The sequence below is a fragment of the Acipenser ruthenus genome, chromosome 56 (genome assembly GCF_902713425.1).
Source record: "Acipenser ruthenus chromosome 56, fAciRut3.2 maternal haplotype, whole genome shotgun sequence".
NCBI classification, from domain to species: Eukaryota; Metazoa; Chordata; class Actinopteri; order Acipenseriformes; family Acipenseridae; genus Acipenser; species Acipenser ruthenus.
Genome location: NC_081244.1, coordinates 5,020,928 through 5,079,873, shown reverse-complemented (window position 1 = coordinate 5,079,873; position 58,946 = coordinate 5,020,928). Strand labels below are relative to the sequence as shown.

Sequence of the window (58,946 nt, the reverse complement as noted above, 5' to 3'; positions counted from 1 at the left end):
ATAAGTCCTGCCCCACTATGTACGTGCCTGGTTTTGTTCAAGGAGTTGTTGATCTGCTCGACAAATGTATTTATATTATATACTATCATTTAATCTAGAAATAAAATGTAAAGATATGTACAACATATCGAAACGTTGGGCAGCTGGCTCTTTGAGCTAATATATATATATATATATATATATATATATATATATATATATATATATATATATATATATATATATATTTACACACACAATTCGTATGCTGGTGTTTTTTAAGGTACAACATGTAATTATATAGACGCCCAAATCAGTTTATAATATGACCGATATTTCGTTTTTTTAAATAATTTACGCACAATAAGACATACTTTGTATTTGTTTTATTTATTGCATTACACGTAAGATTTGTTTGCGAAGAGGGTCTATATAAGTTTTTGCTCAGTTTAACTTGGTCGTGTGTTTGAAAACAAACAGCGGAGGTACTTCTAGGCTTTTGATGCCATGGCAACCAGACTCGCTTATTTCTCTTTAAATCTACCAATGTGTTAGTGACGTCATTTACTACACACAGTTAATGATGTTAAGATCGACTATTCCTTTCTACTGAAATCGTCAGACAGACAATATGCATACAAAAAAAAAACCAAAAAAAAAAAAAAACTGCCAACGGAAAGCAGCTCCTGGATTCACAGCCAAAGCAACAACACACACACACACACACACACAAAACTGAAATAATGGAATTTGAAGCGATTCTCTCTCTAAGCTCAATTGAAGAGGTTGTTCTGTTTTCTGCATCATGTTAATGTCAATGTAGTTTTCACAACAACAGCCAGATGCTTTAAACCCACAACACATGGAACTATGAAGCTGAGTTAATGAGGGCTAACCATCAAGGTTATTTTAGTTTGCTCAACGCAGGATTTAAGTTTAACCTAGATTAGGAGTGACTGAAAGGTTTATCAGAATGACTTGGTCTAAGATGTCTGTGTGTACATAAGAACTTTTATCACTGAGAGGTCATTCAGCCCATCAATGATTGTCCTGTTTCTAGTCGCTAATTGATCTCAAATAAGTTTGCTACAGGATCCCTCGGATTCAGCATCAACAACATGACTAGGTAACCCATTCCATCCCCTCACTGCTTTCTGTGTGAAGAAGTGTCTCCTTCAACAACATGACTAGGTAACCCATTCCATCCCCTCACCACTCTCTGTGTGAAGAAGAGTCTCCTTCAGCAACATGACTAGGTAACCCATTCCATCCCCTCACTGCTCTCTGTGTGAAGAAGTGTCTCCTTCAACAACATGACTAGGTAACCCATTCCATCCCCTCACCACTCTCTGTGTGAAGAAGTGTCTCCTTCAGCAACATGACTAGGTAACCCATTCCATCCCCTCACTGCTCTCTGTGTGAAGAAGTGTCTCCTTCCCTCTGTCCTAAGTCTATCTTCACTTCTTTTCCAGCAGCGTCCTCTGGTCCTGGTTTCTGTGTTGCTCTTATAGTAGCAGACTGCACCCAAGCTACACCCCCACCCGACCTCTCCGCTCCTCCTGCACTAGAAGACTGGCTCTACCCCCTCTACGCTCCCCTGCCTCCAGAGCCCGCTCCTTCTCCACCCTTGCTCCGCAGTGGTGGAATGACCTTCCTACAGATGTCAGGACTGCCCAGTCCCTGACCACATTCCGGCGCCTCCTTAAGACTCACCTCTTCAGACAGCACCTGTAGAACTCAACTCTCCCCTTCTGGACAATATAGCACTCTGCCTTTAATGCACTTTAACTTGCACTTATCTGCTCGCTCAGAAAATGTCATAACCAGTCATTCTGCATGGATCATATCAAGACCTTGTTTACATCTTACATATGAAATCCCCCACAGGTGCTTTCTAATTTAAACTGACAGTATCCGTGCTACATTCCAACAGACAGCTGGGATTCAGCTGAAGCAGCATTTGACCAGAGTCTGTCATTGTCGTAGTTTAATACCAGCACAACTGACAAAGAAATCCGGACGCTATTCAGAATCAGCCCACAGTGTTAGCTAATGTAGAAAATCAAGATTTGCTTCCCTGTTAAAATTTGCTAACAGTGAGCACATCTGTATGTTTTCAGAATTAAAAACCTAAAAAAGAATCACATTTTTCCTTTGTTTTGTCTTCTTTGTGATATCAGCTTCGCCCCTTGGTGAATGTCGATATTCTAGACGTTCTAGAATCAAACGCTTTCTAGAATCGCATTCAGGATTAGTTCGATTACTTAAACTAATGGTGCTACCTAGCCTGCATTACAGGTGTCTGTACCAGACAACTAGAACTGTAGAGCAGCTCCTGAACTCAGTCAAAGCAACACAGACGGAGCAAAGAAATAAAAGCTCATAGTATTCGATCAAACAACTGCAAACAACAAAAACATCACAACATGCAATCTCACCTGATTACATTGCTCAGGCAACCAGGTGAATTCAACATACCTACTGATGAACCTAACAAGGCACTTGTAGGCATTTACAATGGACCAATTGGTTTATGAATGCATCTGTCCCAATACTTTTTGGAGGGGTGCTGGAGATCTTTCAAATTGAAATTGCTGGTAACCATTTCAACAAACAGCCCTAGACTCTGAGGCTGCTCTGCATAGTGTAAAGTACCACATATACACATGTGGTGTCGTGTGTGCTTTTAGACAAGGAACCCTCTTCAAACTGCATTCCTGGATTTTTTTTATGGTTACTTGTGTTTACCGTTCACTATCAGACCTATCAGGGATTAAGAGATTAAGGGGGATTAGGTATCCAAGACATTCTACAAAACCTGTGTGTTTTTTACAAGCATGCCTTTCTATTATCAAATCAGAGTTAATGTATAAAAATCTTCTTGTTGAATCACTTGGACTCTTCAAGAGGGATTGAGAAAGTTTTGAGATCAATCAGCTACTAGGAACCAGACGAGCTGTGATGGTCCAAGCAGCCTCCTTTCGTTCATACATTTTCTCTTGTGGCTGCCACAACAACAGCTGTTTTGCAACAGTAGTTGTATCAGCGAGGTTGCAGTCTGCATAACCACCCGATCAAATCTAAAAACCACAGATCTGCTGAAGGGTGATTAAGAAACATATCACTGTTTGGAAATTCAGAAATTGCAAAAACGTATCAACGTGCATCTTACTGCACCGCAAAAAGGACTCCCAGCTGTGGTCTTAAATCACAAAAGACTGGGCAGATTATCTTGCATTTATATAACATAGAGAATAATGCATGGGGTAGTCAGTGAGTTATTAGACAGAGACAACTTTGGTAACTTGAACATTTAAAAGCAGGTTTGCATTATGAGGCAGCAGAGAGAAAACTGCAAATGTAATGTTGAGACTCGAGCGACAGGAGAGAGCAGCTGTGCGAGGCACGTTTGGCATGCTTTTTAGTTTGATGGCTCGTGCTGGGGTCTGTTGCTGGTGGTAATGTTTCCCATAACAACGGCACGGATGTTACAGGATATATCGACTTAAAATTATGGTCCTGGTTGTACTGTTAATAAATTGTTAGTTAAAAAAAAGGCAAACAGAATGCTAGGATTTGAAGCCTCCCAAAAAAAAAAAATGCATTCCAATGTTGTATAATGCATGGGTGAGGCAGCACTTAGAGTATCAAGTGTCCAGCTCTTGTCACCACGGCACCAAAGAGACAGTGTGGCCCTGGAGAGAGTCCAGCAAAGAGCAACCAGACTAATCCTAGCAGGGTTTAAAGGAATTAGCTAAAAAAAAGAACTCAATCTATTTAGCCCAGAATAAAGGAGAATTAGATGGGTGTTGATTGAAGTCTTCAAAATCTTAAAAAGAGTTGACATAGTTTAACCACACCAGACTTAGGACAGAGGGAAGGAGACTCTTCTTCACACAGAGAGTGGTGAGGGGATGGAATGGGTTACCTAGTCATGTTGTTGAAGGAGACACTTCTTCATACAGAGAGTGGTGAGGGGATGGAATGGGTTACCTAGTCATGTTGCTGAAGGAGACACTTCTTCACACAGAGAGTGGTGAGGGGATGGAATGGGTTACCTAGTCATGTTGTTGAAGGAGACTCTTCTTCACACAGAGTGGTGAGGGGATGGAATGGGTTACCTAGTCATGTTGTTGAAGGAGACACTTCTTCACACAGAGAGTAGTGAGGGGATGGAATGGGTTACCTAGTCATGTTGTTGAAGGAGACACTTCTTCACACAGAGAGTGGTGACGGGATGGAATGGGTTACCTAGTCATGTTGTTGAAGGAGACACTTCTTCACACAGAGAGTGGTGACGGGATGGAATGGGATACCTAATCATGTTGTTGAAGGAGACTCTTCTTCACACAGAGAGTGGTGAGGGGATGGAATGGGTTACCTAGTCATGTTGTTGAAGGAGACTCTTCTTCACACAGAGAATGGTGAGGGGATGGAATGGGTTACCTAGTCATGTTGTTGATGCTGAATCACTGGGATCCATCAACAGCTGCTAGGAACCGGACGATCTTAGATGGGCCAAACGGCCTCTTCTCGTTCACACATTTTCTTATGTTCTTATGCAAGAACCTGAACACAGAAACATTACCAGACACATTATATGAGTAGTTGAAGTAAGAACCACTCCAAACCGGGCACAGTAATAATACAAAATACAACAATTACTTGGCAAGAGCTAAACAGGAAGATGTGTAATTCTTGGTTCTCTTTACAGATTGGTAATCGCACTGACTGTGGGCGCTTTCCTGAAAGTAAATCATGCGATTCCACAAATGCTTAAACAAACAAAAACTTGCAGCTGAGCTTTTTAGATATAAAACCATGTATTGCATCTTTAAAAGGTTAAACAGCTTCAGTTACCAGACATTTTAAGGGTAAACAGATCTGTTGAGTAAATGTAAACTCTGAAACGTAACTATTTGTTACTGTAAAGATAGTACAATGTAATAAGTTACTGTAACTAGTTACAAGCACCTTGTAACTGTAACAGATTACTTTTTAAAAGTAACTTCCCTAAAATCGTTTATATATTGCTACTATACGGCTATGGTTATCAGAATCTTGTTTAATACTTCTGATTATGTTTAATATTTCATATTCTGTTTAACTTCTTGGATCATGGCTAGTTTTTTTAAAAATGTTATTTTGGAAGTGCCACCAGCTAAGTTAGCCTTTTAAGTTAGTCCTGATTAACACAGACATTTTTATAACATCTATCTATCTATCTATCTAATATATATATATATATATATATATATATATATATATATATATATATATATATATATATATATCCCATCCCAGTTTTTAAATCTGAAAATCTGGTAACCCTAAATACAGATAAGTGTAATAGTTATATTAAAATAACAGTGATCACATTTTATATTTTTATTGTAACTATAAAAGATTATAAACATGTTATCCAGCTGTCATTTTAAGGGCAAAGAATTAACTCGTGTTACTGTTTGTAACAGCGTTTTCGTGCAATTTTGAGATTGGTAACGTAATGTTCAAGAGCGACTACAAATATTTCACATACTGTATTAATAATGTCTGGAATGTTTCTTGCTTATAAATTGTAATCACGTTGTGTAACAGGGAGATCTGTTGAGTAAAATTATGTAAATGGCGCCACCTAGTGGGGACCGGATGTCAGCACAAGCACGTTCATGCAGACACTAAACTAGCCAGCTGACATCAGCCCCAGGCTGCAATGCTGCTCATTTACATGAGGTTTTAGAGCTTTTTTGGGGGGTCAATTTGACATTCAAGTAGTCTTCACACCTGCATGCCTGCCTCCTCAGCCTGGGGGAGTTTCAACAGAGTTTTGCTAAACTAAACCACTTCACTGGCCTTAGGGATAAAGCAGAGGACAATGTGTGATTTTTGACACGTTCTCAACTATGTTACCATGTTTTGTTGCAACACTATTTTTAAACGCAGCTATAGTCCTCGGCATAAGTCACTGGGTCATTGTTTGCCTTGATCACAGTTAACATAGGCTCTACATTAAGGCGCTGAAAGGTGTCTTGAGGGACTTGTTCAGTCTTTTAATACAGAGGCATGTGACCTGGGGGATTCTGATGGCTATGGAAGAAGTCTCAGTCACCCTCAAAGCCATCTCCGTTCAGCCTTGTTGGGTGGTGGCCCCAATACCAGGGCGACGCCAAATTCAATTGGGTACAGGTCCTAATAAAAGAGTCCAGGCAGCGTATGTCATTTAAGTGTCTTAAAAGGCAATCGCAACAAAAGAATGGGACATTCAAGGTAAGTTATTCCATACCCTCACCACCACTCTGTCTGTAAGGAAGTGTCTTCTACCCTCCAAGTCTGTGTCCTCTAGCACGTCACTATTTCAGAGACTCTGTAAAAGGAAATGTACCAAAATGCTCTTTCTGATTGAAGCATGGGTTAATCAATGTAGTTTGAGGGTTAGTCACAACCACAGTTTACATGCTCAGAATAAAACACAGCCTAACCAGTAACAACAAAAAAAAAAAAAGGTCATCAAATAATTTTCCTAATACCATACAGTGGCACAAGAAAATATTCAGACCATTACTGCAACTTAGGTTTGGTTTATTGTGCATCTAATCAATTCTCACATAAAATGGCCAGTATTGAAGATGAATAAGAAATAATTAAATACATGAATAATCTAATAGCTATAAAATACAGTAGCGCATGCAGCCCTTTGTCTCCATCTAGTGGTTTGGAGGAAATTGCACTGCCCAATGCAGTTTCAATTACAATATAATCCCACATTACAAACACCAAAGGGACACTGCATATAACTGGTCCAAACAGAGGGGGGTCTTCATATTCAAAGGCAGTTTTGTACTTTCCGAGGGAGGGAGTGTGTACTGCATTAAAAGAACACGAGCAAACAGATTGACTAGTGAAGGGTTTTATTGACAATGTTCTCATGGAAACAAAACAGGGTGATAACAGGGTGAGATGTCAACCATGAACACAACAATACGACCTTCCAGCACAACTCTAAACATATACACTGTTTTCTTAAATATACATCTTTTTATACTTCATATACACCTGTGCGTTTACAAAACGAAATCCAGGTGGTGACAAATCTTGTGTGTGTGTGTGTGTGTGTGCGTGCGTGGGGTGGGGTGGGGATGGGAAAGGAGAAATAGTTCTAAATTGTCCAAAAAAAAAAAAAAAAAAAAAAAAAAAAAAAAAAAAAAAGGGGAAAATAAAAATGTAGCCTTCCGAGATCAGCAGCCATGCAAAGAAAGTACTGTCAGTTTAAGATCACCAGTGTCTTGTAAACAGGAAAAGAGGAATTCCATCTCTGTACAGCCACAGATTATAGTTTTACATGCTTGGGAAAACATGGATTGGAAAGTTAAGTCCAGGTTTTACTATGAGTTTGATTAGCCACAGTGTATAGGTAAACAAGCTCAGGTGTGTCTGATTAAACTCCTGGTAAAACCAGGATCAAACTGCTTTGCAATGAGTCTTCTTTCTGTCTGTGGAAAAGCTTTAAACTCCAGGTAAACTGAAGCTCTGTTTCCACCAACAGCAAGAATCAAACGGGTCATTTATTAGAAGTTAGAAATCCTAAAAGAAACCTAATAAATGCAATGACAATAAAGACACTGAAAATGTCTCCTAGTTTGTTATTAGCTTTATTACATTTATTTTAGTCATTCTAAATACACTATTGAGCATTTAGTGGTTGGATGGAACACTGATAGCTTGAGAGATTTTTTTATTTTATTAACTTTCTTTAAAAAAAAACATAATAATAATAATAATAATAAAGCCTCCTCTTTTTTGTAAAAAAAAAACAAAAAAAAAAAACAAACTCCTACAAATTCTATACCTCAACTTTTATAAAGTATTTGAACCTGCCCTCAAAATGCTTTCCTACCCATTCTCCACACTGAATGAACATGCTTGTAGAGAGAGGGGAGGGCAGTCATTGAACAGCAGCACATGAGGATGGGGTTGAGAACGGGTTCATGGGAGTGGAAACACAGCTTCAGGGTTAGGTCTGGGGTTAACCGTCAAACATCACCAGTAGTCTGCAAAGCATACTGCACCCACCTTCACTACCCAGGATGCCTGCATTTAGTTACGGCAGTCTAAGTATTAGTTTGTCGTATGCTGGGGAAGCCGGAGGAACTGAAATAAAGTGGTTAAAATGGCTATACAATCTGGCTTTTTTAAAATACATTAAGTTTTTAAAAACAAAAGTGAATAAAATACAAAACATAATTTTTTTAGTCAGTTTATATAAAACCCTTGTTTCCGAGTGCGTTACAGTTATAAAACAAACATACATAAGGCACGTTGTAATGGAGTTTGCAACTTGATGACATATTATTTATTATATATATATATATATATATGGCAGTTTTCAAGTGGTTTGAATGTATGTGGCATGATTTTAACTGCCAGAGTCCCACAATCCAGCCCAGTTTAATATATAATCAGTTTAGTACATCAGTTCTTGTTTTAACACTATACAAAAGTAAATCCCAGTTAAGGTTTCCACTTTTAGCAGTTTTAGGTTGAGGAAACAAAGCATTCTCCTTCTGCAACAGTATGAGATTATAAACACATTGACATAAACTACTTGAGTGTGCTGATATTTTAAACTGTGGTTTTTGAACATCGTTTTAAACAGGGGATTTTAAATGAAGTACAAAAAAAAAAAAAAGTTATTAGCGAATGTAACAGTCGGTGATCATTTCTTTGTTTTATCTAATCATTTTTAGATCAATTGACCCTTATTTAAAATCGGGCTGAATGCAAACAGACCACTTTAGTTCCAAGTCCTCCAAATAAATTTAAAGGCTGTAAAAGTTTCACAATCATGTTAATGCAGTGAGCTGTAAAAAGCCATCTTGTGCTTCTGTAACCCAGGTCCTATATGGATACTCATTTCAAAAAGATATGCAATGGTAGATTGTGTGGGTGGCATTGAAATCACCACAGACAGGCACAGCTATCCACTAAATAAACTATTTGCCTTCATTGTAAACTAGAACCAACATTTACATTGTTCAATTAAAACATCTATACATTGTAAAACAAACAAAAAAAAAGTCATTGTTTTGTCAACATTAGTGCAAAATCCTTAAATGGAACATTTTCCAATTCTGAAGCATCATTTGTTTTGTTTATTCAAATGTTCAGGACAGTGTTGCAGTATTTGGATTTGTCATTATGTTTTCAGTGGGAACAAGGGATGAATTAATTTTGTCCAGTTATTTTAGAAATGAGAGAAGGAGGAGGAGGAGAGAGAGCGAGCGGGGTCAGTGTCCCTGACAAAATTGAATTCCAGGGACATAAAACCAGCTTCAGTGGAATACTGTGGAAGGTTCTTTTTCAGATGGTTTTATCGCTGAAAAATGAAAAAAAAAAAAATAATTAGTATTCCGTACAGAGATGACACACACATTTATAGAAGTGTCCTAAAAATCTCAGAAGCAAAGGCTCTCTAGAGAAAGCAAGAAATACGTGGCTCCCAAATACTGTTTAATCTATCTATCTATCTATCTATCTATAAGGTTTAGAAACTAAGAACTTCCTTTAACTTAGTACAATAACAGGTCATGTTTTGAACAGAAAATACATGTTTGAGACTGATGTAGCTAAACAAAGTGCAAAACAAGATGTATAGGATTATTAGCTAAAATTGCTCTAACTGTACTCGAAACAGAACACCCCCTGACCCACATCTGTAACTCAGCCTGAACAGCCAGCCTCTTCTACCTTTTACTACTTTTGTACCTAGATATTATAACAAAGCACACCACACTTTCATAAGAGGGTCATTTTATACAAGGGGTTTATGACAAACATATTCTCGCAAGCTTATATAAAATGTCATAAGATCCCTTGATCAAGTCACGCTGTTATTACATTCAAGTCACTAAGTTTTCTGTTATTAATTCTATAAATAGTAAACCTCTTTATATGCGTTTTCAAAAATAGTACAGAACTCAAGTACAATATTATAAATGACGCACATTCCCAAACTCTACGCAATCATTCCCAGGAATCTTGAGCAAGACAGATGTATCCAAATAAAAGTCTATTACTATATAAAAATACGACAGGCCTTCATTTTTGGTTATTTGCTTATAAAGAAAGCCCTTTATAGACTAACAACAAATAGCAGGCAGCTGGACAAACATGAAATTAAACCCCCATGAAGACGAACACACACAAAGCAATTTTGCTGCCCGTCTTCTGATGGCAGGCAGCTTTATGCAAATTGATTTATTGAGAATAAATTGGACTTGATTACAGTATATACTGTGCACTAGTAAACTATGGTAATATTTAAAAAAGTTTTATTTTTTATTTTGCCAGCTTCACATTGTTTTTTAGAGACCGAAGTCCAAGATCAAGGAAACATTAAATAGATCTTCCCACTGCAGATTGTTTTACACACAATAGTGCTGCAGTAAATTATATTTTATAAATAAGAACACACTTTCTTGAAGACCTTGAAAAAGACTTCTAGTGGAAACGCTCGTCACTGAATCTAATACGTTTCGGTATTTCCAAATTTTCACTATTGAGTGTAATAGTTTAATAGAGGATGTATTTTATGCATAATTTCATATGATGGTCCTATTGCAACCTCCCTAAGAGCAGTGTGTCAAATGATGCTTAATTAAATACTATTTGCTTATTTTATCGTATTTCTTTAATATTCACCCCAAAGCGTATTGATATCAACATTGCACGACTAAAATAATTCTTCACAAGTCAAAACCAGTGTTAAATTGATAAGAACGGATTTGACTGACAGACAGTGTCAATGTTACACCAAGACTGTCACCACAATACATGGTTAAACAAAGAACACCTTTTCCACCCCTCGTTCTACATGGCGGTTAATGGTTATAATAGCATTTGAGAATATATGCCATTGTAACCATATTATAGAACTCATTATCTTTAACTGAAGGAGCTTTGGTATGAACCTGCATCAAACGTTATCAATGAAAGTAACACTGGCTGAGGTATAAAAGATAGACACTAACCGTCCTGTTCATACAGACACAGTTAGTATTCTGTAAAAGCCGCCCGCTTTGCTCTGGAAGAGCTGACTAGTTCTGGAGCTACAGGGTCTAGCGGGAGTGTTGGTTCTTACTGGGCTGGCTCTGGGGCTGCGGTAGCTCCTGACCGGGCTGGCTCTGGGACTGCGGGAGGATCGGACGGGCTTGCCGCGGCTCCGTCGAGGGCTGGCTCCAGGGTGAGGGGTCTCCAGCTCCTCCAGTCTCTGGGTCAGGCCCAGTTTCTGCTGGATGGCCATGCGCAGCAGCGAGTTCAGGGTCTTCTTCTCGTCCTCGGCGGCCGCGAGCTGCCGCTGCATTTGGTCCAGCTGGGTCACGTACTGGTCACACCTGCAGGGAGGAGAATGGGAAGGTCACAGACTAGCTTGCAAAGGAACTGAAGCTCAGCTAGTGCAAGAGGCAAAGGACAGGGTGGTTAGAAAACAGTCAGCAGGCTACTTTCAATTACTGCCGTCAGCAATGATTTTATAACTCCCAGCAGCCATAATTAGAGTACGGTACAACATCTGGTCTCAAACCCACACTGCCTGGACAAGACAATAGACTCGATAAGAGTGAGAAGTGAAAGCATGTTTAGCACGCAGGTGATACAGCAGACTAGATGCCCTTCTGTGATACTGGAACTCACTTTGACAGTAGATACAAGTAACCCTCTTTCTATCCAATGAACCATCAGAAAGTTAATAAAATAAACGTCCTATTCACAAGTCATTCAGTTTGAGTGCTTTGCTGCATAATGCAGTTCCGTGATAATTTTATATTCAAACATATCATGCTCTAAAATGGTGCCGCAGGAAATGAATTACAGTGTGCTAAGAGGGACGAGACAGGAGTATGGTTAACGTGCGGTAAAAAAAAAATTAATCTCCCCAAAAACTGACACGGCACCATTTAAATAAATGCAGTTGATATGAGAGGGAAACTGGGAGCCTAGTGTCTTTACACATTTATGTTGCTGTCCTTTTTTTGCATTTTATTTAAATTCCCTGCGTATGTAACACATCTCCCTGAAATACTTAGCTACTGTAGATATACAATGCAATATGTGGCATGAAATTTATTTAAATTTATATATATTATAAACATATAAATAATATGTGTACACGTATACACACACATACATAACAGGGCACTGTCGTTTAGATAATGACAATCTATATAATGAGGGATAGTCAACTAGTAGACTTCATATAGATCCAGTAAAAGTATGGGAGAGCTTTTCAAAGACGCAGTACCTCACAATCATGTTCAGTTTTGAACTGTAATAGGATTCCTGTTAACTACTTTCCTCCACAGCTCGCTAATCTTGGTTAAGCGGGCCTTGTTGGCAATCCAGTTTTACTTTCCTTAATGGTTGTTTAAATCAAGCCTACTTCCTTAGGGCACCAAAATAGAAACGAGAAACAATGGGGATTATAATAAAGCCAAATGCTTTTTTAAAAATGTTAAAAAAAATTTTTAACCTGTAACCCATTTTTAAATCTGTATGGGACTTCAGTGCCAGGAGTTTTTCTTTGAAATCTGTCCAATAGCCAAAACAACTTGGAATGTTGATTCTTGGATATGTGCACAGATTTTTATGGTTTTAATTTTCCACTCTTTGTTGTCAACTTTTGATTTTACTTTGGAGAACATAAATACCAGCAACAGATGCTGCCAGCAATAACTACCTAATGCAAACTGCCCTGTTTCCGATATCTTATCAAGTATGGACTTGGATAGACTAATGCATTTATTATTTTATTACAATTATCACATTCACTTTCGACTGTCATTGCTCTTTTCAGCAGTCTCTCAGTAAAACCAAGTCTGCAGCTCAACCCAACTATTCACAGAGCAATTGCATTAGGAGGTGTGTCTGGGACTCTGTCCTAATGCATTTAAACAGCGATTAAAAAAAAAAACCCAAAAAACACACACACACACACACACACACACACACACACACCAGTTGCATTGTAGAAACAAAACTTTTTAGACGGCTCTATATCACCATGAGATTTCTTTGAAAAAGTTACTTTGCTCATCAGATAATATATCTTTCTAATCTCTGTTAGTTTTTATCGTTACAGATTTTGAGAGTCCAGAAAAGGACAAATAAAGAAAGCTGGGTGCGAGCATGTTTATAACCAGGTGAAATGATCCTCCTATTACTACCTTATTCACAGCCAGGTGGAAAGCCAATATTAAAAACAGTGATTGTTCTGGAATAAATGACAAATGAATGTTCCTCCAATGACAACAATGAAGAAATAACACAGCACGTTCCTCAGGTGTAGATTATAATTTTGTATACGGCCCCACAGAATCACAGTTCTGTCCACAGCCGTGGCCTTTCCATCTGAGGTCGTCATTTCAACCATTTCTAACTAGACCCCCTACAGTAGTCCCCCTGTAATCTTGTAATGCCAGCAGAAATACGTGCTGTATAACTTTTGGGCTGATGTCCTTCTGAAAGTAGTCGTAGTATTTTGAGAATCAGTTCTTTTTGTATTTCTTGGTAATAAATAAATACATACTTGCTTTCGCCCAATACACAACAACCTGAAAAGAATTAACTACCCTGTCCAGGCACCTGTAGCATGGGTTAACTGTACACCAAGGCTGGCATGATCTGATGGAGGGGGAGCAGTGTGTGTAATCCGATTATCTCTCATATTGTGTAACTTCTGAACCCCTGCCTGCTGGCACACAAGTCTGATTATCCCAGCAGACTGGTCCCGAAAAAACACTGCTTAACATGGAACTGAAACATCATTGGAGGAAACATGCAGGGGAAAGGGGAGGCGAGGTGAGGTGATAAAGTGTGGATAAATAAACCTTGAATAATAATGAATCAGGTGGCGAAACCATTTGGGAAGAAAACAAAACAGAAAAACTGAAAACGTGCAAAACATCAATACATAGCTACAATATACAAACACACGAATGTCTGCTACATACAAGATGGTCCACCCACAGATGTGGTTTTATATAAGCACTGCGTGGTACACGTGTTACACAAGGAGATGTGGTTCGGTGGAAAGGAGCACGCAGCTGCATCCTTTAAATAACTATAGTGTTGGAATTCAATTTGTCACCAGCAGGGGACCCCAAAGGGCATGGCAAGCACCTTCACATCCCAGTCTACACACGCACAGAACAGAACGAAGATGGGCTATCCTCTATATTACCACTTTCCCAAAAATGATTTTATCTAATATGTCAGCACAGAACACCTTTTGATGGGACTTCTCAGCACAACTAAACAGGTACGCTTTAAGAGGCTACCATTTGTGTCCTCACACCATAAATACAGGCCTCAATTACTGCAAACTGCATCAGCTGCTGGCATTCCTCCATATCGAGCTAGCCTGCTGGGAGGAACAGTGTGGCCACAGGAAGTTAAACCCAGACAGCTTCCCTTAATTGTGTGGCGTGTCATTTCCGCAATGCAGTTTGTTTGCCAAGTGTTCTCTTAAGATAGAATTTATTTTTGGTTGTTCATCTCTTAAGCACACAGGGGCTGGCCTGCTGATTGGTGGACATGACATTCACTCACATTTACTGGGGTTTTGAACTGAAGCTGGTTTAGGAAAAAAAAAACAGAGCCCCATCAGGTGACAGAATTCCCTGTACTCTCTGACACCTAGAAACCGTCAGTCCTGTTAGGAGAGGGACAGCAGAACTAGCTGCCTGCCACAGCCTAAGAGATGACACATAGACACTCTGCACTGGGGTTAGTCACGAGAGAGAGAGATAGAGAGAGATTATCCCTTCACTCTCAAAGCTCTCCTGCAATAGACAGCAGAATAGCACCCCAACAATATAAACTCAGTGGAAATGGCTTCTCGTATAACTTGGCAGCTCCCTACCCGATACTAAAGTAACTAAGCCACACCACAGAATATTAAAGAAAACCGTAAAACTGTTTTATTGTACACAATACAATAAACATATTGACTAGAACTGTGTCCAACAACCCTCTCCCCTAAACACCTCACTAAATACAAATACAGGGGAGCTTTTCAGCTTCCAATGCAAGCCTGAAAGACATACAAAACACACTGTCAATGATTGAATTCATAATATAGGTACTGTCTGCCTTTTACACAAGGCTAAAATAATACAATTTTACATGACGTGTGGACTGGTTATACACATACTGTTTCAGCAAGACAAAAAAAGTGTCATTTGAAAACACGTAGATATTTAAATGCTAGACCCTACCCTTTACTTAAAGTGCACTATAACTCTGATTCCCATTTAATCAATGCCAAACTAGGTCCCAAGTGAAAAACTGTGCTTGCAGATTGCCTAAACTGTGAGTTGGTTTACTGATATTCATGTGCTGCACCTTTACCTTATTTTGACGGTGTTGCAGTTCTTTCCACTGCAGAACGGTAAAGCGAAACTGCCAGTAGACAGTGCTGTAAGTGTATGTTAATATAAATGCCTCCCTGACCAGCCGCAGCTCGAGTTACACAAGCTTGTAACATGAAGTAGGATTGTACAGTGTTTTTACACCTGGGACTACTGACAGCAATATTGCACCGATTCCAACATTAAAACTCAATAAATCATAGTGAGGCGAATCCTTCTTTCTAAAATAAATGTGTTCATTCTTTTATTAACTGATCCTCTTCCGAATGTTCTTGAAAACATTCTGTTACTATTTCAAAATTTCAGCATATTTTAAAGAGATAGCAAACAGCGACTATCACAGTCATATTGTTGTTTCTAATCAGAACCTCTGTCCCGCCAAACACAACGTTGGTGGGCATGTTATGTAATCAAGCTAAATGGCTTTCACTGGGCGAAATGAAATTAAACAAAACAAAAGTCTGTACTGATTTATCTACCAGCACACGTTCAAAGTAAATCATGCTGGCATAGTCTTACACAAGTACATTTTTCAAAGCCTTCACCACCATGGCGAACTTGGTGAAGATTAAATCGAGCCACACAGGAAAACATGTCGCTTGTGGCGACGTAGCGAGCGGCTGGCAGGAACGTAGTTATGTAATTAAAATATATCTGTATTCATTATAACCAGTGCTGCTGCCACACTGTGAACTTGTTGCTAATGAGGTTTTTTGTTATGGAAAAATAGCTGAATAATTCAAGGCAGCCTTCCAGATTCTCAGCATGACTGCGTGGTCCTGTTGCTCACTCATTAATGCCAGCACTAATTGACTACAGAGTCACAGCTGGAAGGAAATGAGGAAACTAGTGGGGTTTATTTATTTATACCTGGATAAACCCATTCATACACATCTTGTTTCAATCCAGCGGACTACACAGAAATCGGAAGGAGACTATAATAAGAGAATATCATAACCGAGACACAAGTTGTAAACCAAACTGAGAAATCCAGTTCAAAACAAGATTTAAAAAGGTATATCATGCTGTTTTTTGGGGTACTCCTATTTAACCTTTCAGTGTAGAACACATTTTTTTTACATATACAAAAACGAGGGAATGCCATTCTGCCCGTCCAGGTTATACACAACTTGCGTCAAATGTACCTCCCTTGGCCCCCACTAGATAACAGCATCAAGCGTCATGACTTCCTATATTGTAGTGTACTCAAAACTTGTGTGTTATTGATTCTTGTTAGCAGTCAAATAAGCTAGCTACCTCCACAATAAGGTTTTCTAAAACCAAAATTAAAACTTGGTTAGAAAGTAGGCACCAACAGATGACCACTCGGTTATCCACTTAGAAACTTTTTAAAAAGGTTTGATCTGTTTTTGTGTGAAAATGTAGTTTTTGGGTTCATTTTTTTGCAGTAGTTGATATTATTGGTTTTGGTGTAATATTTAAAAGCTCTTGTGTATGTTTATGTAGCTAAAGCTACATTATTTGATGACCTTTCTGTGAATTCTTGTTTTTTTTCTCCCCACAACTCACCCGTGAAATGTACAAAAAAAAAATCACTGTGCCAAAATCGTAGCCTTATCGATAAGGGACAACTGACAGAAGACACACTGATGACTATATGGAGCAATGACTACTGTACATGGGCATCACGTGGTATGATCGTCATGTTAGCAGTCCAAGAACAAACGGATCAGACCTTAAAAGGGTCAAAGAATGAGATGGGGTGAGCAGTGGACAACATCTGATTATGCAGCAGCCTTTACATCAGACAGAAAGTTCTGGGAGGGCACTTGTTTGGAAACGAAGCAGGAACAGCCTTCAATTCACTCGGTTCTTCAGCTGTCCCCAGCACTCCTACTAAAGGAATGATTGTATTGCATGTTATTGGCACTAGCAGCTTCATCACATGCAGCCCTTTTGTCTTTGGGTCTTCACTTGTTATTCAGACTTCTATTTGGAATATTCACATAATTCCAAGACAACACTGCAGTTGAAAAGCTGCTGCATTTTCTGATCAATTCGTAGGTTGTAGAACAAACTCGCTCCAATAACCATGTGAACTTCAGTAAAGGTACCAGGATGCAGCAGTTTGTCAAAGACAAGTAATAGTGTTAAAAAAAGGGAAAATAGTAATAACAACAAATATATATCTACATCTATCTCTCTCACACACAGTTGTAGTCAAAAGACTTTTCCTATAATTATTTGTTTGAGACATTTCTAGAAACTATACAATTTCCATTGGGGTATGTAAACTTTTGACTACAACTGTATATATATTTTAATAACTACAGATCCGATTAAGGCTTTTTGGAGCTAATCTAACGCCTGCTCCCCACTTCTTGGACATTTCAACAAAGTGGCCAGTCTTTTGAAAAAAGACAACAAACAGGAGAGACAGTAAGACAACACGAGAGAGAGAGAGAGAGAGAAAGAAACAGTAAGAAATGTAAATGGATAGAACCAACTCTAGCTAAACTAACAAAAACTTTACAATCAAGTTTAAAAACATAGGCATGCTGTTAGACAGGGCTTGATTAACGGAACTCAAACCAAAACATTTTACTAAACCTGTTTTAAGCTATGCCTTGCTGGATTTATATTAGCCTTTACTCTTTCAGAAAAAAAATAAAAATAAAAAAAAATAAATGGGAAAACCATTCTCACTTAAAAAATGACATAGATCTTGATATATCTCCTGCTAAAGAATATCCAGTTTCATTGCACTGTGTTTTTTTCTTTGAACCTTTTCCAAACAGTGCACCATGCAACTGTACCACCACATCACATGCAAAGATTAATCTACAGCCAAAGAGCAAGTCATTTATTTTCCACAACACTTTGAACCAATTTTAATCTACAATGAAAACTTCAATGGTAGTTTAAAGAATCATCTTAAAACAGGTCTAGCATACCAGAAGAAGCGAAGGACTTTGTTCACAAAATCCAAGACATTAGTGAGCTATATATAATGATGTTCAGAGGCAGGCCACACCCTGCTGCAGCATGTAATACTGAAAGACCAAAAAAAAAAAAAAAGGTGGTCAGCCCCTCTTGGTTTTGGTTTGTCAACACAGCAGATTTCTTCAACACTTAATTACTGCAAAGATTTTGGTTTCCACTTTTTTTTTCCTCTATAGTGGCATGTGGATTGCAGCCAGGGACCAGATTAAGATTGTACAAGAATTAAAATAGTTACAGTGTGCAAACTGTTTTAAAAAGTTTATATGTAAGGTGTCATTTTGAAATATACAGCAGAGCCTCGAAGTAAAAAATGAACCACAAATGGTTGTTCATACATCTGAAGTGTCTAACTCCGAAACTTATTATTTATAAAGGTTTACTGTACATGTACTGTTTTTATATATAAAAAAAGGCTACACATTTAATCTGAGGGTTAATAAGTAGGATTAGTTAATTCAGGAGATCGTTGGAGGCGATTGAAGGAACTGCTTTTTAATTAGTTCTGTAGTACGTCAACTCATCTGGGAATGCAATCTACTTCCACGTTTCAGACACTAACCATACAAACACTTTACAAGAAACCAAACCCCCCCCCATGTAACTTACCCATTTTTAACACAAAGAAGTCCAACTGGAAAGCTGGTAGATTCATAGACTGTTTGTATCTTCATTAGCTTGCTATCAGATATCCCCAATGGTAGCCTCTTAAATCATGCCACACTTAGGTTAAGCATGAACGCGCCAAGCGCTGAAACTAAAATGGAAGTTTCAAAAGGTACCAGAATGAGACGCAATAGAGGGAAAATTTAGTAAACGATGCGTCAAGAATCCACACAAAATGTAAAGGGCACTAAAGAGACTAAAGAGAATCAAGCAGATGCCAGTTCTGGGGAGTTGTACTTTCTAAACCAGGGGTGTCACACTCGAGTCTGAGGACCGCAGGGTCTTCTGGTTTTCATTCCAACGTAAGCTCTCAATTAACATCACTGATCTAATTTATTGTTCAGTTGGATAGATTTTATATTTTAAGGTCTTTTACAGTTGATTTAAAAATGCACTTGATTCAAGGTACATTTTGAGGCCTGGGGAGAAGTGTTAATAATAATTAGACCAATTGAGAGCACGGGTGGAATGAAAGCCAGAAGACAACGTGGTCCTCCAGGAACGGAGTTTCACGGTGTAACTAACCTGCTGGCGAACATGGACCTCATAGAGGAGAAGGTGGCAGAGTCCTCCTTCAGGGCCTTCAGCTCATTGCGCAGCTTCACCATTGTCTCCGAAACCAGCGTCTTCTCGCTCTCATACTTACTCTTCAGCTTGGACAAGGTCACTTCCGCTGTCTGACACACACACACAGAGAACCCAGCGTAAATATCATGGAGAAGGAGTTAGAGAGAAGAAAATTGGGCAGACCGAGTACCCCAATATCTCAGGGCTTGAAACTCTTGCACTGTGCAGGGTTTCAGAATTTCCCTTGTTTAGGTATGTTATTAAAATGGTCAGACTTAGGACAGAGGGAAAGAGGCACTTCTTCACACAGAGAGTGGCCAGGGTATGGATTGAGTTACCTAGTCATGTTGTTGATGCTGAAATCACTGCGATCCTTTAAAACCCAACATGACAAAGTTCTGAGGTCAAGAAGATATTAGGAACCGGACGTGCTTAGATGGGACAAACTGTGTTCGTAAATTCTTATGTGACTGTAGGAGTTTTTTTTGCAACTATAAAAGGGAGGAACAATTTATCAAAATCCTGGCTCATGATCATTTAATTGATAGACTCAGTTGAGGGAAGTTCTGAAAACCAGGACTGGGTGCAGGGCTAGTGAGAGATTTAAGCCTGAAAGATCTAAGCTCTAAATGTTTATTTCAGGTGCTGCAGTTAAGGAAAGAGGGATATTTAATCAAAATCAGATCTACACAATAGTTTGAATGCTTTGATCATAGGGAATAAGTCTTTGATAAGACCGAGCTACAGCACAAAATGTGCCCTCTTTCTCCAAAATCAAAGTTGTTTGTGCAGCAACACTAAAATACATTTATATTTGTAATGATTGTTCATATAAATATTTAATGACTTGGACAGGCTGTGTTCATTCCATTTGGGTTCAGGCAGTGATTTTTAAAATGACTCTGCTTACTAGAGGTGGAATCAGCAAGCGTTTTCCTAACTGAATTTCAAATAAATAAATTGACAACAAATCGATGCACAAAAAACACTGTTTTTCAAAAGCAAGAAGCAAAAAATGGATAGACGGTTCAGAGCTTTCAAATCCAACGTGCATATTCACATTGCAATAGCAGCATAATACATGCACTGACAATGTGATCTTATTAAAAATGGACTAAGCCTTCAAATCCAACTGAAAAACATGCATGTTCTTATTTATAACAGTAGTATAATACATGAAAATATTCTACTTACATAATAGGCTCCAGGACCAGGACAGTTAATCAATGAATGAATGTTTAAAATCGAGGCTAGCAGCACACAGTAAAAGCCAAGGCGATCAATACTAGATTATTAAAGGCTGCATCTTGTCTGCCTACCTGCTTGTTTGCCTTGAGGACAGTCCTGAGCGTGGCAATCTGCTCCCTCTTGGTGCTGAGCTGAGACTTCAGTTTCAGCACCTCCTCCAGGAGATCCTCCCCATCCCTCTCTGCCTCAGGGAAGGAGGCAGGCAGGGTGCCTCGTCGCCTCGAGAGCTCCACTGCCACCTGCAGGCACAGAGATTAAGAGCAACGCTACCTTCAAACACCGCCCTCTCATCTCCTCTCATGTCATATACTGGCTGCCCGAAAGGGCAATTCTCAGTTGAAAAAAAATGCTAAAAATATTTAACATTGGCCACCGTTTGTGGGGAATTGGGGATGCATAAAAAAAATGTCATGATCCTTTAGTGGTGTGATTTTAACAAAGACTGAGAAGTCTGACAACAAGTAAATGCAGAGACAGACATTATTATTATTATTATTATTATTATTATATCTATTTTTATATAGCGCCTTTCATAGTGGACCACCATCACAAACCGCTTTACAGAGGTAGGCTGTGAACTGCGCATTATATGCAGAGTCACTTACAATAGGACATTGATTTAACATCTCATCTGCAGGACAGAGCACAAGGAGGTTAAGTGACTTGCTCTGGGTCACAGTCAGTCAGTAGCAGGGGTGGGATTTGAACCAGTGACCTTCTGGTTACAAGCCCTGGACTTTAACCACTGGACCACACTGCCTCACTTTTATTGGCTCTAGCTTGTGACAGGCTTTAACATCCCCAGTTTCTCATAGAGTGCACAGCAGGCTAAACTATGAAATAATGAACTAAGACAGGAGTTAGTTTAATGTAAAACTGACCAAGAATGCACGGTAATTGAGAACTGATACTAAATTAATATAGTAAAACTGGACATGTAAATTGCATAACTGGGACAAATTAGCTTGTAGATACACCAATTACATTATATCCCCTTTAGTCACCGAGTGTATAATTGCAGCACGTTACAATTTCTATCTCTGCTTTATAATGCATATATGCATTGCATAAGTCTTGGAAGGGCAACTTCTCATACCCCATATCATAAAAAAAAAAAGAGTCACTGAAGGGCCTACAGAAGCAATGTATGGTCCACACTATGAACAAATAAATACAAACACATACCTGTAGGTGCTTTATCTGTCTGCGTACCACGGCTATCAAGCTCTTCACGTTGGAGGGGTCCCGGAAGTCCAGGGTAGGCGAGTTTGGGCTGCCCCCTACTGGCGAGGCCTCACCGCTGCTCCCACTTTCTGCGACGGGGGAGTCCAGGTTTAATAGGCTCTTCGCGTACAGGTCCGAAGACCTGCGTTTCCTGAGCGGGTTGCGGCTGCCACGACCCTCCCTGTAGTAATCCAGCATGACGCGGTTGGGCGTCACATTGCTGCACATGCAGATGTGGTGGTACAGATAAGCCAGCTCCTCGGAGAAGGCTACCAGCTCATCCTGGGCCATGCTCAGGCTGCCTTCGGAGTCGGTGGCCACTTTGCGGGTGGCTCCGATCTCCTTTTCCAGCTCGGAGATGCGTTCCCGGTCCTGCTGGCTGGATTTGATGCACTGCCGGATCTTTTCGGCCAGTTCCTGCGCCTCCCCCCTCCACCGGTCCTTCTCCTGCCTGCATTTGCTCTCCAGGGCGGAGTATTTGGCCCCAGCCTCTTTCAAGTCCTTCCTGAGCCTTGTCAGTTCTCCGTTGGCGGCTCGGAAGCGGCTCTCCAGTATCTCTGCCCCGTTGACGTCCAGTTCGTAGTACTCGTCCTGTCCGCTCTCCCCAGAGCCCCCGGTGCGAATGCAGTGCTCCTTGCTCTGCCCCCCACGATGCAGCAGGAACTCCTTGCAGCCCTGCAGGGCCTCCACCTGTTCGGCCAGTTTGTGCGTCTTGCAGTGCTGCTCTGCCAGAGCTCCCTTGGTGTTCTCCAGCTGCCTCTGCAGTTCCTGAACCGAGCTGGACAGGCCTGCCTTCTCTTGCTCCGTCTGCCAACAGAGAACCTCACATTAGTTTAATTCAATAATGGGATATATATTTAAAAAAAATAAAAAAAAGGATATAAAATCAGGAACACACAATTGCCAGAGTATCACCACATACTACATCCACAGTATGTAAATGCAAGTGAAACTTCAATGACAAATGTTTAGACCAGAAGTTTCGATGTTTAAATGAGTTTTAATTTACATCCTTACATGACAGTATACTGTATGTTCCCATAGCGGTGCAGCACAGAGTATTGGTATAAACAGCTTTAAAAATGAAGAAATGAATCAGTGGTGGAAGTCTAGTTTGGCTTACCCTGCTGAAATCTTAATAAAGGTTTTTTTTATTTAAATGGTTGTTTTGTGTAATTTTAGCACAGTGCTATAGGTATAGAGGAAGGATGTGGTCTCTCATCCGCACAGGAAACAAAAACTTACACACAAACTCATTCTATCACATAACATTACTCTTATAAAAAGTGAATCCAGTCATTTATTAATTAACATGGACGCACTGCTATTTAAAAATCTTTCAAACAACAAAGTTGTAGGTGACATTTTCAAGCACTTCTATTGATCAACAGACAACTTGATTTTGTTGAATTTTGCACATGGAGAAAATTGCTTGGAAATATCACTCGGAACTAGCTGCTTCAAAAGTTGCCCATGGCCTTCATATTGTATTAGATGAAAGAAACTATGAGACTCTGTGAAGTCAATTGACTGCTTAATGTTAAATTAATTTAGCAACAGGAAATCATTGAAAAACAACAGCGTCAAAAGGAGGAACTGTTCTTAAAACTAGTTTTATCTGCAATCATAAGTCATGTCATATGACTTTCAATACGTTTCAAAGAACTATTCACCAGCAGCCTTTAAAAGAATAAGCAACCACAGTACTGTATCTTCAAATGAAGCACATGAGGTCATTTTTTCCAGTTGCGGAAATGCTGACGTCATGATCACCATCACATCAGTATTTCAGAAAACAGAAAATCAATGCAAGCCATTAAGATACAAGCTAAAAAGGTTCATGAAGACTTTCAAAAACACTGCTTTGTGCACAGGTTTGGTCTTAAAGAATCTAAGGCAAGCAAAGCAGATAATTTCAAAGTAGCTTTTAGTCCTTTAGGACTATGAAGGCAAAACAATGTAAATTTACTTAGTTTAGTAGTTCAGCTGTTGCACTAATTTGTTACATGACCCCAGTGAGGCAACAAAGCCTGTCTAGAAACAAGTGTCTGATCACACATTTCCAAATCCACAGCACTGGGGTCAAAGCATTGCTGAAAACAGGTGTGAGCAAAGGGGATGCTCTGTATAAGCATCTTTTAAAACTGTAAACAAAAGTGTAGCTACGAGAAAGAAGATCACAGAGAGAAGAGTAAGCTATGTGTTTGAGGAATGGGAGGGAGCTGCACAAGCAATTATGTGATTGGTTTGTGATCTGCATAAATTGATTATTATTATGCCAGTTAATTATTTGAGATAATTTGAGGTTCAACCTTCAAACAAGTTTGGGTTTTGTTCTTCTCTTTACTAAAAGATCAAGAGGTATATATAAAAAGAAAAAAAAAGCTACTTTGAAACTCGCTTTGTTTTGTTGTCAGTAAGTTATAAACAAACTACTGAACGAACTGTTCAAAAAACAAAGCAAGCAGTATAAATTTTTTTCAGTAAAAAATAAACATGCTTTATTTCCAAACTGTTCGTTTTATCATACTGCTAATTAAGGGGGTTATCTTTCAAAGCTTGGTAACTTGTATGTTGAGTAAACCTCTGCGATTGACACTAGGCATGTGTTGGTTACCTGAAGGAGCTGCTGCCTGAGTCTCTGCGTCTCAGAGAGGTTGAGCTCACTGAGCAAGTCCGAAACCAGGCTGGGGGCAGGGTGAAAGACATCGCTGTTGCGGGGGGTGGAGTTGCGGTGGTGTCGCTCCCCGTTGACGGGGGCTCCGTTGTTGAAGCCGCTGTCCCCCTCCTCTTCCTCCCCTGGCAGGCTCGGGTCCAGCCCCAGCTCATCCAGGTGCAGCTGCAGGTTGCCGAGCGAGTCGAAGGGGTTGAGGCTGTAGGAGGCGAGCTCCTTGCGCAGGCTGTTCTTCTGCTCCCGCTCCTGCTTCAGCGCCTCCAGAGCCTCCTCCAGCTGCCTCTCCGAGATCTCCCGGAGGCGCACCTCCTCTTCCAGCTGAGCGTTCAGCAGCTCCAGCTCCTCGGAGTGCCGCTTCAGCTCATGCTTCACCGCCTCGAACTCCACCTGTGCGGGAGGGAAGAGCTGGTGGTTAATTATGGGAGTGACACAAAACACATGATTGATGAGCATCAACCTCCCTCTAGGCTGTCTAAGGCTGGCAGCAGACCTACCCAATGGTCTACAATCTCGACCTACCCAATGGTCTACAATCTCCAAAATAATCTTAGCCCAGCATGCAAGAGGCCAGCTATTGCACTTTATCATAGCATTTACTGTTGTCGGCTGACCTGCAGTCGTAGTGTACTGTATTTACATTCTGATCAATAACATTTAATTTTTATCATGTATGGGGGTGTATTCATTTCCTGAACAGTAATTCAAAATATGTTGAGAAGACATACAGGCTGTTCGGCCTAACAAGGGTAGTCCCTGCTAGCACACCAAAAATGATTATTCTAGAATTGCATACATTAAATAAAAAAAATAAAATAAAAAAAAACAGTAGAAATGAATGTCAATTTATAAACACACATTAAACATTGTTTATACATGATACATTACTATTCATAAAAAGTGTAAATGTTTAAATGTAGCTGGTTTACAACCATATCCCCATACCACCTTTTTCAAGAAATATACATAAAGAACCACCTCCCCACTCACCAGTGGGTGTGAACACTCATCAGAAAAGGCTGGCTTTACCAATGTGGCTTAAAATGACTTATAGTAATACTAAAGTTCTGCTTTGATAAATTAAAAATGATGAAAATACTGCTCCAGCTGTAATATCTGTTGATTACTACAAAGGTAAGCACATGCACACAACTGCAGTGGAGATGTTATGAGAAACCTTGCATCAGTCATGACTATTAGTTTTGTATATGACTTGCAGCAGCCAAGGAGTCTTTTCAGCTGCTCAGGTTTTGTTTTACTTTGAAACAAATCCTCCATTTCCACTTGTCACAGACATCAGCTCATTGTCAGGGTATGGAAAACACAAACTGCCCAAAACAAAGGTTTATTATTTAGAACTTACCACCCCCTAGTTGTCTTGTGTCTTCTAAATGTTACCATTGAGATTTTTTTTTTTCTAGGGCGTACTGTTTTCCATTTCTGCTGACCTGTATTCAACAAAGACCACTTGTTGGGAACTTACTGAACTGCTTGGTCATCCATTACATTACAGCTACATGAATAAAGAGGAGCCTCTAATCAAATAATATAACCTTAGGCAAGGGAACACAATGCTTACAGTAATATTATACTTTTTATTTGATCATCAAAATTAGGAGCTCCTTTGATATTAACAGGGTACAGTCAATGCTTAACTGTTCTCAGCTCACAATTTCAGATTTCAAGTTACTTGAGAGCTCAGTTGCAATGCAAGCTAGAAGACCATGGGGTCCCGTTTCAGTTTTGAATGGTGTACCTGGTTCTCTTTCAGCACTGAAACCTGCTTCTGCAGGGAGATGTTCTCCTCCTCCAGCTCCGCGTTGTCCTGCAGTTGTCTCAGCTCTCTGATCTTGTACTCTTTAACGTCTTCCCGGAGCTGGCCTCTCTCGGCCTCCAAGCGCTCGCACTCCTGAAGGGAAGAGAAAGCACATAGACCACAGACAAATTAAATATGAATGGGCAACAACAGCCATTTTATATAAGGCAATTATTCTGTGTGGCCTTTGGTGTACAATATTTTGCCACCCTCTGTAGCATATTGTGTTCCACGAGTGAGGATATCCGACCCAGAGATGTCAAGTGGGCTGTTTACAGCTATCTACTCTCGTGAGTGAAAATAACCACAGCACAATATTAACGCTCATGAAGTACTGTATTTATACAACAAGGATAATAATAATAATAATAAATAATAATAATAATAATAATAAATAATAATAATAATAATAATAATAAAGAGTTATGTTTAAACCAAAATCAAACAACTGCTTACGCCAAGTAATTTGGAACAGTGTGATTTACCCCTAGGTATTCTGTTGTTGGATTTGAATGAATATGGGATAGATCCAGGAATGAAAAAGAAATCAAACTCTGGATCACCGAATAGGAAAAACAGACACATTAATAAAATAACTCAAATAGATGCATATCAATAAAACAAAAGTATACATCGTGTTTTAACTACATACATATTTATTAAACGTTGTGTTTTTATTTTTGTTTTTTTTAACATTGACAAACAGACCTCGCACAGAAAAATAATTTATCAATTTCTAATTAGCGGCAGGAACGGTAACGTACAGTCCCCACTCTTTTTAATGAGCTGCCTATTTACAGTAAATACTACCCATGCCCTCTTTAAAAATACAACAAGATCAAATAAAATCTCTATTTATACTGCCCTACTATTGTGGGGCTGTCATAATAATTGCACATACAGGAATGTATACAAGCTTGGCGTTTCTCAGTATTGAAACACCAAGCAAAGCAGATTCATTCATTCAAATTCATTCAAAACCAAAACAGCATTTGCTCCAGTGCAAAGTTTCCACCAATTGAAATAAATAATTAGCATACTAACAGAAAATAAGCAAACAAGCCAGATTCTCCCCAAAACAGCTAATGCTTAACGACAGTGTCTTTCAACTTTGCACATTATTTTGTCACCGTCAGCTGCGTACATCGCATGCATGAACGAGTCGCTCCAAATTATACATTAGCGCAGGTGTTAGACAGAGCTTCCATTTCCCTTCAGACCGCGTCTATGGTAACGGCAGCTAAGATTGACAGTATTTATTTATTTATTTTTTGTATAAACCTCCCAATTTAAAAATGTAATTCTGTGTTTGCTTTATAATGATTTTTCATTTTATATTTTGCATTTCGTATTTGCGCAAAACACGGGGCTCCAACTACAACCCAGAGGTCAATCCTCATAGAGGGAAAAGGGACATTTCATAACAAATTAGAGCAGAGAATCACAGTTGCTGCTGTAAGAAGCCTGGAAGCGCATGTGAATGGTTAGGTAACAATTGCACAGCACTGCATAGTAGACCTTAATGGGGAAAGACCAAGCCGTTTGTTCCCAGAAAGGAACTGCGTCTCTTGAACTGACAGACTATGACATCAGTAATAAACACAAGTTATTTGGTTTTGTTATGCAGGCATAGCTGCATTTAATTGACAGACATCTAAAAACACTCAGCATGATACTACTAAATAAAAACAAACAGATGTAATACAGTATTTCACGTTACATTTCGAAATGTCACATTTTTCAATTTGTCAGATTTTTATTAAGTATATGGAAAACTACAAAGCGGTGTGTAAGTCAATATGTTAATGTGACATTATTCAGCAGGTTTCATTCGACTTTTTGAAGAGAAATTTGTTAATTCAGTGGGGTGATGCAAAACTTTTGGCCATAGCTGTCTATTCATTTTCTGTCATTAAATAGTCTTAATAACTGTGCAGTGCACCTTTCTGATACCATACAAGCTTAAAGAGTATGTTTTGCAAACAGCACCATTTGAAATGAAAGGCTTTGGGTTTTCAGGGCCAGTATTAACCAGTAACACAATTAAATAACAAAACAACCTCTATGATTAGCAGTGGGACAAAGACCCTTTAGAAGCAAGCTTCCCAGTCAAAAGGTTTCATATGTAAGGTATTAACATCTGAAATACATGACACATTCAACCTTTTGTGGTTTAAAAGGAAATTTGGTCAGCGTACAGTTTATTTTACCCCGTAGATATTAGACCGTCATCTGAAAAAACAGTATCTTCTTAAATTACGGATTTTTTTTTCTCCAGCGAATTAAATTCATCCAAAGTTCAGTTCAACACCTTTTACTTGTAATGAACTATCAGCCAATACAACTGGCAATACATTTTGTCCTAGTCTAAATAAAAATAAACACAATATTAAAATGATATCACAATAATGTAACTGACTAAATGGCAATATACTATAGTAATTTAATACAACCTTTTACATTAACCTTCATTAAAACCATCCATAAAACTTGTTACCTATCTGTTACAGTACATGCTGAACGTCAATGTATATTTTAGTTTATATAACAGTTTGTAATGATTTGAGGCCCCGCACTGTCCCCAGATGTAGTTATTAATGTTAAGCTTGACCACACTGCTGTGTATTAAGGGATTTACTGCATTCTCTAATGGTGAGTTTAATGCTATGAAAGAAGATTATGGGTATATACAGTAGTGTTTATGTTTTTTGTTCAATTGAATGCATGCCAATTAATCTCCAGTAACCTTTAAAATGTAAAATAAAATCGACTTCAATTTGTAATATACAGATTCTCAAGGACAACAATACAGATGGAGTTGGGCTCACAGAACCAGATTAGCACTAATCTTGAACTAGCTTACCTAAGGTAACATTACATAGCCTGAGATTGACAGACAGTTATATTTCAAACTCACACTAATCAAGGTTTATATAAAAGGGTGCCATTCAAACTATGGTTGAATTTTGAGTGTGCATGCAAGGCTGGCAGTTGATACAAAACGACCTCAGCTGCCTTGTGAAACCTCCCCTTTTTATAAACCTTTGACTCCAATTGTCTACCTGCAAGAAAATAGAGAATCATGACTGTTCATGACCTCATTTGTAAAATGTAGGGATATCAATTCTAACCAATTACATTCCACAGCTATGCTAAATTCTAAGCACTGCGGAGTTAGATTTGGAATCTCTGTTTGGAGTGTAACCAAGCCACCTCCAAATCGTTTTGGTTTTGCATACCCGTGACATATAAAGTATATGCGTCGGATCAAGGTCTGTAGAAGATGTTATGAAAGCAACACCACTGAATGCCCCAGCATCCTAAATTACAATAAAAAAAAAAATAATAAAAAGGGAGCGAGGCACCGATAACTAGGGATTCTAACGATAAAACAAATTTAAAAAATTCATGGAACAGAAACAAAAAAAAAACAAAAAAAATGTATCGATTATGTTCTGGAACGAAAACGATTTTCAAGATTTTGTTTATCGGTTAATAATGTTTTTTTCGTTCCCCGACAGCCTGTTCTCCCTGTCTCTTTCCATTGTTTTCAAACATACAATAATTTGAAAAAACGCGCTCTTCCATTGGTCTTACACCTCAGTGGTGAACGACAAAGCCCTACCTCACAGCCAGCTAATGAAATTCAACATTACATTTAGCTTGCTTTTTCAGAGCAGCCAGCGAATCAAATAGCACCACGCGGGATCCACATTACGCGAATCCTGTATTCGCTCAAAATAAATAGGTACTGTTAACTTCCATATACAGAAAACAAGCTGTAAAACTATGTGTGGCAAGTGGAGCGCTTTGTATAAATCAGAGGTTTGCTAGTTATATTTCTGGATATTAAGAGTTAAGACATTAATTACTTAGAGAGGATATTTTCTGCATAGCTTCTGTTTAAAACTGAGTAGCTATGCAAGAAGAAATATGTAGCGTAAGGCAAATATATAATGTAAAGATGCTTACCCACCGAGATTGTTGAGAAATGTCTCGGTTTTGAATTGTTTAAAAAAAAATTGTAACCTCCAACTGAGGCAAAGAAAGTTGCAATGGAGAAAACAAAACAAACAAACAGAAAAAAAGAAGCGACTGCTGTAATTTTCTTTTAAGGCTGCAACATAGGCATTGTTGTTTCTATAGACTGGAAGTGCATTTATTCATACAGACGATTAATTTGTCGCACCGTTTTCCCTTTGAGTGTCGAGTTATCTGGAGTTTACTGTATTTCATCCAATTTTGCTTAAATTTGAGAAAATGAAGACCTTTAAAACATCAATACAATAGCCTACTTGACAAAAAATTTGAATCAGTAATGGAATGAAATTAGCTGTTCGAAACCGGAGCCGAAAATTCCGGTTCAGTTCGGAGCCAAACCAGAACAGAAAAAAATGCTGATAACGTTAATAAAGTGTCTCAACTATAAATGATACTGTAAAGCATTAACATTAAAACAGAGGCTGCTTCAGTATGGTTCTGATGTTCTGAACGGCTCTGATTACATCAGCAGTTTGAGAAACCCAATGCCATTTCCTGAGGAAACGTCTCTCAGGCTGGTTCTGTGCGGGGGCAAGCCTCCGTCTACAGAAAGCATCCTGCTGGCAAAGATGTACTGACTCTCTTCCGGTGATAATTACAATCTAGAGAATTTAATGTACAGTGCTCCTTTCAAATGGCCATGAAAGAATGTGCACTCATCCACAAGGAAATCCACACACCCAAGGAAAATTGTGACATTTCTCATTGTAGTCTCTTTGTTCAATCCAGCTAGAGAACACGCTCCCCTCCCTCTAACCTCTTTCTAAAACCACACAAGGGATTTTAGGTATTTTAAAGCCCAGCAATAACATAAATGCATTCCAGACTTCACCTTTGATGGCAAAAGGTTACTACCAAACACATAGGATAAAACAATAATGCATAGTTTTTTTTTCAATTATGCTTTGAACATTTGTTGTCGAAGGCATGGTACATCAATTGTACACTAAATAAACATTGTAAAATTATTCCACAATTGTTTCAACTAAAGTCATCATCAAAATTTAAAACATCAAGATTAAAAAAAAAGACGGCATCTGTTTTGACGTGCATATAGGAGTCTACATTATATCCCTGCTGCTGGGGGTGTGCACTCCCTGCAGGGGGGGTTAAATATTGCAAAATCGAACATAAGCATAATACAAAGACTGGGAGGTCATTATTAATTCTTGCATTAAAAAGGAAGCTAATCTGAACTTATTTACCCAATCAAAATAAATAGTACTACAATAATGCTGTCAGCCTAAAATTGGAAAAGATAAGAGGTTGTCATGACAAGAGGTGCCATGCCTCTCCCTCTGCAAGCTGTAGTAACGGCCCTCTGTCTCAGCATCACCCTGTAAAGCAGTGGCGAGTCACCTTGCTGAGGTGGTGGGAGAGCGTGCTGCAGCGCTCGTTCTCAGACTGGGTGCTGTTCAGGGCGGCTCGGCTCTGTTTCAGCTCGTTCTGCAGCTCCTCGATCCTCTCCTCCAGGGCAGACTCCTTGGAGGCGGTTTCTTTCAGCAGGGACTCCTCGCGGTTCTCTCCGTCCGCAGTCACCTTCTTGCGATTACTCACAGAATCCGCCAGCGCCTGAAAGAAACACAACAAAACGCCTTCAGACCACTTCAAATAACATCCTGTTTCAAGGTACCAAGCCCTCGACAATAAAAGTTCAAAGTATAATTGAAAAAAAACTCCACTAGCTATGCACTTGTATTTATGTTAAAGCTATACTTCACTGGGAAACATTGAGCATTTTCCTAATGGCTGTCACGCCATCACCCTATTTATATCCCTGCAACAGCAGTCATTTCTTAAATGTACGGGAATTTCTTTTTAGTGCACTTCCGAGAAACCACTTGGGTTTCAAATTTTTATGATGCAGTAAAAGAAGCAGAGGGGGAAGAAAGCAAGAGATGTGTGCTGGTTACTGCGAGGACAGTGCTGTCCGAATTCACTGCGACAGACAGCCTGGTTCTATTTTGTGTTAAACAACATCAGGAAAGGAATATGAGAAGGGTCATCAGCCAAGCAGCATTTAAAACAGATTATTTTTATATTTCAGTTGCTGCTATACAATTATAGCACATAAGTGCCTCTTTGCATGGCAGGGAACCAGGGATTTTAAACTAGTTCCACTTTACAAATTAGAATGTGCCACAGCAACAAATCTGTAGACAAACTTTCCAAAACTATCTTCTCCTTAAAATTCAGCTTATTCTACCCAGTAAACCAATGGGCATTTTCTGTTACACCAGTAACACCTTTAAGCTGATCAAATCTGCATGGTACACAACACATTTATTTAGGTTTTCGGAGCACAACTGAGGCGTGGGGTGCAACAAACTGCTTTCACGTGTGAATGCCATTGAATCAATTGTATCTTAATTTGGAACAACACGTTTTTTCACATGAAAGTAAACAATTATCCCTGCTTTCCCCAAGCTCTGCCATCATCTGTGTAAATGCCACTCAAAGATTCCAGTTTGTGATCTCATGATCAAGTCTCACAGCCGTCGCTAATGCTTCCTCACCTCCATCTGTTGGTCTGCAGGACAGATTACTACAAAAGCCTCTAAACTAAGTAACACAAGCCTGAGATCAGGGCTCAGCTTCTAACAAAAGTTAGCGAGACGCAAATATAAGCACCGCCAACTATTTTTTAACCAAGGGTGGCACATTTAAACAAGTGTGCATGGATTGTTTAGTAGAACTGAAGTGAACATTTCCAGATTTGTATCAAACAAAACTGCCTGAAATCTGATAGCAATGTGACTGAGTCTCAGAGAGCAGATGGATCTTGTTTCAAATGGTTTGTCAGCAGCCAATATAAACTTTCACCTACATCATGTACACAAATGTACAGGGGCAATAAACATATACTGCACATGGGCTCCAATGCGTCGTAAATTAGCTATACAAACTGTATCAGAAATGCCTTGTCACTCCTATTGATTTGTACCAAACAACTTTAAACTACATAAGTTCTACAAATGTTTTACTCAGATTAAAACAGCCAAACAGTGTCTATATAAATTTCCAAGTTACCAGTTTAATTAGTCCATATTTCCATAACCACATTACCCATATGAATATCATCACAGGTCTCTATTGAATATCTTTTGGTTCTGTGCTTGCATATGACACTTAAAAAAGACAACACTGTAGATTAAAAGTTGCTTACTGGTATATAATTATTTCTTATGTTTTGGTTCAAACTCACTCTAAAGGGTCTAACTGCAATCAGTCCGAGTGACTTCCAGCAAAGCTACAACAGGTTATCTAGTATTGTATTTGAAACATTTGCATACCATAAATTACAGGAAAAAAGGGGGTGGGGCTTTTATAATGTTAGCTAAAAAGAGGTAAAAGACTGACACTTAACCTGAAAACATGTTTTTCAGCTTTCTAGAATCTCAAGTACTGCAAGATAAATACCACACAAGGCAGGAATATGCAGTGCTTTATTCAGGGAAGAAAGCAGTACAAATTAAAGCACAGACCATAAAAACGAGAAGTGGGAGATAAATCAGGCGTGCATGTCAGCTTAGCACTGACAATGTGTAAACAGATGGCCTTGCCACCAAACGTTTTATTGTCTTGAGCAGCCTTAGAGAGACAGAGGCTCCTGGAAAAGGTCAAGCCAGTTAAATAGAGAAGCATTACAGCAGGCTAACACAGATCTGATGGCTAGATCACAAAGATGCTGCTGGTTCCTGAATAAGTTACTGTAGCCAGTTGATCTGAACTGCCATCTCTTGTTCTAAACATTCAGAGTGTTGCACAGTAAATTTTGTGTATCAACAGAGCCGACTATCTATATGAGCTTAGAGACAACAACCTTCTGGAATACAGTACGGGGTACTATAGCTTTAAATGGAAGCGCTCCACATCAATCTTCTTAGTGTTGTAAAGCACTGACCTTCCCTATTATTGTACAGCCTGGAAAAGATTAGTCAACGCTGTGCCGCACGTCTTCTGCCACACACAATCTGCACACTCTCCATTTCCTAACAGGACATTTAACAGAGGGATCAGCCTAAGGACAAGTTGTAAGCACATATGCATAGGCAAGGGTCCAGCTATGCAAGGTCAGGCCTGATTAAACAGTACTCGAATGGGTGGTCATGGACTCTCTTCCCATTTGCTCAATTTTTTCCCCCCCAAAAAAACAAAAAACAAATGCAAGTTGCAAATAATTTCCTGATCTCCAGAGGCCGTCACGTGTATCACCTCCTGGTGCTGCAGGCAGCTTCCTGTTTAGTTCAGTGGCAGTGCAAGGAGGATGTCTGCATCAGAAAATACTAAAACTGGAAGTCTAGTTTATGGTAGAGGGCAGATTGGATATATTATGGGATAATGTAGTTAACACTTGTTTGTATACATTGAGCATAATTGTAGGGTTCTTTATTCAGGGATTGAAATAAGACTCTTACTGCATAGCAGTTTTACTATGAGCTTGATTTGCCACAGTGTGTAGGCAACAAGCTTGTGTCTTAGTAAACTCATAGTAAAACCATGAATGGATCAAACTGCTGTGCAATGAGAGTTATTTCCATTCCTACTATTTGTCAGTTCACTGGGTCTTATGTTTCAAACGATATTGGGGTCTATTCACACAACTTTAACTTGTGTTATTTAAAGAATGATTTTCAAAGTCTGTTTTTATAAATCAAATCAAGTTTGATATTCCCGAAAATGTTTTGTTGTTAATGAAACCATCAATAATCCAGACAGTTAAAGCTTTGTGAACAGAGCCCATTTTATGAAAAAAAATAAATCTTCAGTTTCTAAAATAAGACGAGAGTATTGATTTTAGATAAGGGGTGACTCAGCACAGCTATCTTTAACCTGTAACCTCCCTCTCAATCAGCGAAACCACAGCAGCTCGTTCCATTCCCTGATCAGAAGTCCACGGAAACAGTTTGTGTGTTTTGATGACACAGTGCAATCTGTCAAATTCCCAGCAGAGTAGGGCCTTGTGATAAACTTCCCTTATAAGACAATAGACCAAAACGATTTCAGTTCTCCATTTAAGAATTCACCCACGTAAATAGAAAAATATATATAAAATAGCCTTCTTCCAACAACTGTTTCTAAAATGAATTCCTAGAATGAAATCTACTATCTAGAAATGCGAAGTTCACAAAAACAGAGCTTCCCGTGGGAAGCAAGCAAAGGTAAAACAGATTTGTTCAAAAGACATTGACCAGTGGTTAAAACAACGTGGCAGTGAAATGATTCATTTTTGCTGGACAACACTGCAAATGGAACCGCACCCAGGAAATGTAACGCAATTCTAACGTGGCATGGCGGTGGAAGAAGCTTGGTAAAAGGTTATTTTTTCTTGTACAACGCCCATCATAGAACTTGACTTGGAGAACTACCAAGTATGAAGACAGTTAGGTCTTTATCCAGCAGAAACCAACGAGTTGTGGATTGGGAAGCTGTGTGCCGACTGTATGCTTGTACGGTATGTAACCGACACTTGCTCCTGACTCCCCACTGGGACGCCTTTGTAAACGATCTGTTTGCAGCTCAAATGGCTTTTCCAGTGAATACAATTCTGACATTTAAATAAATAAGTCACAGGACCAAAATATTTGCAGCCACAGTGAAGGGTGCCAGAGGAATTAACACTAAAAATATTAAGTTGCATCTAAAGTAGTGCCAGAGGCTCTAGCGGAATGACAATATCAGCTCCCTCACCAGGACTGTTTCTTTAGGATAACCAACCAAATCGTTCTACTCCTTATAAACATGCAATTGATTTATTTTAGATAAACAATACTGTTGTAAATCACCCGATTTACTGATTATTCAGATCTCTGGCTCCCGTAGCTGTGCGTACCATTGGTTTAAGACTCACCTTTTCAAACAGCGCCTGTAGAACTCCTCTGTTGTATCCTGGGACACTATCACCCTTCATTTAAATATGCTTTATTTTGCTCTTATCTGCCCCCTATTTTACTGCATTTAATCCTGTACCTCAGAATATTGTATATTGTACTTAATCATATCCTGATGTAACTTTCACTATTATCTGCTGTATTATTGAATTGTGGTTTGTCACACTTGAGAATTATTGTATTTCTTGTTCTTATTGTATGACTTATATTGTAACACTTGAATGTATTTGCTTGCGATTGTAAGTCGCCCTGGATAAGGGCATCTGCTAAGAAATAAATAATAATAATAATAATAATAATAATAATTTGCACACTCGGACTCGCATATAATCTTGTGCGATTGGTTGAAGCAAAAACAACATTTTAAACGTATAGGATTGTGCTGTTTACTTAGTGATAGTAATGAGCAAACGCAAACAGATAAGTTTGGTTGAAGCCTTGAAAAAAAGAGCAAAAATCTTTCTTCTGATGACCTAGAATGTCAGAGGAAAAAAATTAGTAAAAGCACTGAACTGTCTGTTTCTGGCAGTGACGGTGGAGGAGTTTTAAGCACTGAAAATAAGTTGGCAGCATTGAATGTTTGTACTGCATGATCTGAATTCTGCAGCTCTTCCAGGATTCAGCACGTTAAGAGCACATTTACATAAAGTTTCATTTGTATTTAAATTTGATCAGTGTCCTATATTAAAATGAGTAATAAATGTCCTAATCATTTAACACAATTGCCAAGTTGTGTTATTATTATTAATGTTTTATTTAACTGCCTGGTTTGTCACAATGTGCAAGATTTAAAAAAAAAAGTGTATGTTTATACGCCATGCTTATGGGACAAGTAATGATTACATTAGTTGTAGTGGTTGTGAGTGTGATTAGAAATGAACCAGCACGATTTGTGAGATAGCTTTCCCCCTAGTTTAAATCTGTATTTCAAATAGGTCACTGTAGTTCTGTCTCGGTGGCAGTGCACTGTGTTTGTTCATTTTTAGAAAGGGAAACAGTGATGCAATTTGATTGCAGTTTTCTAATGCGACCATGTAGGTGCTGAGAAACTCAGGAAAGAACAAAAATGCAGCACAAAAATCCAGCAGGTTGATGAAGAGTCGTTATCGGCGTGAGATGGGATGTCAGTGTGGTTCAGTCTTGGTTTTGCGTACCATATTAAAGATTTCTGGGGGCGCACCTGATTGAGATCACTCCCTTGGGTACAATGTGTTAATACAAGGAAGATGCTATGTAGTACTGAAGGAGCATTTTCAATGTGTATCATTCTTCAGTCAGTTCTGGGACATCCTATTTAAAGCTAATCAGTTATTTATTGTTATTGATTTTACAATTATCTCTGCCAGTGCACTAGTAGTGAATCAGCTGCAATTCCTGTTTTAACATGAAGATTCTGATTGGTAATAGATCTATAGAAACAAACAAATCATGTATATAAAAGACTATTGTTTAGTAATTAAGAACTGCCCACTCATTACATTTGTTATAAATGAGAATTCTAAAAAAGCACCACACTGTAGCCAAGCTAGTTACTTAACATTGTACTTCATATAAATTTGGCTCAAAACAATGAACTACACCTTTCTGGGGAATAGAAACCTTCCCTATAGTGTCTTAAATGGACCAGACCTGGGCACACCTGCATAATTGAATATGTAATTACCATAATTACAGTTCAATTACACACGTCTCCAAGCGTAATCATTCACAGTTCCATGTGTTTTACACAGCGCGAACATTCTTCTACTTAACTTTTAGTGACCACGTTTGTCTGAAAAAACATGATAGAGTGTGTTTCTGTATTCGTACCTGTGATCACTGCTTGGCAGATAAACAGATGTTAATGTGGGCAGCTTTTTACATAACTTTTTAGTGTAATTGCAGTTACTGCAGCACAATTGTAACTCAAGCAAACAATGCTACTGTAATTATAATTACAGACCCACTTGAATGTGAACACTAGTACTACTACAGCTGCCCCTCGAATGACGATGGCCATCTCAAAAGCTCTTACCCAGCGCTGTGTTCTCCTTACCTCTTTCAGGTGCTCCAGCTCCAGTCTGAGCCCCTCATGCTCCGTTTCCAGCTCTGCGTATTTCTGTTTCAGGGCTCCACTCTCCTCCAGCACGGCCAGCCCATAGCGAGCCGCCTGCAGCTTCTCCTCCTCTGCCTCCTGCAGCTCCGAGGAGAGGCGAGCCAACTCCGCCCGCAGAGAGGCCTCCACCTCGTCCTGCAGCATCACTGACCGGCTCGGGGGACTTCACTGAGGCTGAGCACGGGGAGCAGGGGCATCTCAAAACACGGTCACAGCAATCACCTACAGCACAGAGGAGTACACTGTTAAGTGATACAAGCTCACGAGTCCCGGGTTTTCAAATTGCGTGAAGTATATATATATTTTTTTTAATGATCAGGAGGGTTTTGTGCAGTCAAATGTTAAATAATGTGTTAGTTCCCTTACAGCTGCATAAACAAAGTCCTATTAGTAAACCTACAGACGCAGTTTTGACTTATTAATCCTGTACCAAGAGCAATTGGTGCACAGGGAACAAAAGCATATCACCACAATCACAGCACTGTCTTGTAGTTCTAGCTTTGTTTTGTGTAAAGAGGTCATTTGCAATAGTTTTTAAAAGGTGAGGTCATTTGAAATACATCTGAAAGCACTTTGTCTTACTTTTATCGTTCTTGTTTTTTTTTTCTCTGCAATTATGGGGTGTAAATTCTTCTGATGGCAGAAAGGTTTAATGTGGGTGGGCAAAGAAAGCAGCATGTGTGTAACTTCTAATCAAATGCCTGCAGCATTCTTGTACTCATTGATCCAGGTCTAACATTTCTCACTATATAACTGTATTAAGTTTGTAAATCCCTGCCAGGGAATCGCTCTTTGAAATAAATTCCAGAAGAAGAATTCACATTTCGGAACACCAAAAACAGACACCCCTTTGTCCTGGCTATGGCAAGCACTATTTCAAAAAAGCCTGCTAGCAAGGGAATCAGGCAACACTAAGCCAGTTATCCAGTTAGAGAAACAGTTTAAATCTTTTTTTTAAATCTGTATTATCATTTGTTAGTTGGCATTGGGTAAACCCACTTTCGACTATTATTATTTATTATTATTTATTTCTTAGCAGACGTCCTTATCCAGGGCGACTTACAATTGTTACAAGATATCACATTATTTTTACATACAATTACCCATTTATACAGTTGGGTTTTTACTGGAGCAAGTTAGGTGATGTACCTTGCTCAAGGATACAGCAGCAATGTCCCCAGTCGGGGATTGAACCCACAACCCTCCGGTCAAGAGTCCAGAGCCCTAACCACTACTCCACACTGCTGCCCTGTATATATGTGAATCACGTGGCTGCTAAATCTTTCTCTGCACAGCTTGGCTTTAAGGTATTATTATATTTTCCAGCCACCACCCATGATTTTAAATGTTATACCAATATATGATTTCCTGTTTTAATAAGTATTCTGCTATGGTTTACAATTATGTGCATTCTACAGAAACGAGACCTTGTTGTTTCAATAGTTGATATTTTGCTCTGCAACTTCATTGAAGTCTTCTGAGACTATACAGTTTTCTTTTTGTTTCAACGTATGCTTTTTTTTTTTTTTTTTTTTTTTTTTTTACACCAATGATTATTGACATGATATTTTCAAGTAAACACTCTCTCATTGTCTCTCATTGACCTGCCAGCCTAAGGAGAAATCCTTTTGGGATTTTTTTTGCTGCTCTGCCATAATCCAATATATTCTTGCTTAGAAGGTTCATATAACACACAGATCAATATTATTCATTGAAGGCTTCATGAAATACCACTGCGCTGCTGGGATGAAAGACTTATCCTTCACTGAACAGACAGCTTTTAGATCAACACACTGGGGAAATAATAACTGGAGCTCTAGCTAATTATCAGTTACAGCAGTGACGTTTACAAATCCAGAGATACAGATAATTTGTTTTACATAATTTTATGGGAAGACCCAATGTAATGTAGAACTAATGGGGCTTGAAACTCACACTAGCATTGCAAGTCAGGGTTTCAGAACTACCTTCTATTAAGTATATAAATGATCATACGTTACTTGCACAAACAACTCATATTGGTAAACCTACAGACAGGTGTGACATATCCATGCTGTGGTATGGATCCCTTCAGAGACAGATTTACCAGGGGCCTGACTGTTCAAACTCCTGCAACCCGGTCATTTCAATAATATACTGAAACAAGGGAAGTTCTGAAAACAAGGGCTGGCTGCAGTAGGGTTGGTGTGAGTTTCACACCCTGATGAGGCAACTGGTACTGCATTAGACAGAGATAGAATCGGTAGTGTTCTGTGCAAAACAGGAATATGTTATCAAAACTATATCTAAAGCTAGGGCCAAAAATGTGGCATCACCTTGGAATTGTAGGATTGAGACAATTTAAAAAAAAAAAAATTTAGATATTTTATTTAACACCATGTAATCAAGATACTACAAAATGATATTGTCTTGATGATATGATACAAAACATAGTATTAAAACGTAATATTTTGAAATGTCACATTTTGCAATTTGTCATTTTTTTTTTGTTAAATACCGCATATGGGAAAACTACCCAGCGGTATGTAATTCATTCGACTTTATAAAAGCAACATTTGTTAATCTTATAGGGTGATGCAACACTTTTGGCCATAGCTGTAAACAGCAGAAATCATAAAGTTGGAAGTCCATTTTCATAACATTGTAATGCAATGGGACATTAAAACTAGTACGACCCGGGCGCTCCAACAATGATTCAGACGAGACATGAAAGCTAACCTTTGCTTTGAAAACAACCCTCACTTCCTGAAAGCTCATAGCCGAAAAAGTAATACAGAAAAAACTAAATGTTTAACATTATGAGTAAGAGATATACATTTGAGGTTAGATTTTAACAAATTTGACAACAGATTGTAGTTTCTAAGCCTGAAGTGAATAAGATAAAGAAATCATGACGCGGCTAAAACGTCCACGCTCCTGTTTATTTCACAGGGTGTGCCCTTGAGAGTAAATACAATTAATGTAACTGTCCGTCCCCCCCACCAAAAAAATGTCATGTTTTTATTATTATGACATTTTATTAAGTGTTTTGTTTCAGTAAAGTGAATTAATACCGTAGTGGTACAGCTACAAAAACATAAGGAAGTAAAAACTACCGGTATTTAATTAACAGCTAATTCAGCGACACAAAACTGTTGCATTGTCTTTATATACGGTATAAGAAAATGCCAGTTGCCAATTTTCTTTGAGATACAATAAAGCATATGCAATCAATTCTGTCATTCAAGGTGCACATTAAAAAAATAAGGTTTCAAAACACAATTTAATTTTTGACATGTCAAAACCAGTTTCGGAACAACAGCCGCATATCTACATGCGTTTGCCTCGCTTTGTTTTTTTTATCGTAAAAAAAAAATGACATTAAAAACTTGTTTTAACTGCCCGTCTGACCCGAAAAACTGAAATATTTATGAACTTTGTTCTTCGACAGGAACAACATGACGGTGGCTTTTTTTCAAAGATTCACAAACATAATAAGAGTGAGCTCACCTTTTTATGGTTCACTTAGTTCCCGGACACACTGTAGACGAGTGTTTCTTACCCCTCTGCCTTGTGAAACGCGTCCCTTTTTGAATTTTTTTGTATTTTTACTTCTATTTATTATTAGTATAATATCCCACCCCGGCTATTTCGTCCTGGTTTCTGCCCGAATGTTTGAAATTCCTCGCGCGCCCAACGGTCAACAGAGGAGAAGATAAGCCACGCCTATCGTCCCACCCCGCATGATGTGATTCGTTTTTAGGATATGTAACGCTATGGTGATTGGCTTTCTGCGGCGTCAATAAAAAATGACGTCAGTTGCTTCTCTGTACATAAACCCCACAGAGCCCCGCCTCTGTTTGCCTTCTTTTCAAATACGATTGGTTGTCTTTTTTTTTTTTTTTTTTAATTTAATCTATTTTATTGGTCAGTCTTCTCTTGTACATTTTATTGATTGGCTGTTGTTTTAAATAGTCTGTATTGAGTTACTAATTGTGGAGTTAAATTAAAGACATGGTAGCTGGTATCTGCAATAGTTTTCATCGCCCTAAATATAAAAAAATATGTATTAGTTTATCAGTTTCAGTATTTACAAATATAGACATATAGAAGGTTGTCATTCTTTGTAATAACGCCATCTACCAAGTAAAACACAGGCAGCAATGTAAATGTATATATATATATATATATATATATATATATATATATATATATATATATATATTAATGTGTACCAACTTAAAGCAAAACTATAATATGTTTATGTATGTTTGTTTGTTTTAATGCAACTTGTTTCCCTCCAAGAAAATGAGGAAACAGTGACGTAAATTAAAAGCGCCCGACAGAGGGCAGGTTTGCTTCTCGGTTTCTGTCAATTTGCACGGCACGGAGTTGTGGGTTTGCATGCCTTGTTTGCATGTATGTGTTTCATATCTTCAAACTTTACACACCATGAGGATCGTTACTTGGAATATTAACGGCATCAGAACCTTCAAAGGGAAGGTTAAACAGACCCTCGACTCCTTGGCAGCCGATATCATTTGTGTGCAAGAGACCAAAGTGACAAGTAGGTTTATAATAATTTATGTTCATATTTCTGATCAGAAGAATAATACAAAAAAAAAAAAAAACCTCATTTGGTTTCGTCCATCTTTTAATACAGTCTGTTACACTGCGCATGTGCAACACATTTTAATACTAGTAACTGTAACACAATAGAAAGGTGCGTACCCTCACTACGTTTCAACGTTCTGCATGCTGTATCGGTCCGCTCTATATTCTGAACACTATATTCTGCGGTCAGTTATAGCTATAATTGCAATCACAATTAGTTTAGACACAGTTTAGTCCAAAGAACTGAATTGCTTGCTTGTTTGTTTGTTTGTTTTCTTGTTGGAGAACGTTTTGTCAGCACGTTAACAAAATAAATAGTAAGCAGGATGCCAAGTAATCAGTCGAATATTATTACAAAATAACTGTTTGTCCAAAATAACTACTTGGAGCATGTTCTTCTGCAAATAAAAGTCGCTATAAAAGAAAGAAGCAAATCTATCTATCTATCTATCTATCTATCTATCTATCTATCTATATGTATATCTATCTATCTATCTATATGTATATCTATCTATCTATCTATCTATATAAATTAAGCAGAAATAAAAAAAAACAGTAAAGTAAGGAGCAGAAGGGGAACCCTGATTGTGTGTTTCCTCGCTCCCCCTCTCTCAGGAGACCTGTTAGATGAGCGCACAGCGATCGTGGAGGGGTACAGCTCCTACTTCAGCTTCTGTCGAGGGCGCAGCGGATATTCAGGTGGGTCTGAAGGATCTCCGGCTTCATAAGAACAGAAGAAAATCTAAGCTCATCCGGTTCCTAGTAGCTGATTGATCTCAGTACTTTGTGAAGTCGGGTCTTACAAGAACCCAGTGATTCAACATCAACAACATGACTAGGTAACCCATTCCATCCCCTCACCACTCTCTGTGTGAAGAAGAGTCTCCTTCAACAACATGACTAGGTAACCCATTCCATCCCCTCACCACTCTCTGTGTGAAGAAGAGTCTCCTTCAACAACATGACTAGGTAACCCATTCCATCCCCTCACCACTCTCTGTGTGAAGAAGTGTCTCCTTCAACAACATGACTAGGTAACCCATTCCATCCCCTCACCACTCTCTGTGTGAAGAAGTGTCTCCTTCAGCAACATGACTAGGTAACCCATTCCATCCCCTCACCACTCTCTGTGTGAAGAAGTGTCTCCTTCAGCAACATGACTAGGTAACCCATTCCATCCCCTCACCACTCTCTGTGTGAAGAAGTGTCTCCTTCAACAACATGACTAGGTAACCCATTCCATCCCCTCACCACTCTCTGTGTGAAGAAGTGTCTCCTTCAGCAACATGACTAGGTAACCCATTCCATCCCCTCACCACTCTCTGTGTGAAGAAGTGTCTCCTTCAACAACATGACTAGGTAACCCATTCCATCCCCTCACCACTCTCTGTGTGAAGAAGTGTCTCCTTCAACAACATGACTAGGTAACCCATTCCATCCCCTCACCACTCTCTGTGTGAAGAAGAGTCTCCTTCAGCAACATGACTAGGTAACCCATTCCATCCCCTCCCCACTCTCTGTGTGAAGAAGTGTCTCCTTCAACAACATGACTAGATAACCCATTCCATCCCCTCACCACTCTCTGGATGAAGAAGTGTCTCCTTCAGCAACATGACTAGGTAACCCATTCCATCCCCTCACCACTCTCTGTGTGAAGAAGTGTCTCCTTCAACAACATGACTAGGTAACCCATTCCATCCCCTCACCACTCTCTGTGTGAAGAAGTGTCTCCTTCAACAACATGACTAGGTAACCCATTCCATCCCCTCACCACTCTCTGTGTGAAGAAGAGTCTCCTTCAGCAACATGACTAGGTAACCCATTCCATCCCCTCCCCACTCTCTGTGTGAAGAAGAGTCTCCTTCAACAACATGACTAGGTAACCCATTCCATCCCCTCACCACTCTCTGTGTGAAGAAGTGTCTCCTTCAACAACATGACTAGATAACCCATTCCATTCCCTCACCACTCTCTGTGTGAAGAAGTGTCTCCTTCAGCAACATGACTAGGTAACCCCGGGGCCTCTGGTCCTGGTTTCTGTGATGTGCCAAAAGTACTGGTGAGGATTAACTTTGTCAACGCCATTTACGATTTTAAAGACTTCATTCAAGCCCTGTGATACTTCTTTGGTCCAGGCTGAATAGATTCAGTTCTTTAACCTATAGATAGTGTGAAGAAGTGTCTCCTACCCTCTGTCTGAAAACATGAGCGATATGTGATGCTATATGGGTTTCTTCAGAAAATGTTATTGCAAAGCAAAATGCATTCTGTTCTCTTCTCCATGGTCCAGTGTTGCTCGCTTGCAAATTCTATTGCTGTATGGCCCATATTTATCCATCGGACTTTCAAACTGTTTGTGTATTTCTCTTGAAAGGGGTGGCGACGTTCTGTAGGGACAGCGCCACTCCATTCGCTGCTGAGGAAGGACTGACAGGCCTGCTGACCAGTCAAGGCGGAGCTGTGGGTAGCTATGGCAACAGGGAGGACTTCTCAGACGAGGAGCTTCAGTCATTGGATAACGAGGGGCGAGCTGTCATAACGCAGCACAAAATCAGGTGAGTGGCTCTGAATACAGAATTGCATGCAGGATAACATCATCACTGCAGTTAGCTGATTAATAACAGGCATACCTATACATCCGCGATGTTTTCTGAAACTGTTGCAAATGTATGAAGTGAAAACCGACCATTTTTAAGAACACCTCAGTTCAGGAATTCAGCTTTAAAGAGTCAAAGTCAGTCTCCAAAATATCAATTCGGATTTCTTCGAAGGAAATGGAGTTGGAAATTGATTTTAAAAATAGATTGGAATTGGAATTGAAAAAACAGGAATTGACGCCCAACCCTGGTCAAAAGCAAATTCATAGCAATGGCAAATAATTTAATCTTCTCATTATTTAGATTCACTTTGTATCGTTTTCTGGTACACTAGAGAATAACCATTAACATTGTGCCGTGAATTTAGAAATACGGACAGAAACTTAAATTCCATGATAAACGGTTTGACTGCAAAGCCTTTTTCAGCTACTTCACTTTGAAGACTGAAGAGTGAAGGAACAGAATTTATTCAGGCTGGAACAAAGAAGAATTGGGGGGGGGGGTTATTGAAGTCTTTCAAATCTTACAAGAAGTTGGGAAAATTAACTCTAGTAGTACTTTAAGCACAGCACAGATATTGACGACACAGTTGGAATATGGAGATAGACAGAACAGAAGGAAGGAGACACTTCTTCACACAGAGAGTGGGGAGGGGATGGAGTGGGTTACCTAGTCATGTTATTGAAGGAGACACTTCTTCACACAGAGTGGTGAGGGGATGGAATGGGTTACCTAGTCATGTTGTTGAAGGAGACACTTCTTCACACAGAGAGTGGTGAAGTGATGGAATGAGTTACCTAATCATGTTGTTGAAGGAGACTCTTCTTCACACAGAGAGTGGTGAGGGGATGGAATGGGTTACCTAGTCATGTTGTTGAAGGAGACACTTCTTCACACAGAGAGTGGTGACGGGATGGAATGGGTTACCTAGTCATGTTGCTGAAGGAGACTCTTCTTCACACAGAGAGTGGTGAGGGGATGGAATGGGTTACCTAGTCATGTTGTTGAAGGAGGCTCTTCTTCACACAGAGAGTGGGGAGGGGATGGAATGGGTTATCTAGTCATGTTGCTGAAGGAGACTCTTCTTCACACAGAGAGTGGTGAGGGGATGGAATGGGTTACCTAGTCATGTTGTTGAGGCTGAATCATTGGGATCCTTTAAGACCAAGGTTGGGGTCTGTAAGGTTCGTTTTACTTCTTAAAAATAATAAGTCAGTCTTCTTCAAGTAATTCAGGTTTAATTCAGGAACAAAGCACGTCCAGTACAGAACGCAATCACATGCATAAGCTACAGGAAAGATCTTCAACAAAAGATATACTGCATGTCCAAATCTACAGGACTCTATAGATGGAAATACATTGAGAGTCACGAAAGTCCACAGAGGTTATATACAGAACACATTCAGCCCCTCTTTCTTGGAGTCGAAAGCCGAAGCCTTTGTAGATCACAAACAACTGTTTGTTTGAAAGTCATGACAAACCAGTTTCTTATCATGACTCCCCAGACAGACAGGCACCCTTGACTGCATGCAGAGAGAGAGAGAGAGAGAGAGAGAGAGAGAGAGAGAGAGAGAGAGAGAGAGAGAGAGAGAGAGAGAGAGAGAGAGAGAGAGAGAGAGAGAGAGAGAGAGAGAGAGAGAGAGAGAGAGAGAGAGAGAGAGAGAGAGAGAGAGAGAGAGAGAGAGAGAGAGAGAGCCAATGATTTATTTCTTCCTTTGCCATTTAAAAAGAAGCCAATTTATTGACTAACGGTGATTTGTTGCGTCCGGCATGGTGGTGCTGTGGTTAGTGCTGCTGCCTCACAGCTCCAGGGTCCCGGGTTCGATTCCCGGCTTGGGGCTCTGTCTGTGTGGAGTTTGCATGTTCTCTCCGTGTTCGCTTGGGTTTCCTCCCACTGTCCAAAGACATGCTGGTCTGGCTGATTGGTCTCTCTAAATTGCCCTCTGAGTGCGTGTGTTGCCCTGCGATGGACTGGCGTCCCGTCCAGGGTGTAGTCCTGCCTTGCGACCCTGCGTCTGCCAGGTTTGGCTCCGGCTCACCGCGACCCTCTATAGGATGAAGCGGTTATTGATCAACATTGATCAACATTTCAATGTTGATCAATGATTATTATTATTATTAATTTATTTCTTAGCAGACACCCTTATTTCTTAGCAGACGCCCTTATCCAGGGCGACTTACAATTGTTACAAGATATCACATTATTTTTACATACAATTACCCATTTATACAGTTGGGTTTTTTACTGGAGCAATCTAGGTAAAGTACCTTGCTCAAGGGTACAGCAGCAGTGTCCCCCACCTGGGATTGAACCCACGACCCTCCGGTCAAGAGTCCAGAGCCCTAACCAAGACTCCACACTGCTTCAACCATGAGTTGGAATTGATTCAAAGCAAAGAGGAACTGACAATTGATTTTAAAAAGGAATTGGAAATTGAATTGAAAAAACAAGCATTTACCCCAACCCTGTTTTAAGACCCAAACCGAGCGAGCTTAGATCTTGTCGGCCAGCTTTCTTGTTCTGATGGTAACGATGGTATTTCACCCCTGCTGCTGTTAACCTGCTTTCGCTGCTGTTGTGTGCAGGAGCTCAGGGGGTGGAGAGGAGACCCTGGCTGTGATCAACGTGTACTGTCCTCGCGCAGACCCAGAGAAGCCAGAACGCAAACTCTTCAAACTGCGATTTTACCAGCTGCTGCAGATCCGGGCTGAGGCTATACTTGAGACAGGGAGGTGAGCACACTCTTTACTTAATTTTATATGCAGCAGAACCTGTAAGATGCGATCCCCTCTATTAACAGATGGACCTCATTCACGCAGGCTGCTGCTGTCAACTGAACAGTACTGATGGAAACTGATCACATTTTATTAAGGGGTCCAAAACAGTACTCGCAGCTCTTAGCAGGACAGGATGGATTGCAGATTTAACATTATATGCTATCACTTCACGCAGCTACCCAGGTTTAACCATGTTAAATAAAAAGAAAACAAGAAAGAAGGAGGTTCATATAATTCCTGCACTGTTAAAAAAAGCTGAAACAAGTTTGTTGTCTCTTTGCAGCCATGTGATTGTGCTGGGTGACGTCAACACATCTCACAGATCCATTGACCACTGTGATCCGGACGACCCTGTGAGTCCAGGCTAAAACGGTTATGATTTAATCGTGGCTCTCCGTACAGCACCGTGGGAAAAAGTTGTGTGTCTCTGTCTGTTCTGATAGTTTGAATGACATTCTGCATATCGTTCTATACAGCTAGAGACACTTCCGCGCTTAGGGTGTATCGATGAATCAGGATGCTTTCTTTACATGATATATCATATCGTAATAGAGGTGTGTAGCGTTTGTGCAGACTAGAATGACAGACGCAGCTCACTGAAGTTCTCCAAATGTTTTTTATTATTATTATTTTATTTATTTTTTTTTTAATTCAGTCGTTGACAATTAGTTTTTATTATTTTCTCCCCAATTTGAAATGCCCAGTTATTTTTAGGCTCAGCTCACCGCTACCACCCCTGCGCTGACTCGTGAGGGGCGAAGATGAACACACGCTGTCCTCCGAAGCGTGTGCCGTCAGCCGCCCGCTTCTTTACACTCTGCAGACTCACCGTGCAGCCGCCTCAGAGCTACAGCGTTGGAGGACAACGCAGCTCTGGGCAACTTACAGGCAAGCCCGCAGGCCCCCGGCCAGACTACAGGGGTCGCTGGTGTGCGGTGAGCTGAGGACACCCTGGCCGACCTAACCCTCCCTCCCCCCGGACGACGCTCGGCCAAATTGAGCGCCGCTCCCTGGGAGCTCCCGTCCACGGTCGGCTGTGGAATAGCCTGGATTCGAACCGGCGACGTCCAGGCTATAGAGCGCATCCTGCACTCTAGCGAGTGCTTTTACTGGATGCGCCACTCGGGAGCCCCCCCTCCAAATGTTTTTTGAGTGAAGAATAAGTGTTGTATAGTTGGTATGAATACGTAGTCTCCCTGTCTCATTTCATTTTTCCTTCATTAAATTGATTTTAATATGCATCATATAAGTAGCCCAAAACAACCATCACACATGGTTAGGGCTTCTGATTTTCAGTTTTAACCGATACAAACCGCCAATAAACACCGGAAAACACCAAACTACAAAAAATACAAAAACTAACCACCTTTCCCATTGCAGCTGGGCTGTGCAGCTCTGTCCTGTATCTGTCATTGATTCGTTCTGACTACTTTAAACCCACCCCAACTTCTGAGTGGCAGCACGTTCCCACATTTCTATTGGAGACTCCACTTGAAAGTTTTAAAACAAGATTACAATCAGGAATGGAGGCTGGTTCGCGGGCAGCAGTGTGGAGTAGTGGTTAGGACTCTGGACTCTTGACCGGAGGGTCGTGGGTTCAATCCCAGCTGGGGGACGCTGCTGCTGTACCCTTAAGCAAGGTACTTTACCTGGATTGCTGGATAAGGGTGTCTGCTAAGAAATAAATAATAATAATAATAATAATAATTTAAAGCTGTATTACAGTTAAGATACAGATGATTTAAAACAGAATTGCAAAATGTAAAAAAAATGCCGACACGCAAAAACCCCAGAAGAATGTGCCCGTGACCGTAGGGATTTCATTGTGGAAGACAGCAAAAGAAAAAAAGGTACAGTTTAAGTGTGCAAGTACTGTCAAGTTACTATACATATTTTGATAGAAAAAAAAATGTGCAAGCATTTTGGAAAGTAACCAAAAACTATAATTTCAGAAAAAAAAAACAAACCCTCATCATGATATATAGTATTGTGACATAAATGTATCATTAAGAAGCAAAACATACAAAGAAAATGAATCGAGATCATCAGGAAGCTTGGCAAACTAGCAGATATTGAGATGGTCTAGGCCATTTTTTCTATCTTTTAACTTGCTCAATCATTGTATCATTAGAATTTGGTCCACACAATGTCCAAGATTATATTATTATCTGATAGCGTCACTGTGTGTGTGTGTGTTTGTGGAGCAACAACATGAGGAGGCTGTGTGGTCTAGTGGTTAAAGGAAAGGGCTTGTAACCAGGAGGTCCCCTCATTGTGTGACTCTGAGCAAGTCATTAACCTCCTTGTGCTCCGTCTTTTGGGTGAGACGTAGTTGTAAGTGACTCTGCAGCTGATGCATAGTTCACACACCCTAGTCTCTGTAAGTCGCCTTGGATAAAGGTGTCTGCTAAATAAACAAATAATAATGAATCAAACTTCTTTTCTGCTTCCCTTCCCTGTCTCTTTTCCAGGAACGCTTTGACGAGAATCCAGGCAGGAAGTGGCTGAATGAGTTCCTGTTTGGATCGAGCGAGGGAGAGGAGAAAGCTGACGAGGAAGAGACTGGGGTTGTTCAGGAACCCAAATCACAGCGTCCCGCGGGGGCTGGTGGCGGCAAATTTGTGGACACCTTCCGCTACTTCCATCCGAGCCGGACTCACGCCTTTACGTGCTGGTTGACCTTAACAGGAGCCAGGCAAACTAACTACGGCACGCGGATCGACTACATATTTGCCAACCGGAAGCTGGTAGACAGTGAATTTTTAGACTCCAAGATCCTGCCAGAGGTAGAAGGTTCCGATCACTGCCCGGTGCAAGGAGAGCTACGGTGTATCTGCCTCGGGGATCCCAAATGCCCGCCGTTGTGTACCAAACACATGCCCGAATTTGCTGGCCGCCAACAGAAGTTATCCCGCTTCCTTGTCAAAGTTGAGCACGGGGAGAGGAAGGAGCTACCCAAAGAAGTCACGTCGTTTCTTCCAGGATCTCAGGAGTCGGGAGAAATCAGGGAGAACATCAGACCTGGAAAAGATCTGAATTTGGGAAAGAGGGGACAACTGGCAAACTCCTCCACCTCTTCTTCGAAAAGCAAGAAAGGTAAAACCGTGAATTCCAAAACAGGACAGCGAGGGAGTTTGCTAGCCTTCTTCAAGCCCAAACCGAGCGAAGAGGCCAAAAACAAGGATCTAGTCATTTTTGGGAAGACAACAGGCGATGACACCTGCCAAACGGGACCTCAACAACGTTTCTTCACTCCCTTCAAGTCACAAACTACCTCAGAATCATTCCAAGAACCCACGTTGCTGGAGAGGTCCTTCAAACCCCAATCGAATTCTACAGCCGAGACCCAAAAGGATTTGGGTACCACAACTTTTCAGACAGCTGTACAAGAAAGCCAACCTTCAGCAGACTCCTCCCAAGAGGATGGACCCGAGCAAGCTATGGGGGATGGAAGCAAGGAAGCACCGGGAGTTAAGGATATCAGACCCCCACAGCTTCCAGAATCCGAAGGATCGGCAGGTTTTTGGAAGTCGGTTCTGCGTGGACCTCCTCCTCCTCCCAACTGCAAGGCCCACGGGGAACCCTGTGTCCTCAGGACAGTTAAGAAAGCAGGGCCCAATTTCGGGAAGCGGTTCTTTGTCTGCGCCCGCCCTCAAGGCCACGCATCCAACCCTGAAGCCCGCTGTAACTTCTTCATGTGGGTAGGGAAGGGCAAGTAAACAGGGACAGTATCTCTTCAGGGTTTTGGAATAAGATTGGCCTCCACTGTTGGTGTGTGTGAGTTTAGGAATTCTGTCTACCCATGTGCTGTTGCTGGTGCTGTAAACATAGCGGTGCCCACTCTACAGTCCAGTTTACTACTATGAAACATTAATATCTAAAGGAGATTTACATTGGTATGATGTTTGAAATTAATTGAAGCTCATCAGCCACTAAACTTATCTTTTTTTGTGAACTGCAATTCTGAAGTATCAGTCCTTGAAAAAAAAAGTTTGGTTTGTAAACGCTGTGTGTTCTTTGATTTGTTGATACAAAAACAGAATTTTTTTTGTATATTCTGTATTGCCTACTAAATAAGGAGCACTGTTTTAGAATATAATAACACAATGACAATTTTACTTTTTCATTGTGCTGCTTTGTGAGTTTGAAGTGTTTTAAGTGAAAAACCCTATAAGTGTCAAATATCAAAACCGGGCTACCCACATAAAATTAAAAAAAACGATGTTTTGTAAAATGTTTTTTTTAGTAATGTGCATAACTTACAGAATTTCATGTTTTTTTATAAAGAAACTTTTTTTTAGCTAATAAAGACTATTTCTTTTTCTAAAGAATATTGTTGAAAATGTGTCTTTTGTGTACTGTCAATGGTAAGATGACTTCAAGACGTTGGTTACTGTTAAACTGGGAACACGAGTTTTATAAACTGGGGTCTGCTTATTTTTCGCTGGTTGGTCACGGCATAATTAGCAAATTCTGCGGATATTTCCTGCGTGTGTTCTCACGCTGTATACAACAAAGCAGAATATATGCAGAGTAGTTAAAGAAGCTTTGAAACACACATTTCTGATTACCCTTAATAAAACAGTTTTATGTGATGAACGCCAGCGTGCTGCATCCACCAGTAGTGCTGAAACTCATTTACTAATAACAGCATCTGGCATTCTTTAACAAAGGTCAGATAAGCAGCACATTCACTGTCATGGTCTTTCTGCCATCCAGGGATTGCTTTAATTATCTCAGGGTCAAAACACAGAAAAGGCACCTGATGGTACCTGAATCGAAACCCGACGACTTTCAAACCACGTCAGAAGCTGCACGAACCGGATTGCATTCTGGGCCACGAACTTCACCGGGTGTTCAATCCTGTTTCAACAGATCACAGAGTTTAAGCAAAGACGGCGTGCCTGATGTGATTTCAAAGTCGTCACACACACAAATTGCTGGTAGTATTTACTGTCGCTTGCGTGATAGCTAACTGCGTTAAACCCTGAATTGTGATCGCTGGTTCCAGGGGAATCGACACTGCTAGATTACCACTTAGATTGGCAATGGACTCTTTGTATCGTAGTTTACGGCTTGGTGCTTGAATTTTTTTTTTTTTTTTAAGATGGGGGAGGAGCTGAGCAACCCACCTCCATCACAACCTCAGCAACAGCCCACGCTACAGTCACCCAGGGCAAACCGTCCGGGTCCCTCCTCCCCTCCTCTCTGCCCAGAAAGTTTGAGAACCACTGCTATTGGACCTGGCTGACTGTAGAGGTGGGAGAGAAGGCTAGACATTTAAAAAAATAAAAATAAATAAACATTGCCAAACATCAGCTCCCATTATCCTTTCACTGAATGCATTCCTCAAATAAATTAATGAACCAGAACGTGTGCATACATAGTATTTAAACAAAGTGCCACTATCTTTAAAAATATGCTTGCGAAAGCGCTTTGGCAGCTGCAAGGTAGGAGAATGACAGTCACTGATAGTCACAGGGTGATTAATACCTGAACATCAAATAACACAACGTTCCACAACGCCATTCAGTCTGTGGTATGTTGTTATAATCTCATGAATCAGATAGAGGTTACTTAGAATGACATTTATCTGTGCAAATAGGGGCATGGACAGTTGTGAACACCATGCTCAATTCAAAATGCCTATCAAATGTAATCAAGATGGCAAACAATACTTGGCTGTATAATTGGAAGTGTAGAGTGTAAATCAAAGACAGTTATGATGAGGATGTGTAATGCACTAATGAGACTACACTTAGAATACTGCGTCCAGTTCCCGTCACCGCGGCAACAAAGGGCTTTGTGACCCTGGAGCGAGTCCAGTGGAGATCCGAGGGTTCGGGACTGAGGCCTGAGAGCGGAATCTGTTCAGCCTGGAATAAAGAATTAGGAGGGACTTTAAAATCTTAAAAGGAGTCGACATAGTTAACCCTAAGCTCAGCACAGAAAACAGGACCAGAAGACACAGCTGGGAATAAAGTGGAGAGGGTTGTTCAATGTCAACATTTAAGTAGAATTGAAAACAATGCAAAACACCAATTTTATAATTTTTTTGTTAGTTTTTCATTAAAGTTAAGCTAAGTGTTCACACAGGACGGGGGGCTGCAGCGGCACGGAAATTTATTTCCTGAAGCTAACTTTTCAGTTGCCGTGTTGTATCAACCAATGAGAACACAGAAGCAAGCGATGTCAGCTCAACTCCCCATCCTCTGACAGGTAGCAGAGCAGTGAAAATCTGGAGACATTGAGATAAGTTCAAATATATTCCACAGCTGTTAAAACACTCAATGCCGCTACATTTGAAAATACTAAAAAACGTCATCAATTCAGTGGCAAACGTTTCCAATAGAAGTCTTTCTCTATGTCTTTATGGACCTATTTGTGTGGTTATATGGTAAGAAGCTTAAAATTAAACTTCCTTAATTTTTACAAACCTTTCTGGTAATTGCAGCAGGTCCAATGGGGTACCCCTCCCCCCCGATTTGAGTGGTCCTAGTAGCTGATTGATCTCAAAAATTTAAGTCGAGTCTTAAAGGATCCCAGTGATTCAGCGTCAACAACATGACTAGGTAACCCATTCCATCCCCTCACCACTCTCTGGATGAAGAAGTGTCTCCTTCAACAACATGACTAGATAACCCATTCCATCCCCTCACCACTCCGTGTGAAGAAGAGACTCCTTCACCAACATGACTAGGTAACCCATTCCATCCCCTCACCACTCTCTCTGTGTGTGAAGAAGTGTCTCCTTCAACAACATGACTAGGTAACCCATTCCATCCCCTCACCACTCTCTGGATGAAGAAGTGTCTCCTTCAACAACATGACTAGATAACCCATTCCATCCCCTCACCACTCCGTGTGAAGAAGAGACTCCTTCACCAACATGACTAGGTAACCCATTCCATCCCCTCACCGCTCTCTGTGTGTGAAGAAGAACCTCCTTCAACAACATGACTAGATAACCCATTCCATCCCCTCCCCACTCTCTGTGTGAAGAAGTGTCTCCTTCAACAACATGACTAGATAACCCATTCCATCCCCTCCCCACTCTCTGTGTGAAGAAGTGCCTCTTTTCCTCTGTCCTAAGTCGATCTCTACTTCATTTTCAACAGTGTCCTCTATTTCCACTGTGTGTAATGCATTTCTAAATTTAAACCAGGATACCTGGTGCTAGACTTGGTTAAACCTGGTTGCAAGCCAAGCTTTCAGATGTCATGGTGAAATTGGCCACACCCTGTCATCCTATCATTAACCAATCAGCTGCTTCCACTATTGACTGACATGCTTTCAGCCAAAGGGAGATGGAGTCATGACCCCAGTGTGCTTGTGAATGTTGTCAAAGCGCGTTGTGTTTGTGCTTCGTTTGATTGTAGCGTCCAATGACGTGTCCTGTTATGTCCACATTGTATGCCTGCTTATGTCTGAAGTGGGCTGTGTTGTTGTGTGCTGACCCTTGCTGAACTCAGACTCCTGTTTCTATCTTTAAAACAGAATACATAATTGCAACCACTCAGAAACATGACAGATTCCTGCAAAATTATGCAACTGACACTGTGGGAAAAATAAGTGATGATAGTGTTCTAGGCACAGGTGCAGAAAGACAGGCCAATGTAAAACTGTACAGCATAATATATTTGTTTAGGCCCATCTTTTTTACAATCTACCTCTTGAAAATCAAATATGAGGTTATTTTAATATGAACTTGTTCCGTGTATTATACAAGCAAGGTTAATTTTTTTTTTTTTTTTTATTTCTTAGCAGACGCCCTTATCCAGGGCGACTTACAATTATTACAAGATATCACATTATTTTTACATACAATTACCCATTTATACAGTTGGGTTTTTACTGGAGCAATCTAGGTAAAGTACCTTGCTCAAGGGTACAACAGCAGTGTCCCCCACTGGGGATTGAACCCACAACCCTCCGGTCAAGAGTCCAGAGCCCTAACCACTACTCCACACTGCTGCCCAATTGCAAGCAAATATCTCTGCATCTTGTCAGCAATGTCCACATTGGTCATGCTTTTTTGAACCATTGTCCCAGTTCAGTTGCTGTTGTAACAGGTTCTTGATATCATATCAAGCAATACTCTGTCTAACATTCCACTTCAGGACCCCTGGCAGTATCTGGCTTGTGATCTCTTTTGCGTGCCTTTTTCAACCTGTTTAGACATATTCCTCTGTTCTTCCTCAGCTGAATCATGGTCAGCTTACCATTGACTTTTCTGGTAATTTGAATAATTGCACTAAGGAACGCTTAGAATGATTGCAAACAACATGAAAACACAGAACCTTTCAAGTTACTCTTTCATATTATTATTTGTTATTAATAATAAAGATGCGGAAATATTTGTTTGAAATTGACTTTGCTTTTGCATAATAAATACGACAAAAAAAGTTTTATTATTGTTAAAACTACTACTGCTACTAATACTACTAATAATAATACTAATAATAATTGCTAATAATAATTGCTTTATGCAATTCAAAGTTTCTGAACCCTGAAGATGAAACATTTGTCTTCTTGACCTCCTGCCTAGATTTATAGACATAGGACAATGATGTGTCAAAGAGGGACAATCTGGAACACATCTGCAGCATGAATGATATATTACATCTGTAATATTATCTGCTATCCGTCCGCTCCAGCTCATCCAAAACTCGGCACAGGACCTCGCCTATCGCTGCTCCCTCCAATCTCCAGACTATCATTCTCCCTACACCCCCTCTCACCCCTTCCGCTCCTCCACCTCTGGCAGACTAGCTGTACCCCCCTCCTCTCCCCCGCTTCCAGAGCCCGCTCCTTCTCCACCCTCGCCCCTCAGCGGTGGAACGACCTACCCACGGATATCAGGACTGCTCAGTCCCTGACCACCTTCCGGCGCCTCCTCAAGACACACCTGTTCAGACAGCACCTGTAAACCTCACATACTCTCCACTATACTGGACTATATGGCACCCAATTGTACCAGTACTTGCATCAGCTTGTACTTGCACTGAACTGCTCCATACCTTTCCATATAGGAGGCTGTGTGGTCCAGTGGTTAAAGAAACGGGTTTGTAACCAGGAGGTCCCCAGTTCAAATCCCGGCTCAGTCACTGACTCATTGTGTGACCCTGAGCAAGTCACTTAACCTTCTTGTGCTCCGTCTTTGGGGTGAGACGTAGTTGTAAGTGACTCTGCAGCTGATGCATAGTTCACACACCCTCGTCTCTGTAAGTCGCTTTGGATAAAGTCGTCTGCTAAATAAATAAACAAATAATAATAATAAATAAACATATTCTACTACTGCTCTCAATTATAACTACTTCTTGTACTTGATTTTACTCTTATAGGTGTCCGTAGTCACGTTTTTTTTTTGTAATTTGAAATCGTTCTCATCCATTCATCGTACTTACATGGGTGTCCACAGAATTAATTCTAGGGGGGGCACGATGTTTAAAACAACTTAACGTTGTTTTGTATCGTATAATAACACTGCTAAGCTTCATTTATAACTCAGACTTAAGCCGGCATAGGTCCAGATGACAGCAGAGATCCTTATCATTTTCGTGCTGCGTTCCCACTTGTCTATGTTTATTTAATTCAAGAGCACAGACTGCGCTGCACACAAGGGGAATTTAAGAATACAAGTTAGCTACTGTTTCCACATCTATAGAATTATTTTAACCACACAGGAATAAAAGTTGCAAAAAGCAGTCATAAAGTGGGGTTTATCAACATGCTTGAAATAATATACTTTGTGTATGCAAAGAAAACCAACCAAGTAGAACAGGAAACTATAGTACAAAATATGTCACTTGGATATTGCAGTAACGAAGAGCATGTCCAACCTAACTGAACTATTTAAAACAAGCACAAACTTCAACTGCATGATACTATGATAATCATCACGCACAGGTTTGTGCGGCTCCAGATCAGGAGCACTGACACACCTGACTAGAGGCACAATCTTGTAAATGGCCAGCAGCAAGCTATTTAATTCTATAAGCGTAATTTAGTGAGTTGGGTAAAAAGTCAAAATGATTTTACTGTAAAAGACATCAAAACAAGTTTCATGATTGAACATATTTATAATGGATAACTACAGGTAGTGGACAGAAAAATGGAAACCCCAATGTAAAGTCACTTAATAGGGTGTTGGGCCACTATGGTATCCCGCTCTGTGGAGTTCTCAGCGGACCGTTTTTGATGAAACTGGCCGCTCACGCCCCAGGTTGAAATTTTCAGTCAATTGATCTGCAGTTGCTCACCTGTTTTGCCTTGCACTTCAAATTAATGCACGGATATCACGATCCTGGAGTATGTGCTTCCGCCCACTGTTGCCCTTTGCTGATGATGTCTTTCCCTCGGAGTTCCATGCCGACATCACCTTAGACACCGTTGCT

The 58,946-nt window shown here is 40.0% G+C and overlaps 2 protein-coding genes across 3 annotated transcripts; one reads left to right on the top strand and one right to left on the bottom strand.

Moving 5' to 3' along the window:
• Nucleotides 1–6,870: 6,870 nt before the first annotated feature.
• On the bottom strand, nt 6,871–42,301 carry LOC117404316 (protein bicaudal D homolog 2). 2 transcript variants are annotated; one of them, XM_034007157.3, is made up of 10 exons: nt 42,071–42,301; nt 38,522–38,803; nt 31,955–32,167; nt 26,495–26,647; nt 24,685–25,128; nt 22,029–22,874; nt 20,915–21,082; nt 19,554–19,705; nt 11,007–11,369; nt 6,871–9,352 (listed from the first exon to the last, which is right to left on the bottom strand). In XM_034007157.3, the coding sequence occupies exons 2-9, from the start codon at nt 38,723–38,725 to the stop codon at nt 11,015–11,017; spliced, it is 2,535 nt and encodes an 844-aa protein (XP_033863048.3). In that variant the 5' UTR covers nt 38,726–38,803; nt 42,071–42,301; the 3' UTR covers nt 6,871–9,352; nt 11,007–11,014. The 2 variants fall into 2 exon arrangements, with proteins under 2 accessions (XP_033863048.3, XP_058873294.1); XM_059017311.1 differs by having other exon boundaries at nt 11,117–11,369; nt 42,071–42,300.
• Nucleotides 42,302–42,925: 624 nt separating this feature from the next.
• Nucleotides 42,926–52,872, top strand: apex2 (APEX nuclease (apurinic/apyrimidinic endonuclease) 2). The gene is made up of 6 exons (XM_034007083.3): nt 42,926–43,127; nt 43,790–43,873; nt 45,549–45,729; nt 48,358–48,504; nt 48,833–48,902; nt 51,021–52,872. The coding sequence occupies exons 1-6, from the start codon at nt 42,965–42,967 to the stop codon at nt 52,266–52,268; spliced, it is 1,893 nt and encodes a 630-aa protein (XP_033862974.3). The 5' UTR covers nt 42,926–42,964; the 3' UTR covers nt 52,269–52,872.
• The last annotated feature ends 6,074 nt before the right edge of the window (nt 52,873–58,946 follow it).

Bases quoted from the DNA above. Each gene is read 5' to 3' on its own strand.
- LOC117404316 (XM_034007157.3), bottom strand. From the start codon at position 38,725: ATGCTGCAGGACGAGGTGGAGGCCTCTCTGCGGGCGGAGTTGGCTCGC. The intron at 25,129-26,494 runs GTACACCATTCA...CCTCCCGCACAG, and splicing joins CAGTGCTGAAAGAGAACCAG to GTGGAGTTCGAGGCGGTGAA. The intron at 21,083-22,028 runs GTATGTGTTTGT...CTGTGCCTGCAG, and splicing joins GACAGATAAAGCACCTACAG to GTGGCAGTGGAGCTCTCGAG.
- apex2 (XM_034007083.3), top strand. From the start codon at position 42,965: ATGCCTTGTTTGCATGTATGTGTTTCATATCTTCAAACTTTACACACC. The intron at 43,874-45,548 runs GTGGGTCTGAAG...TTCTCTTGAAAG, and splicing joins AGGGCGCAGCGGATATTCAG to GGGTGGCGACGTTCTGTAGG. The intron at 48,903-51,020 runs GTGAGTCCAGGC...TCTCTTTTCCAG, and splicing joins ACTGTGATCCGGACGACCCT to GAACGCTTTGACGAGAATCC.